At 33.2% G+C, this 72,089-nt stretch overlaps 2 protein-coding genes and 1 pseudogene across 2 annotated transcripts; 1 reads left to right on the top strand and 2 right to left on the bottom strand.

The window, feature by feature from the left end:
• The first annotated feature begins 32,075 nt into the window (after positions 1–32,075).
• Positions 32,076–33,346, top strand: LOC120637572 (annotated as a pseudogene).
• A 2,620-nt stretch (positions 33,347–35,966) lies between these two features.
• Positions 35,967–58,033, bottom strand: LOC120637571 (guanylate cyclase D). The gene is made up of 12 exons (XM_039909407.1): positions 57,904–58,033; positions 54,529–54,870; positions 53,239–54,458; positions 41,604–41,721; positions 41,249–41,542; positions 41,035–41,187; positions 40,808–40,979; positions 40,593–40,733; positions 40,342–40,534; positions 39,847–40,289; positions 36,289–36,607; positions 35,967–36,213 (listed from the first exon to the last, which is right to left on the bottom strand). The coding sequence occupies exons 1-12, from the start codon at positions 58,031–58,033 to the stop codon at positions 36,157–36,159; spliced, it is 3,582 nt and encodes a 1,193-aa protein (XP_039765341.1). The 3' UTR covers positions 35,967–36,156.
• A 5,257-nt stretch (positions 58,034–63,290) lies between these two features.
• Positions 63,291–68,246, bottom strand: LOC120623261 (thialysine N-epsilon-acetyltransferase-like). The gene is made up of 3 exons (XM_039889181.1): positions 65,933–68,246; positions 64,361–64,412; positions 63,291–64,024 (listed from the first exon to the last, which is right to left on the bottom strand). The coding sequence occupies exons 1-3, from the start codon at positions 66,044–66,046 to the stop codon at positions 63,621–63,623; spliced, it is 570 nt and encodes a 189-aa protein (XP_039745115.1). The 5' UTR covers positions 66,047–68,246; the 3' UTR covers positions 63,291–63,620.
• Positions 68,247–72,089: the final 3,843 nt, after the last annotated feature.

Here is a 72,089-nt window from a genome sequence, read left to right as displayed (position 1 = left end):
AGATCTGTGCTAAAGGTTATGCTGAAAAAACCATACGCGTTTCCCACTGCCGCTCTTTATAAAGAAGCCAAGGTTTTAAATGTTCGTCAACTTTTTATTTTAAAAACAACCCTCTTGAAACACAAGGAAATGGTTAATGCCCCAAATCATGGCGAAGTTTCGAAAAAAAGAGTATACAAAGCAAACTTACCACGACTTAAAACAGCATTTGCAAGACGCTTTTTCCCTTATATTGATGCACATGTCTACAATAGTATTCTTAAATATATAGATATTAAGGACCTAACTGTAAAGAAGGCTAGGGAAAAGTTAACATTTTGGCTCAACACACTTGGATACGATGACACTGAAAAGATATTAAAATTCGTACAGTAAAATTTTATATATTTATTTATCTTACCATTTTATATATGTAAAAATAATATATATCTTATTATTACCTACTATATTATATACACAGGCTAATTTGTTTATTTTATTCGTTTCTTACCTCATTAATGCCTTTATTTAAAACTGTCACCTTCATCGGCCCGGCCAAAAAAGAGAATTTCTCTTTTTTGGCCGAGCAATCAATTTTGGCAATCTATTAACTGGGCCCCACGATACAGGTCGCCTAGTGTGGGGTCCACAGGTTATCAATAATAAGAGGCAAATATCAATATTATGTGCATTCAGCTTTACAAAAAATTTAATTTAATACTGAGATGCATTATATAGTTACGAACATTATTTACTAAAGAATATTATATACTTACGTACATTTTTACTTAAGTACATTATATACTTAAATACATTATTTACTCAAATACATTATATACTTCAGTACATCATATACTTACGTACTAAATTTACTTTAGAGGACATTATATACTTATATACATAATTAACTAAAGTTCATTATTTACGTAAGTACAAAATATACTTAAATACATTATTTACTTAATTAAATTATTTACTTAAGTACATTATATTCTTAATTACATTATATACTTACGTACATTTTTACTTAAGTACATTATTAACTTAAGTATATTATATACTTACGTACATTTTTACTTAAGTACATTATTTACTCAAATACATTATATACTTCAGTACATCATATACTCACGTACTAAATTTACTTTAGAGTACATTATATACTTATATACATAATTAACTAAAGTTCATTATTTACGTAAGTACATAATATACTTAACTACATTATTTACTAAAGTACATTATTTACTTAAATATATTATATACTTACGTACTTAATTTACTTAAGAGTACATTATATACTTATATACATAATTAACAATTTAAATGTTCATTATTTACGTAAGTACATATTATACTTAAATACATTATTTAATTAACAACATTATTTACTTAAGTACATTATATACTTAAGTACATTATTTACTTAAAAACATTATATACTTAAATAAATTATTAACTTAAATACATTATATACTTAAGTACATTGGATACTTAACTACATTATTTACTAAAAAACATTAATTACTTAAATATATTATATACTTAAATACATTATATACTTACGTACTTAATTTACTAAAGAGTACATTATATACATAATTAACTAATGTTCATTATTTACGTAAGTACATTATATACTTAAGTACATTATTAACTGAAAAACATTATATACTTAAATACATTATTTACTCAAATACATTATATACTTCAGTACATCATATACTTACGTACTAAATTTACTTTAGAGTACATAATATACTTATATACATAATTAACTAAAGTTCATTATTTACGTAAGTACATAATATACTTAAATACATTATTTACTTAATTAAATTATTTACTTAAGTACATTATATTCTTAATTACATTATATACTTACGTACATTTTTACTTAAGTACATTATTAACTTAAGTATATTATATACTTACGTACATTTTTACTTAAGTACATTATTAACTTAAATCTATATATATAAAAGAAAGTCGTGTTAGTTACTTCACTTATAACTCAAGAACGGCTGAACCGATTTAGCTGAAAATTGGCAGGGAGGTAGTTTAGAGCCAGGAGAAGGACATAGGATACTTTTTATCCCGTTCGACATCATTCCCGTGTGACTTGACATGTAACGTCAGTCACTATAAAACGTGGTATAACAAAAAAGAATCAGACTTGGAATAACAAAATTGACGTATAATGACAGCTATGTAATGACGTATGGATGACTATTTGATATTTGTAAGAAATCAATAATATAACTATTTCTATTAAATAAATAATTAACATTATTGCCCAATTGCCCATTCGTATAAACAGTGAAGTGAACTATAAAACTCGGTATGGTTAAAAATTTAAGTTTTTAGGTGAAGTGAAGTTTAATTAATAATGCCGCGACCAAGACGATCGAATCTTTCCCGACAAAGCCGTGATGCAAGAAGAATACGAAATACTGCAAATGAAAGGACTGAAGAAGAACAAGAAATTGCACGTGAACAGCGCCGCGATAGTATGGCTCGACTTCGTGCTTCTCAATCACGAGAGCAAAGTGAAGCAGCCCGTGAAACAGCTCGGTTGGCAATGCAGAATCGTCGAGCGAACAACAGAGGTCAACAAATAGATAATTTGCGACGCAGAACAAGATATTTATCAAGTGCTGATTTGAATCGAGCAGCGTTTCAATACGATTGCAGCAATGATTACAGCTTGCATCCTAGCGTTTGCATTGGGCAAATGGACGTAGTTTGCGAGTATTGTGGTGCATTAAAGTTTTCCGGAGAAACGCCTGGATTATGCTGCCTTAATGGTAAAGTGAAATTGCCATTGTTGACTCCGCCACCTGAGCCATTGTATTCATTGCTTTGTGACGAAACACAAGAATCACGCCACTTTCTTGCAAATACTCAAAAATACAATGGTTGTTTCCAGATGACGTCATTTGGGGCAGATATTATCGAAGAACGGGGTTTTAATCCGACATTTAAGGTATTTATTTTTGTACTTATATAGAATGTAGTTAAAGAATAACTTACTTTATCTATTGGTACCTATGTAGTATATTTGCTAATTCTGAACTCTACTCTCCCACCGAAAAAAGTGTTTATAACCCAGTTAATACTGTCTGGTTTTTATTTTGTAGATACAAGGACAGATTCATCATCGAATTGGATCATTACTACCTTTCGAAGATACACAGAATAAATTTTTACAAATATATTTCATGGGCAACATGGAAGAACAACTTGATCGACGCCTAGAGATCAATGCAGGAATGAAGCGAGCAATTCTTCAAGACTTGCAGTGTCTGCTTCATGAACATCATGCGTTGGTCAGGTTGTTTAAGAGTGCTTTAGAGCGCATGCCAAGTGATGACTATAAAGTTGTTATCAAAGCAGATAAACGACCATCTGGAACACACGAAAGGACATTTAATGCTCCAACAGTAGACGAAGTTGCCATCCTGATTGTTGGTGAACAATTGGAAAAACGCGATATTGTGCTTACACGTCGCGATACTGGGCAACTGCAACAAATATCTGAAACTCATCGATCATATGACACATTGCAATACCCGCTGATGTTTTGGCAAGGAGAAGATGGATATTATTTTAATATTAAAATGAAAAATCCATTGAATGGTGAGTATCAGTATCATAATTTATTTCATTTATTTGTGAAAGACACTGATTTAAAATAATGCTTATTAAAAAAATGGTTAATGTCTGTATTGTTTGCCTTTAAAATTTGCCTTTGAAATGGTTAATTATCAAATTTTTAATTTCAGGTGAAGAAACTACAAAGAAAGTTAGCTCAATGAATTATTACGCATATCGTTTGATGATTCGTCAAAATGCTGACAACTATTTGCTGCGGTTTCGTCGATTGTTTCAGCAGTATTGCGTTGACATGTATGTAAAAATAGAAACGGAACGTTTAACATTCATTAGGTTGAACCAAGCCAAACTGCGTTCTGAGGAGTACATCCATTTACGTGATGCAGTTAATACTGAAGGAAATGCAGCTAATATTGGTCGATTAACTATTCTGCCGGCGACATACATTGGTAGTCCACGTCATATGCATGAATATGCACAAGATGCAATGACATATGTTCGTCATTACGGTCGGCCCGATCTCTTTATTACTTTTACCTGTAATCCAAAATGGATAGAAATTACTCAATTGCTGCTTCCCGGACAAACATCAAGTGATAGACACGACATCACAGCACGTATATTCAGGCAAAAAATTCGGTCCCTGATGAACTTTATTGTTAAACAACGCGTCTTTGGAGATACTCGATGCTGGATGTATTCAATCGAATGGCAAAAGCGAGGCCTGCCGCACGCACACATTCTTATTTGGTTAGTGGAAAGAATTCAGCCTGACCAAATAGATGATATCATATGTGCTGAGATTCCTGATTATGAAGTCGATCCAGACCTACATGATGTTGTTACTACTAATATGATTCATGGACCGTGTGGTGCCATCAATCCCCAATCACCTTGCATGGTCGATGGAAAGTGCTCTAAACGATATCCACGGAAATTAACGGCGGAGACTGTCACTGGCAATGATGGTTATCCGCTGTATCGGCGTCGATCACCAGATGACAACGGTCGAACTGTCACAACGAAAGTGAAAAGAATGGATTTCGTTGTCGACAACAGTTGGATTGTTCCATATTCGCCACTTATTTCTAAATCGTTCAAGACACATTGCAACGTTGAATACTGCAATTCAGTTAAGTCCATAAAATATATTTGCAAATATGTCACGAAAGGCAGTGATATGGCGGTTTTTGGATTGCAATCCTCGAATACCAACGATGAAATTTCACGCTATCAAGTTGGTCGTTATGTGAACTGTAATGAAGCGATTTGGCGTATATTCGCATTTCCCATTCACGAACGTCATCCTACTGTTACGCATTTGGCGGTGCATCTGGAGAATGGTCAACGAGTATATTTCACGGCTTCGAATGCTACGCAACGTGCTGAAACACCTCCAGCAACTACATTGACCAGTTTTTTTGCAATCTGCCAAAGCGATCAGTTTGCACGAACTTTGCTTTACTCGGAGATGCCACGTTATTATACTTGGAATGCTTCATCGAAGAATTTTCAAAGACGGAAGCAAGGCGATGCGGTTCCTGGGTATCCAGATGTGCGTTCTACTGATGCTCTTGGTCGTATGTATACAGTTCATCCAAAGAATAATGAATGTTTCTATTTGCGGTTGTTGCTGGTAAATGTGCGTGGGCCAACGTCATTTGAGTCACTACGAACTGTTAATGGTGTAATATTCCCAACATATCGTGCTGCATGTGAAGAATTGAAGTTATTAGAAAACGATAGTCATTGGGATACGACAATCGCTGAAGCCATTATCTGTGCATCTCCAAGTCAGATACGCACATTATTCGCTATCATAATTTCGACATGTTTTCCATCAAACCCATGTAACCTGTGGCACAAATACAAGGATAATATGTCAGAAGATATTTTACATCAAATTCGTGTCAGTTCCAGAAATCACGATATTGAGATGAATGAGGAGATACATAATCGTGCTTTACTCTTGATCGAAGATATGTGTTACCTCATGTGCGGTAATTTATTAATCAGGTTAGGAATGCCAGCACCATATCGTGAAATGAATGACGCATTTAATCGAGAATTGGAACGGGAACGTGAATATGATCACCAGGAATTAGATTTAGTAGTTCAAACGAATGTACCCCTGTTGAATTACCAACAAAAGAAAGTTTATGATACTTTAATGAAGGCAATCGATGATGAAAATGGTGGTTTATATTTCCTAGATGCCCCTGGTGGAACTGGCAAGACATTCCTCATGTCATTAGTTTTAGCAACTGTTCGGGCGAGATCTAACATAGCGGTTGCAGTTGCTTCTTCTGGAATAGCAGCCACATTGTTAGAAGGATGCCGTACGGCTCATTCAGCATTCAAATTACCGTTAAATCTTCAAACTATTGAAGAACCAACGTGTAATATTGCAAAACACTCAGCAATGGCCAAAGTTTTAGCGGTATCGAAAATCATCATCTGGGACGAATGCACAATGGCGCATAAACGTGCATTAGAAGCACTTAACCGAACATTAAAAGATTTACGCAATGACTCGAGATGTTTTGGAGGAGCAATGATTTTACTTTCTGGTGATTTCCGCCAAATACTGCCAGTAATTCCAAGATCTACGGCTGCCGACGAAATAAACGCTTGCCTCAAATCGTCAAATCTATGGCGCCATGTGAAGAAACTGCAACTGACAACAAACATGAGAGTTGCATTGCTTAATGATACATCTGCTGAAGATTTCTCGGAGCAATTGCTGACTATCGGTAATGGTCAAGTACCTGTCGATGAATCGAGCGGATTAATATCATTTCCAAATAATTTCTGTAATTTTGTCTCATCAAAAGACGAACTTATCAACAATGTATTTCCAGAAATTATTTCTAACTACAAAAATTATGAATGGATGAGTGAGCGAGCAATTTTAGCGGCTAAGAATAAAGATGTAGATGACCTAAACAACATAATTCAAAATAAGATCATTGGAACAATGCATTCATTCAAATCTATTGACTGCGTCACAAATGAAGATGAAGCCACCAACTATCCAATTGAATTTTTAAACTCTTTGGACGTGCCTGGCTTACCACCGCACAATTTACGCCTAAAGGTTGGCTCCGTAGTAATCATGCTTCGAAACATAAACCAACCAAAACTGTGCAACGGTACGCGTTTGGTGGTTAGAAAATTGATGAACAATGTAATTTACGCTACGATAATGATAGGAAAATTCAAAGGTGAGCAAGTTCTCATTCCGAGGATACCGATGATCCCAACCGATATGCCGTTTGAATTTAAAAGACTTCAATTTCCGATACGTCTTGCATTTGCCATGACCATCAACAAATCACAAGGCCAATCCTTAAAAGTTTGTGGTTTAAATCTAGAACATTCATGTTTTTCCCATGGTCAATTATACGTGGCATGTTCACGGGTCGGAAGACCATCTGCGTTGTTTGTTTTTGCGCCTGATAATAAAACAAAAAATGTCGTGTATCACAAGGTACTTAAATGAAGAGCAACCTATGTACTAAAATACAGAAATAATTATGAATGATTGATGTAGAAATTTAATTTTTTTTGTATTTTTTCCAATAAAAAAAAAATCTGCTTATTTATTGACATTAAGGCGGAACAAAGTTCGCCGGGTCAGCTAGTAAATAATATACTTAAGTACATTATTTAGTGAATAATGTATCTAAGTATATAATGTACCTAAGTACATCATTAACTTAAGTTCATTGTGTGTTGATGCACTGATGAAAGCCAGATAGCTAGATCAGTATTTAGTTAGTCGTAGTTGCCGGTGAGCTTAGGTCTAGAGGAATCCGAACTAGTTTTAAAAGGTTTAGATAGGTTAGGTTGGGTAAGAACATGAATAAGACTATATTAGAAGATATTGTATAAACATATTTATAATACATATATTATATACTATATACTTAAGTACATTATATACTTACGTTCATTATTTACTTAAGTACATTATATCCTTAATTACATTATTTACTTAAGTACATTATTTACTTAAGAACATTATATACTTAATTACATTATTTCTTTAAGTACATTATATACTTAAGTGCATCATTTACTTAAGTTCATTTAATACTTAACTACATTATTTACTAAAGTACATTATTTACTTAAATATATTATATACTTAAATACATTATATACTTACGTACTTAATTTACTTAAGAGTACATTATATACTTTTATACATAATTAACTAATGTTCATTATTAACGTAAGTACATATTATACTTAAATACATTATTTAATTAACAACATTATTTACTTAAGTACATTATATACTTAAGTACATTATTTATTTAAAAACATTATATACTTAAATAAATTATTTACTTAAATACATTATATACTTAAGTACATTGGATACTTAACTACATTATTTACTAAAGTACATTAATTACTTAAATATATTATATACTTAAATACATTATATACTTACGTACTTAATTTACTAAAAAGTACATTATATACATAATTAACTAATGTTCATTATTTACGTAAGTACATTATATACTTAAGTACATTATTTACTGAAAAACATAATATACTTAAATACATTATTTACTCAAATACATTATATACTTCAGTACATCATATACTTACGTACTAAATTTACTTTAGAGTACATAATATACTTAAATACATTATTTACTTAATTAAATTATTTACTATAGTACATTATATTCTTAATTACATTATATACTTACGTACATTTTTACTTAAGTACATTATTAACTTAAGTATATTATATACTTACGTACATTTTTACTTAAGTACATTATTAACTTAAATAAATAATATACTTAAGTACATTATTTAGTGAATAATGTATCTAAGTATATAATGTACCTTAGTACATCATTACCTTAAGTTCATTGTGTGTTGATGCACTGATGAAAGCCAGATAGCTAGATCAGTATTTAGTTAGTCGTAGTTGCCGGTGAGCTTAGGTCTAGAGGAATCCGAACTAGTTTTAAAAGGTTTAGATAGGTTAGGTTGGGTAAGAACATGAATAAGACTATATTAGAAGATATTGTATAAACATATTTATAATACATATATTATATACTATATACTTAAGTACATTATATACTTACGTTCATTATTTACTTAAGTACATTATATCCTTAAATACATTATTTACTTAAGTACATTATTTACTTAAGAACATTATATACTTAATTACATTATTTCTTTAAGTACATTATTTACTTAAATATATTATATACTTAAATACTTAACTACATTATTTACTAAAGTACATTATTTACTTAAGAGTACATTATATACTTATATACATAATTAACTAATGTTCATTATTTACGTAAGTACATATTATACTTAAATACATTATTTAATTAACAACATTATTTACTTAAGTACATTATTTACTTTAAAACATTATATACTTAAATATATTATATACTTAAATACATTATATACTTACGTTCTTAATTTACTAAAGAGTACATTATATACATAATTAACTAATGTTCATTATTTACGTAAGTACATTATATACTTAATTACATTATATACTTACGTACATTTTTACTTAAGTACATTATTAACTTAAGTATATTATATACTTACGTACATTTTTACTTAAGTACATTATTAACTTAAATAAATTATATACTTAAGTACATTATTTAGTGAATAATGTATCTAAGTATATAATGTACCTAAGTTCATCATTAACTTAAGTTCATTGTGTGTTGATGCACTAATGAAAGCCAGATAGCTAGATCAGTATTTAGTTAGTCGTAGTTGCCGGTGAGCTTAGGTCTAGAGGAATCCGAACTAGTTTTAAAAGGTTTAGATAGGTTAGGTTGGGTAAGAACATGAATAAGACTATATTAGAAGATATTGTAAAATAACAATTAGTTTCAATAGTTTTCATATTCATATTTCAACATATAAACAACTATTTAAATATGTTTCAATTTTTTTTTTGTTTACTAACACATTATATAAACATATTTATAATACATAAATTATATACCATATACTTAAGTACATTTACTTAAGTACATTATATACTTACGTATTTATTTAAATACATAAGACATTTAAGTACATTATATACTTACGTTCATTATTTACTTAAGTACATTATATCCTTAAATACATTATTTACTTAAGAACATTATATACTTAATTACATTATTTCTTTAAGTACATTATATACTTAAGTGCATCATTTACTTAAGTTCATTAAATACTTAACTACATTATTTACTAAAGTACATTATTAACTTAAATATATTATATACTTAAATACATTATATACTTACGTACTTAATTTACTTAAGAGTACATTATATACTTTTATACATAATTAACTAATGTTCATTATTAACGTAAGTACATATTATACTTAAATACATTATTTAATTAACAACATTATTTACTTAAGTACATTATATACTTAAGTACATTATTTACTTAAAAACATTATAAACTTAAATAAATTATTTACTTAAATACATTATATACTTAAGTACATTGGATACTTAACTACATTATTTACTAAAGTACATTAATTACTTAAATATATTATATACTTAAATACATTATATACTTACGTACTTAATTTACTAAAAAGTACATTATATACATAATTAACTAATGTTCATTATTTACGTAAGTACATTATATACTTAAGTACATTATTTACTGAAAAACATAATATACTTAAATACATTATTTACTCAAATACATTATATACTTCAGTACATCATATACTTACGTACTAAATTTACTTTAGAGTACATAATATACTTAAATACATTATTTACTTAATTAAATTATTTACTGTAGTACATTATATTCTTAATTAAATTATATACTTACGTACATTTTTACTTAAGTACATTATTAACTTAAGTATATTATATACTTACGTACATTTTTACTTAAGTACATTATTAACTTAAATAAATTATATACTTAAGTACATTATTTAGTGAATAATGTATCTAAGTATATAATGTACCTTAGTACATCATTAACTTAAGTTCATTGTGTGTTGATGCACTGATGAAAGCCAGATAGCTAGATCAGTATTTAGTTAGTCGTAGTTGCCAGTGAGCTTAGGTCTAGAGGAATCCGAACTAGTTTTAAAAGGTTTAGATAGGTTAGGTTGGGTAAGAACATGAATAAGACTATATTAGAAGATATTGTAAAATAACAATTAGTTTCAATAGTTTTCATATTCATATTTCAATATATAAAAAACTATTTAAATATGTTTCAATTTTTATTTTGTTTACTTACACATTATATAAACATATTTATAATACATATATTATATACTTAAGTACATTTACTTAAGTACATTATATACTTACGTATTTACTTGAATACATTATACATTTAAGTACATTATATACTTACGTTCATTATTTACTTAAGTACATTATATCCTTAAATACATTATTTACTTAAGAACATTATATACTTAAGTGCATCATTTACTTAAGTTCATTAAATACTTAACTACATTATTTACTAAAGTACATTATTTACTTAAATATATTATATACTTAACTACATTATATACTTAAATACATTATATACTTATATACATAATTAACTTATGTTCATTATTTACGTAAGTATATATTATACTTAAATACATTATTTAATTAACAACATTATTTACTTAAAAACATTATATACTTAAATAAATTATATACTTAAATACATTATATACTTAAGTACATTGGATACTTAACTACATTATTTACTAAAGTACATTAATTACTTAAATATATTATATACTTAAATACATTATATACTTACGTACTTAATTTACTAAAGAGTACATTATATACATAATTAACTAATGTTCATTATTTACGTAAGTACATTATATACTTAAGTGCATCATTTACTTAAGTTCATTAAATACTTAACTACATTATTTACTAAAGTACATTATTTACTTAAATATAGTATATACTTAAATACATTATATACTTACGTACTTAATTTACTTAAGAGTACATTATATACTTAAGTACATTATTTACTTAAAAACATTATATACTTAAATATATTATATACTTAAATACATTATATACTTACGTTCTTAATTTACTAAAGAGTACATTATATACATAATTAACTAATGTTCATTATTTACGTAAGTACATTATATACTTAACTACATTATTTACTAAAGTACATTATTTACTTAAGAGTACATTATATACTTATATACATAATTAACTAATGTTCATTATTTACGTAAGTACATATTATACTTAAAAACATTATATACTTAAATAAATTATATACTTAAATACATTATATACTTAAGTACATTGGATACTTAACTACATTATATACTAAAGTACATTAATTACTTAAATATATTATATACTTAAATACATTATATACTTACGTACTTAATTTACTAAAGAGTACATTATATACATAATTAACTAATGTTCATTATTTACGTAAGTACATTATATACTTAAGTGCATCATTTACTTAAGTTCATTAAATACTTAACTACATTATTTACTAAAGTACATTATTTACTTAAATATAGTATATACTTAAATACATTATATACTTACGTACTTAATTTACTTAAGAGTACATTATATACTTAAGTACATTATTTACTTAAAAACATTATATACTTAAATATATTATATACTTAAATACATTATATACTTACGTTCTTAATTTACTAAAGAGTACATTATATACATAATTAACTAATGTTCATTATTTACGTAAGTACATTATATACTTAAGTACATTATTTACTGAAAAACATTATATACTTAAATACATTATTTACTCAAATACATTATATACTTCAGTACATCATATACTTACGTACTAAATTTACTTTAGAGTACATTATATACTTATATACATAATAAACTAAAGTTCATTATTTACGTAAGTACATAATATACTTTAATAAATTATTTACTTAATTAAATTATTTACTTAAGTACATTATATTCTTAATTACACTTACTTATACTTACGTACATTTTTACTTAAGTACATTATTAACTTAAGTATATTATATACTTACGTACATTTTTACTTAAGTACATTATTTACTCAAATACATTATATACTTCAGTACATCATATACTCACGTACTAAATTTACTTTAGAGTACATTATATACTTATATACATAATTAACTAAAGTTCATTATTTACGTAAGTACATAATATACTTAACTACATTATTTACTAAAGTACATTATTTACTTAAATATATTATATTCTTACGTACTTAATTTACTTAAGAGTACATTATATACTTATATACATAATTAACAATTTAAATGTTCATTATTTACGTTAGTACATATTATACTTTAATACATTATTTAATTAACAACATTATTTACTTAAGTACATTATTTACTTAAAAACATTATATACTTAAATAAATTATTTACTTAAATACATTATATACTTAAGTACATTGGATACTTAACTACATTATTTACTAAAGTACATTAATTACTTAAATATATTATATACTTAAATACATTATATACTTACGTACTTAATTTACTAAAGAGTACATTATATACATAATTAACTAATGTTCATTATTTACGTAAGTACATTATATACTTAAGTACATTATTTACTGAAAAACATTATATACTTAAATACATTATTTACTCAAATACATTATATACTTCAGTACATCATAGACTTACGTACTAAATTTACTTTAGAGTACATTATATACTTATATACATAATTAACTAAAGTTCATTATTGACGTAAGTACATAATATACTTAAATAAATTATTTACTTAATTAAATTATTTACTTAAGTACATTATATTCTTAATTACATTATATACTTACGTACATTTTTACTTAAGTACATTATTAACTTAAGTATATTATATACTTACGTACATTTTTACTTAAGTACATTATTAACTTAAATAAATAATATACTTAAGTACATTATTTAGTGAATAATGTATCTAAGTATATAATGTACCTAAGTACATCATTAACTTAAGTTCATTGTGTGTTGATGCACTGATGAAAGCCAGATAGCTAGATCAGTATTTAGTTAGTCGTAGTTGCCGGTGAGCTTAGGTCTAGAGGAATCCGAACTAGTTTTAAAAGGTTTAGATAGGTTAGGTTGGGTAAGAACATGAATAAGACTATATTAGAAGATATTGTATAAACATATTTATAATACATATATTATATACTATATACTTAAGTACATTATATACTTACGTTCATTATTTACTTAAGTACATTATATCCTTAAATACATTATTTACTTAAGTACATTATTTACTTAAGAACATTATATACTTAATTACATTATTTCTTTAAGTACATTATTTACTTAAATATATTATATACTTAAATACTTAACTACATTATTTACTAAAGTACATTATTTACTTAAGAGTACATTATATACTTATATACATAATTAACTAATGTTCATTATTTACGTAAGTACATATTATACTTAAATACATTATTTAATTAACAACATTATTTACTTAAGTACATTATTTACTTTAAAACATTATATACTTAAATATATTATATACTTAAATACATTATATACTTACGTTCTTAATTTACTAAAGAGTACATTATATACATAATTAACTAATGTTCATTATTTACGTAAGTACATTATATACTTAATTACATTATATACTTACGTACATTTTTACTTAAGTACATTATTAACTTAAGTATATTATATACTTACGTACATTTTTACTTAAGTACATTATTAACTTAAATAAATTATATACTTAAGTACATTATTTAGTGAATAATGTATCTAAGTATATAATGTACCTAAGTTCATCATTAACTTAAGTTCATTGTGTGTTGATGCACTAATGAAAGCCAGATAGCTAGATCAGTATTTAGTTAGTCGTAGTTGCCGGTGAGCTTAGGTCTAGAGGAATCCGAACTAGTTTTAAAAGGTTTAGATAGGTTAGGTTGGGTAAGAACATGAATAAGACTATATTAGAAGATATTGTAAAATAACAATTAGTTTCAATAGTTTTCATATTCATATTTCAACATATAAACAACTATTTAAATATGTTTCAATTTTTTTTTTGTTTACTAACACATTATATAAACATATTTATAATACATAAATTATATACCATATACTTAAGTACATTTACTTAAGTACATTATATACTTACGTATTTATTTAAATACATAAGACATTTAAGTACATTATATACTTACGTTCATTATTTACTTAAGTACATTATATCCTTAAATACATTATTTACTTAAGAACATTATATACTTAATTACATTATTTCTTTAAGTACATTATATACTTAAGTGCATCATTTACTTAAGTTCATTAAATACTTAACTACATTATTTACTAAAGTACATTATTAACTTAAATATATTATATACTTAAATACATTATATACTTACGTACTTAATTTACTTAAGAGTACATTATATACTTTTATACATAATTAACTAATGTTCATTATTAACGTAAGTACATATTATACTTAAATACATTATTTAATTAACAACATTATTTACTTAAGTACATTATATACTTAAGTACATTATTTACTTAAAAACATTATAAACTTAAATAAATTATTTACTTAAATACATTATATACTTAAGTACATTGGATACTTAACTACATTATTTACTAAAGTACATTAATTACTTAAATATATTATATACTTAAATACATTATATACTTACGTACTTAATTTACTAAAAAGTACATTATATACATAATTAACTAATGTTCATTATTTACGTAAGTACATTATATACTTAAGTACATTATTTACTGAAAAACATAATATACTTAAATACATTATTTACTCAAATACATTATATACTTCAGTACATCATATACTTACGTACTAAATTTACTTTAGAGTACATAATATACTTAAATACATTATTTACTTAATTAAATTATTTACTGTAGTACATTATATTCTTAATTAAATTATATACTTACGTACATTTTTACTTAAGTACATTATTAACTTAAGTATATTATATACTTACGTACATTTTTACTTAAGTACATTATTAACTTAAATAAATTATATACTTAAGTACATTATTTAGTGAATAATGTATCTAAGTATATAATGTACCTTAGTACATCATTAACTTAAGTTCATTGTGTGTTGATGCACTGATGAAAGCCAGATAGCTAGATCAGTATTTAGTTAGTCGTAGTTGCCAGTGAGCTTAGGTCTAGAGGAATCCGAACTAGTTTTAAAAGGTTTAGATAGGTTAGGTTGGGTAAGAACATGAATAAGACTATATTAGAAGATATTGTAAAATAACAATTAGTTTCAATAGTTTTCATATTCATATTTCAATATATAAAAAACTATTTAAATATGTTTCAATTTTTATTTTGTTTACTTACACATTATATAAACATATTTATAATACATATATTATATACTTAAGTACATTTACTTAAGTACATTATATACTTACGTATTTACTTGAATACATTATACATTTAAGTACATTATATACTTACGTTCATTATTTACTTAAGTACATTATATCCTTAAATACATTATTTACTTAAGAACATTATATACTTAAGTGCATCATTTACTTAAGTTCATTAAATACTTAACTACATTATTTACTAAAGTACATTATTTACTTAAATATATTATATACTTAACTACATTATATACTTAAATACATTATATACTTATATACATAATTAACTTATGTTCATTATTTACGTAAGTATATATTATACTTAAATACATTATTTAATTAACAACATTATTTACTTAAAAACATTATATACTTAAATAAATTATATACTTAAATACATTATATACTTAAGTACATTGGATACTTAACTACATTATTTACTAAAGTACATTAATTACTTAAATATATTATATACTTAAATACATTATATACTTACGTACTTAATTTACTAAAGAGTACATTATATACATAATTAACTAATGTTCATTATTTACGTAAGTACATTATATACTTAAGTGCATCATTTACTTAAGTTCATTAAATACTTAACTACATTATTTACTAAAGTACATTATTTACTTAAATATAGTATATACTTAAATACATTATATACTTACGTACTTAATTTACTTAAGAGTACATTATATACTTAAGTACATTATTTACTTAAAAACATTATATACTTAAATATATTATATACTTAAATACATTATATACTTACGTTCTTAATTTACTAAAGAGTACATTATATACATAATTAACTAATGTTCATTATTTACGTAAGTACATTATATACTTAACTACATTATTTACTAAAGTACATTATTTACTTAAGAGTACATTATATACTTATATACATAATTAACTAATGTTCATTATTTACGTAAGTACATATTATACTTAAAAACATTATATACTTAAATAAATTATATACTTAAATACATTATATACTTAAGTACATTGGATACTTAACTACATTATATACTAAAGTACATTAATTACTTAAATATATTATATACTTAAATACATTATATACTTACGTACTTAATTTACTAAAGAGTACATTATATACATAATTAACTAATGTTCATTATTTACGTAAGTACATTATATACTTAAGTGCATCATTTACTTAAGTTCATTAAATACTTAACTACATTATTTACTAAAGTACATTATTTACTTAAATATAGTATATACTTAAATACATTATATACTTACGTACTTAATTTACTTAAGAGTACATTATATACTTAAGTACATTATTTACTTAAAAACATTATATACTTAAATATATTATATACTTAAATACATTATATACTTACGTTCTTAATTTACTAAAGAGTACATTATATACATAATTAACTAATGTTCATTATTTACGTAAGTACATTATATACTTAAGTACATTATTTACTGAAAAACATTATATACTTAAATACATTATTTACTCAAATACATTATATACTTCAGTACATCATATACTTACGTACTAAATTTACTTTAGAGTACATTATATACTTATATACATAATAAACTAAAGTTCATTATTTACGTAAGTACATAATATACTTTAATAAATTATTTACTTAATTAAATTATTTACTTAAGTACATTATATTCTTAATTACACTTACTTATACTTACGTACATTTTTACTTAAGTACATTATTAACTTAAGTATATTATATACTTACGTACATTTTTACTTAAGTACATTATTTACTCAAATACATTATATACTTCAGTACATCATATACTCACGTACTAAATTTACTTTAGAGTACATTATATACTTATATACATAATTAACTAAAGTTCATTATTTACGTAAGTACATAATATACTTAACTACATTATTTACTAAAGTACATTATTTACTTAAATATATTATATTCTTACGTACTTAATTTACTTAAGAGTACATTATATACTTATATACATAATTAACAATTTAAATGTTCATTATTTACGTTAGTACATATTATACTTTAATACATTATTTAATTAACAACATTATTTACTTAAGTACATTATTTACTTAAAAACATTATATACTTAAATAAATTATTTACTTAAATACATTATATACTTAAGTACATTGGATACTTAACTACATTATTTACTAAAGTACATTAATTACTTAAATATATTATATACTTAAATACATTATATACTTACGTACTTAATTTACTAAAGAGTACATTATATACATAATTAACTAATGTTCATTATTTACGTAAGTACATTATATACTTAAGTACATTATTTACTGAAAAACATTATATACTTAAATACATTATTTACTCAAATACATTATATACTTCAGTACATCATAGACTTACGTACTAAATTTACTTTAGAGTACATTATATACTTATATACATAATTAACTAAAGTTCATTATTGACGTAAGTACATAATATACTTAAATAAATTATTTACTTAATTAAATTATTTACTTAAGTACATTATATTCTTAATTACATTATATACTTACGTACATTTTTACTTAAGTACATTATTAACTTAAGTATATTATATACTTACGTACATTTTTACTTAAGTACATTATTAACTTAAATAAATAATATACTTAAGTACATTATTTAGTGAATAATGTATCTAAGTATATAATGTACCTAAGTACATCATTAACTTAAGTTCATTGTGTGTTGATGCACTGATGAAAGCCAGATAGCTAGATCAGTATTTAGTTAGTCGTAGTTGCCGGTGAGCTTAGGTCTAGAGGAATCCGAACTAGTTTTAAAAGGTTTAGATAGGTTAGGTTGGGTAAGAACATGAATAAGACTATATTAGAAGATATTGTATAAACATATTTATAATACATATATTATATACTATATACTTAAGTACATTATATACTTACGTTCATTATTTACTTAAGTACATTATATCCTTAAATACATTATTTACTTAAGTACATTATTTACTTAAGAACATTATATACTTAATTACATTATTTCTTTAAGTACATTATATACTTAAGTGCATCATTTACTTAAGTTCATTAAATACATAACTACATTATTTACTAAAGTACATTATTTACTTAAATATATTATATACTTAAATACTTAACTACATTATTTACTAAAGTACATTATTTACTTAAGAGTACATTATATACTTATATACATAATTAACTAATGTTCATTATTTACGTAAGTACATATTATACTTAAATACATTATTTAATTAACAACATTATTTACTTAAGTACATTATTTACTTTAAAACATTATATACTTAAATATATTATATACTTAAATACATTATATACTTACGTTCTTAATTTACTAAAGAGTAAATTATATACATAATTAACTAATGTTCATTATTTACGTAAGTACATTATATTCTTAATTACATTATATACTTACGTACATTTTTACTTAAGTACATTATTAACTTAAGTATATTATATACTTACGTATATTTTTACTTAAGTACATTATTAACTTAAGTATATTATATACTTACGTACATTTTTACTTAAGTACATTATTAACTTAAATAAATAATATACTTAAGTACATTATTTAGTGAATAATGTATTTAAGTATATAATGTACCTTAGTACATCATTAACTTAAGTTCATTGTGTGTTGATGCACTGATGAAAGCCAGATAGCTAGATCAGTATTTAGTTAGTCGTAGTTGCCGGTGAGCTTAGGTCTAGAGGAATCCGAACTAGTTTTAAAAGGTTTAGATAGGTTAGGTTGGGTAAGAACACGAATAAGACTATATTAGAAGATATTGTAAAATAACAATTAGTTTCAATAGTTTTTATATTCATATTTCAATATATAAAAAACTATTTAAATATGTTTCAATTTTTATTTTGTTTACTTACACATTATATAAACATATTTATAATACATATTTTATATACTTAAGTACATTTACTTAAGTACATTATATACTTACGTATTTACTTAAATACATTATACATTTAAGTACATTATATACTTACGTGCATTATTTACTTAAGTACATTATATCCTTAAATACATTATTTACTTAAGAACATTATATACTTAAGTGCATCATTTACTTAAGTTCATTAAATACTTAACTACATTATTTACTAAAGTACATTATTTACTTAAATATATTATATACTTAAATACATTATATACTTAAATACATTATATACTTAAGTACATTGGATACTTAACTACATTATTTACTAAAGTACATTAATTACTTAAATATATTATATACTTAAATACATTATATACTTACGTACTTAATTAACTAAAGAGTACATTATATACATAATTAACTAATGTTCATTATTTACGTAAGTAAATTATATACTTAAGTGTATCATTTACTTAAGTTCATTAAATACTTAACTACATTATTTACTAAAGTACATTATTTACTTAAATATAGTATATACTTAAATACATTATATACTTACGTACTTAATTTACTTAAGAGTACATTATATACTTAAGTACATTATTTACTTCAAAACATTATATACTTAAATATATTATATACTTAAATACATTATATACTTACGTACTTAATTTACTAAAGAGTACATTATATACATAATTAACTAATGTTCATTATTTACGTAAGTACATTATATACTTAAGTACATTATTTACTGAAAAACATTATATACTTAAATACATTATTTACTCAAATACATTATATACTTCAGTACATCATATACTTACGTATTAAATTTACTTTAGAGTACATTATATACTTATATACATAATAAACTAAAGTTCATTATTTACGTAAGTACATAATATACTTTAATAAATTATTTACTTAATTAAATTATTTACTTAAGTACATTATATTCTTAATTACATTATATACTTACGTACATTTTTACTTAAGTACATTATTAACTTAAGTATATTATATACTTACGTACATTTTTACTTAAGTACATTATTTACTCAAATACATTATATACTTCAGTACATCATATACTCACGTACTAAATTTACTTTAGAGTACATTATATACTTATATACATAATTAACTAAAGTTCATTATTTACGTAAGTACATAATATACTTAACTACATTATTTACTAAAGTACATTATTTACTTAAATATATTATATACTTACGTACTTAATTTACTTAAGAGTACATTATATACTTATATACATAATTAACAATTTAAATGTTCATTATTTACGTAAGTACATATTATACTTAAATACATTATTTAATTAACAACATTATTTACTTAAGTACATTATATACTTAAGTACATTATTTACTTAAAAACATTATATACTTAAATAAATTATTTACTTAAATACATTATATACTTAAGTACATTGGATACTTAACTACATTATTTATTAAAGTACATTAATTACTTAAATATATTATATACTTAAATACATTATATACTTACGTACTTAATTTACTAAAGAGAACATTATATACATAATTAACTAAAGTTCATTATTTACGTAAGTACATTATATACTTAAGTACATTATTTACTGAATAACATTATATACTTAAATACATTATTTACTCAAATACATTATATACTTCAGTACATTATATACTTACGTACTAAATTTACTTTCGAGTACATTATATACTTATATACATAATTAACTAAAGTTCATTATTTACGTAAGTACATAATATACTTAAATACATTATTTACTTAATTAAATTATTTACTTAAGTACATTATATTCTTAATTACATTATATACTTACGTACATTTTTACTTAAGTACATTATTAACTTAAGTATATTATATACTTACGTAAATTTTTACTTAAGTACATTATTAACTTAAATAAATAATATACTTAAGTACATTATTTAGTGAATAATGTATCTAAGTATATAATGTACCTAAGTACATCATTAACTTAAGTTCATTGTGTGTTGATGCACTGATGAAAGCCAGATAGCTAGATCAGTATTTAGTTAGTCGTAGTTGCCGGTGAGCTTAGGTCTAGAGGAATCCGAACTAGTTTTAAAAGGTTTAGATAGGTTAGGTTGGGTAAGAACATGAATAAGACTATATTAGAAGATATTGTATAAACATATTTATAATACATATATTATATACTATATACTTAAGTACATTATATACTTACGTTCATTATTTACTTCAGTACATTATATCCTTAAATACATTATTTACTTAAGTACATTATTTACTTAAGAACATTATATACTTAATTACATTATTTCTTTAAGTACATTATATACTTAAGTGCATCATTTACTTAAGTTCATTAAATACTTAACTACATTATTTACTAAAGTACATTATTTACTTAAGAGTACATTATATACTTATATACATAATTAACTAATGGTCATTATTTACGTAAGTACATATTATACTTAAATACATTATTTAATTAACAACATTATTTACTTAAGTACATTATTTACTTTAAAACATTATATACTTAAATATATTATATACTTAAATACATTATATACATAATTAACTAATGTTCATTATTTACGTAAGTACATTATATTCTTAATTACATTATATACTTACGTACATTTTTACTTAAGTACATTATTAACTTAAGTATATTATATACTTACGTACATTTTTACTTAAGTACATTATTAACTTAAATAAATTATATACTTAAGTACATTATTTAGTGAATAATGTATCTAAGTATATAATGTACCTAAGTACATCATTAACTTAAGTTCATTGTGTGTTGATGCACTGATGAAAGCCAGATAGCTAGATCAGTATTTAGTTAGTCGTTGTTGCCGGTGAGCTTAGGTCTAGAGGAATCCGAACTAGTTTTAAAAGGTTTAGATAGGTTAGGTTGGGTAAGAACATGAATAAGACTATATTAGAAGATATTGTAAAATAACAATTAGTTTCAATAGTTTTCATATTCATATTTCAACATATAAACAACTATTTAAATATGTTTCAATTTTTTTTTTTTGTTTACTAACACATTATATAAACATATTTATAATACATAAATTATATACCATATACTTAAGTACATTTACTTAAGTACATTATATACTAACGTATTTATTTAAATACATTAGACATTTAAGTACATTATATACTTACGTTCATTATTTACTTAAGTACATTTTTTCCCTCAATACATTATTTACTTAAGAACATTATATACTTAATTACATTATTTCTTTAAGTACATTATATACTTAAGTGCATCATTTACTTAAGTTCATTAAATACTTAACTACATTATTTACTAAAGTACATTATTTACTTAAATATATTATATACTTAAATACATCATATACTTATGTACTTAATTTACTTAAGAGTATATTATATACTTTTATACATAATTAACTAATGTTCATTATTAACGTAAGTACATATTATACTTAAATACATTATTTAATTAACAACATTATTTACTTAAGTACATTATATACTTAAATAAATTATTTACTTAAATACATTATATACTTAAGTACATTGGATACTTAACTACATTATTTACTAAAGTAAATTAATTACTTAAATATATTATATACTTAAATACATTATATACTTACGTACTTAATTTACTAAAGAGTACATTATATACATAATTAACTAATGTTCATTATTTACGTAAGTACATTATATACTTAAGTACATTATTTACTGAAAAACATAATATACTTAAATACATTATTTACTCAAATACATTATATACTTCAGTACATCATATACTTACGTACATTTTTACTTAAGTACATTATTAACTTAAGTATATTATATACTTACGTACATTTTTACTTAAGTACATTATTAACTTAAATAAATAATATACTTAAGTACATTATTTAGTGAATAATGTATCTAAGTATATAATGTACCTTAGTACATCATTAACTTAAGTTCATTGTGTGTTGATGCACTGATGAAAGCCAGATAGCTAGATCAGTATTTAGTTAGTCGTAGTTGCCGGTGAGCTTACGTCTAGAGGAATCCGAACTAGTTTTAAAAGGTTTAGATAGGTTAGGTTGGGTAAGAACATGAATAAGACTATATTAGAAGATATTGTAAAATAACAATTAGTTTCAATAGTTGTCATATTCATATTTCAATATATAAAAAACTATTTAAATATGTTTCAATTTTTATTTTGTTTACTTACACATTATATAAACATATTTATAATACATATATTATATACTTAAGTACATTTACTTAAGTACATTATATACTTACGTATTTACTTAAATACATAATACATTTAAGTACATTATATACTTACGTTCATTATTTACTTAAGTACATTTTATCCTTAAATACATTATTTACTTAAGAACATTATATACTTAAGTGCATCATTTACTTAAGTTCATTAAATACTTAACTACATTATTTACTAAAGTACATTATTTACTTAAATATATTATATACTTAACTACATTATATACTTAAATACATTATATACTTATATACATAATTAACTTATGTTCATTATTTACGTAAGTATATATTATACTTAAATACATTATTTAATTAACAACATTATTTACTTAAGTACATTATATACTTAAGTAAATTATTTACTTAAAAACATTATATACTTAAATAAATTATATACTTAAATACATTATAAACTTAAGTACATTGGATACTTAACTACATTATTTACTAAAGTACATTAATTACTTAAATATATTATATTCTTAAATACATTATATACTTACGTACTTAATTTACTAAAGAGTACATTATATACATAATTAACTAATGTTCATTATTTACGTAAGTACATTATATACTTAAGTGCATCATTTACTTAAGTTCATTAAATACTTAACTACATTATTTACTAAAGTACATTATTTACTTAAATACTTAACTACATTATTTACTAAAGTACATTATTTACTTAAATATATTATATACTTAACTACATTATATACTTAAATACATTATATACTTACGTACTTAATTTACTAAAGAGTACATTATATACATAATTAACTAATGTTCATTATTTACGTAAGTACATTATATACTTAAGTACATTATTTACTGAAAAACATTATATACTTAAATACATTATTTACTCAAATACATTATATACTTCAGTACATCATATACTTACGTACTAAATTTACTTTAGAGTACATTATATACTTATATACATAATAAACTAAAGTTCATTATTTACGTAAGTACATAATATACTTTAATAAATTATTTACTTAATTAAATTATTTACTTAAGTACATTATATTCTTAATTACATTATATACTTACGTACATTTTTACTTAAGTACATTATTAACTTAAGTATATTATATACTTACGTACATTTTTACTTAAGTACATTATTAACTTAAGTATATTATATACTTACGTACATTTTTTCTTAAGTACATTATTAACTTAAATAAATTATATACTTAAGTACATTATTTACTCAAATACATTATATACTTCAGTACATCATATACTCACGTACTAAATTTACTTTAGAGTACATTATATACTTATATACATAATTAACTAAAGTTCATTATTTACGTAAGTACATAATATACTTAAATACATTATTTACTTAATTAAATTATTTACTTAAGTACATTATATTCTTAATAACATTATATACTTACGTACATTTTTACTTAAGTACATTATTAACTAAAGTATATTATATACTTACGTACATTTTTACTTAAGTACATTATTAACTTAAATAAATTATATACTTAAGTACATAATTTTATTATTAATTACATTATATACTTACGTACATTTTTACTTAAGTACATTATTAACTTAAGTATATTATATACTTACGTACATTTTTACTTAAGTACATTATTAACTTAAATAAATTATATACTTAAGTACATTATTTACTCAAATACATTATATACTTCAGTACATCATATACTCACGTACTAAATTTACTTAAGAGTACATTATATACTTATATACATAATTAACTAAAGTTCATTATTTACGTAAGTACATAATATACTTAAATGCATTATTTACTTAATTAAATTATTTACTTAAGTACATTATAATGTTAATTACATTATATACTTACGTACATTTTTACTTAAGTACATTATTAACTTAAGTATATTATAAACTGAGATGCATTTTATACTTACGAACATTATTTACTTAAGAATATTATATACTTACGTACATTTTTACTTAAGTACATTATTAACTTAAATAAATTATATACTTAAGTACATTATTTAGTGAATAATGTATCTAAGTATATAATGTACCTAAGTACATCATTAACTTAAGTTCATTGTGTGTTGATGCACTGATGAAAGCCAGATAGCTAGATCAGTATTTAGTTAGTCGTAGTTGCCGGTGAGCTTAGGTCTAGAGGAATCCGAACTAGTTTTAATAGGTTTGGATAGGTTAGGTTAGGTAAGAACATGTATAAGACGGGTGCCCTGCCTGCGGCAGGTCACTTAAGTTCAGTTTCGTTTAAAAAAAAAAACATAAAACAAAAAGCACCACTACAAAGTACTCTTATTTATATTAGAAGTACATTATATACTTAAGTACATTATTTACTTAAATATATTATATACTTAAGTACATTATTTACTTAAATACATTATATACTTAAATACATTATTTACTTAAGTACATTATATACTTACTTATTTAATTTACTTAAGAGTACATTATATACTTAAGTACACTATTTACTTAAAAACAATATATACTTAAATAAATTATTTACTTAAATACATTATATACTTAAGTACATTGGATACTTAACTACATTATTTACCAAAGTACATTAATTACTTAAATATATTATATACTTAAATACATTATATACTTACGTTCTTAATTTACTAAAGAGTACATTATATAACTTAATTAACTAATGTTCATTATTTACGTAAGTACATTATATACTTAAGTACATTATTAACTGAAAAACATTATATACTTTAATACATTATTTACTCAAATACATTATTTACGTAAGTACATAATATACTTAAATACATTATTTACTTAATTAAATTATTTACTTAAGTACATTATAAATAAATAAATAAATAAATATACTACGACAATACACACATCGCCACCTAGCCCCAAAGTAAGCGTAGCTTGTGTTATGGGTACTAAGATAGCTGTTGAATATTTTTATGAATATAATACATAAATACTTATAATATACATATAAACACCCAGACACTGAAAAACATTCATGCTCATCACACAAACTTTTTCCAGTTGTGGGAATCGAACCCACGGCCTTGGACTCAGAAAGCAGGGTCGCTGCAAACTGCGCCAATCGGCCGTCCATTCTTACACAGTGGCTTAGTTCTTAATTACATTATATACTTACGTACATTTTTACTTAAGTACATTATATACTGAGATGCATTATATACTTACGAACATTATTTACTTAAGAATATTATATACTTACGTACATTTTTACTTAAGTACATTATTAACTTAAATAAATTATGTACTTAAGTACATTATTTACTCAAACACATTATATACTTCAGTACATCATATACTCACGTACTAAATTTACTTTAGAGTACATTATATACTTATATACATAATTAATTAAAGTTCATTATTTACGTAAGTGCATAATATACTTAAATACATTATTTACTTAATTAAATTATTTAGTAAAGTACATTATATTCTTAATTACATTATATACTTACGTACATTTTTACTTAAGTACATTATTAACTTAAGTATATTATAAACTGAGATGCATTATATACTTACGAACATTATTTACTTAAGAATATTATATACTTACGTACATTTTTACTTAAGTACATAATTAACTTAAATAAATTATATACTTAAGTACATTATTTAGTGAATAATGTATCTAAGTATATAATGTACCTAAGTACATCATTTACTTAAGTTCATTGTGTGTTGATGCACTGATGAAAGCCAGATAGCTAGATCAGTATTTAGTTAGTCGTAGTTGCCGGTGAGCTTAGGTCTAGAGGAATCCGAACTAGTTTTAAAAGGTTTAGATAGGTTAGGTTGGGTAAGAACATGAATAAGACTATATTACAAGATATTGTAAAATAACAATTAGTTTTAATAGTTTTCATATTCATATTTCAATATATAAAAAACTATTTAAATAAGTTTCAATTTTTTTTTTGTTTACTAACGCATTATATAAACATATTTATAATACATATATTATATACTATATACTTAAGTACATTTACTTAAGTACATTATTTACTTAAGTATATTATATACTTACGTACATTTTTACTTAAGTACATTATTTAATGAATAATGTACTTAAGTAAAAATGTACAATGTAGTTTTAAAAGGTTTGGATAGGTTAGGTTGAGTAAGAACATGAATAAGACGGGTGCCCTGCCTGCGGGGCACTTAAGTTCAGTTCCGTTTAAAAAAAAAAACGTAAAACAAAAAGTACCACTACAAAGTACTCTTATTTATATTAGAAGTATTAAGTATATATAATAATGTACTTAAGTTTATAATGTTCTTAAGTATATAATGTTCTTAAGTAAAATATGTACTTTAGTATATAATGTATTTTAGTATATAATGTACTTAAGTAAATAATCTATTTAAGTAAATAATTTACTGAAGTATATAATGTACTTAGTAAATAATGTACTTAAGTATATAATGTACTAAAGTAAATAAATAAATAAAATAAAAATAGTTTATTTCGGTATGAAACAAAGTGGCATCAATATATCGCTGAAGCCTTCTTTTAAGAGTAGTATTACTACCCCTGTGTCAGAAGACTAAGCTCTTCCATTACAATTAAAATAAACTTAACAAAATACATTAAAATGAAGGTAGGTAAACAAACAAAATAAGACATACAATGATATACAAAAGGATAGACGTGTTATAAAGAAATTTAAATGATAAAAAAAAAAAAAAATACCAACCTATAATATACAAAATAAGTATGCGTGTTTCTGTGTATGTTTGTGCGTGTGTGTGTGTGTATATGTGTGTGTGTGTGTGTGTGTGTGTGTGTGTGTATGTTTGTGTGTGCGTGATCAAAGTTTGTGTAAGACAGAATTTGTGAAAATTCACGACTGATTAATTCAATTTTATATAAAACGTTCTAATAAAGATTCCACCTCATCATAATTTAGTGATAAAAGGTACTTATTTAAAAAATTTTTGCATTTATGTAATCCTAGCGGGTATATTTTAAGTTTCCTGTTAATAACGTTATACAGGGCCCCAAATCTGCTATTACGATTGTGTGTCAGTGATCGATCAGTGACTTCATAATTGTCAATTTTGGCATATTTGGTAGTCTGCTAACACAATGGTGTCATTATGGTGTCATTATGATTTTCCGATGGAAAACCACTGACACTTCAATGAACATTTGCTAGTCTGCTGCACAATGACAATTCAATGATCGCACGAATTGGTAGTCTGCTAATATTTTGACAGTTCTATTGATCATTGTGAGACCATTGAGACGCAATTCTGCAGTCATTGCCTTTTAGCAATATTATTGTTGATTACAATTAAATTGTGAAGTGTGAGATCATAATATTCAGATTAAGGTGGAATATTTTTAAGTTGGCTAAGACTATTGATGTTCTTCAATACCATTTGATTAAGCGTAGCAGGAGCCGTCGAGCCCGCAGCTTGCTAAGAAACAATGTAGACTACTTTAGGATATTCCCGATGCGGAATTTATAAAAAAAGGAGTTGCTTGGGAAGCAGACTGTAATGAGTCAAGTGTGGGAGCTCGCTCCACTTAGGCATTCCCAAACCACGGTAAGAAAATTTTCGTTGCTTTTTAATTAAGTATAGTACCTATATCTCAGAATAAGTTATGATGGCATGGCTGTAATGCTGGTATTTCTGTTGCAGTTACTGGTAGCACTAGCATTTTATGCATCTGGCTCTAAAAAACGATTAACGATTGGGCAGAGAGCCCCCCACAATGTTTCTCAGATCACTGCCTCAAGAGCTGTGGGACAAATAACGGAGGTGCTTAACACCAAATTTAATAAAAAGTGTTAAATGTCCAGAGTGATAAGGATGCTGAAGTGGAGTGATGGATGAAGGAAGAAATTATATTTTACCAGTTATATGCCACTATACTTCACACACACATATACACAGTTATATACTTTACCAAGAAGAATGCTTTTTCAGCTTCTATGAAAAAAATTACTTCAGATATCATAGATGGGACACATGTGGCAATAATAAGGCCAAATGTTCATGAAAGGCAATATTATAACACTAAGGTATTCCATTCCCTAACTGTTATAATAGTAACTTTAATATTGAACTCATATTTTAATATTATGTGATATATCTAGCCAATAATCTTCAATTTATTTAACAATCTGTGATGCAGATTTAAATATATTGTGCCTGCAACCCAGGCTCTGCTCTTAACTCCAATGTGTGGCAGAGTCACCCACTCAGCCAACACTTAACTCCATTAAATGATAATGGGGCATGAGGTTTTTTTTAGGTATTACTTATTTTAGGTTTTTTTAATTAATTCCAATATAGATTTTTAATCGTCAAGGTTAATATTGGTTGGATTTTCAGGTGAGTTTTTCCTCTGTGGAAAACTATGATGACCACAACTTAAATACTATAGAGGGGAGATACACCACACTACTCTATGCATGAAACTTGTGACTGTATGCAATACAGTAGAGCGCTGTAAAAGTATATTGGAAGAATGTTTCAGGTAAAGTAAATAAAATGCTTTAGATAGCATGTTAGGGTCTCCTAGATTGAAAACTGTAGTAATTCATGTACATAGTTTGATGGTCAAGTGTTTTATTTCCAAATATCTTTTTCTGGTAATTGTTTAGAGCAAGTATGCATTATAATGCATACTTGCTCTAAACATGCATCTGCAATCTTGCTGGCAAGATTGCAGATGCATGTTGTGTTTGGCACAATATAAAAGCCACAACACAATTAAAGCAATTCTTCTGCAAGAGGCATTTAACTTTTGTGTGTTATTAAAATTATTTTTATAAATCTATGAGGAGACAAATAATACAAGTTAATAAAGATAAGACACTGAACAATGATTTTTATTTACAGTAATTTAGTTTACAAATGAATACATGTAAAAAATGAAGACTCTTCAGCTGGCTTCCAATAAAAGCAGGAGGATATAATTTCATTTTGAAATCCAAACCTTTATTGTTACCCTTTTTATATTCATTCCAAGAATTATTTATTTTATCTGATGAAGTTCCTTATAGATAGAGGACAGAATTCTTCAACAGATAACAGCAAATCACTTTGTTCACGATTAGAGCCGAGTTGGAAAGCTCTATCACATAAGGACTTGGTTCACAGAGACTTCAACGAGTAAACCAGGGTCTGCTTGAAGGTTGGGCACTGCAGCAGGCTCAAAAGACTGTGGACAAAGGCATATATTATGAGTGTTCCAAGGGTTAAACATAGTGTTTTGTCCTATTAATCTATTGTTTTTAATTATTCTACAACAATTTTTTACTCTGTTACAGGGATGCTGGTCACAATTTGTGCAATACCTTAAATGGGTCCACAAGTTAATAAAAGATAAAATTTTTAAAAGAAAATAGAATGGAATGAAAACCTCCTAGCTTTAGTTTTAAGTTAAAAAAATGTAGTTAGCACCACCATGATAAGTACAAGTTCATTAGCACCTGTGATAAGCGTACATGAATAAAGAATTTAAGAATTTTATTAAATTTTTGATTACTCCCCATATTTGTGTTTTTTTTAATTAAATTACCAGAGATACTGTTGGAAACACACCAATTTGATACCTACTTAGACTTCATATCATGCTTAAACAGTACAAGATTGCATTACTTACTTTCGCTCTTCAGTGGGAATTTATTTATAAAATTTGAGCGTAGGTACGCAACCCAATGTCGCTTCGCCTGGCAACGTCCGTTATTGGTACAGCTGCAGTGTCCAGGCTGATCTGTCTAACTCTCCAAAAGCAGCGACGAAGTTTGCTCGATGAGGAGCATTTTGTTTGTTTTGATTATAATTTATATATTTTCACTAGCACAAAATAACGTCAATGAAATTTAATGTCAATTCGACAGTTACAGATTAAATATAATTATTTTTGACAAAATTTGGCACACAAAATATTTGTTTTTTGGGTTCCTTCGATTGTTTTACCAAATGTTCGTCTTTAGAACACAAATCAATAACATTTAAAAATATTTCTAATCAAAAATTCGCTTAATTGGACATTATTAATTAATGGTAGTTTTTTTAATTTTACTTCTCAAACACAGTTTGACCAAATGGCAGCACTGATTCTCTTTCTACCACAATGCAATTATCATCCAATTACAATCCAATTGTAAGACCATTATGAATTTAGTAGACTACCGACTTTGGGCACAATGATAATTGGATTGCAATGGTATGGTGTCATAATGACAAATCTTGTAAAATAGCAGACTTGGGGCCCTGATCGTGGAGCTCAGCAAAAAGCCAGTCGGTTGCTGGATTGACGGCATTTGCGTGAATAATTTAAGCTACGCCGATGACATGGTGCTGCTGGGTCCCACGGCCGGTTCTATCAGGGAGTTGTTAAAAGTGTGTGAGGACTACGCTAATAGCCATGGTCTGATATACAATGTGGCTAAAAGTGAATACCTGATCTTTAAGGCCCCACGTAAGCAAGTGCAATACGAGCCAATTATAACACTCAAGGGGGCTGTACTTAATCGTGTGACCCAATTTAAATATTTGGGCCATTATTTAACGGAGGACCTTAAGGATCACGTCGACATAGAACGAGAACGTCGATCTCTGGCTGTCAAATGTAACATGTTGGCCCGCAGGTTCGCTCGATGTAGCAAGGAAGTGAAAGTAACGTTGTTTAAGGCCTATTGTCAAACCTTCTACACGGGAGGCCGGGTTAAATATACTCAAAGGGCACTGAACACATTACGTGTACAGTATTATAATGGGTTTAGGATACTGTTCGCCGAGGTTCTGTTCAGCGTCTGGGATGTTCGCTCAGGAGCGAATCGATGATTTTTACGCCATTATAAGGAAAAAGACGGCATCCCTCCTGACAAGGTTGCGGTCGAGCTCAAACAGTATCCTGAATATGTTAGCGGGAAAGTTTGATTCACCTATCTTGCAACACTTCATGTCGGTGCTTGTACGGTGAAGCAAATTATATTGAATTTATTCTTTAATCTAATATAATTAATTAATACTAACATAGTCGTTTAAGATGTATTACTAACAAAGGTGGACCTTAGTTGTCTTAATAAAGAGATTATTATTATTATTATTATTATTACACAAAAAGAGGAAAGCAGACTACGACGTATGTCCAATATCATAAGTACGGAGGGAAATACGGTTACAAACACTGGAGTTATAACAGACTAGATACAATAATGGAGAGACTGCGAAGACAACAAAGGCTTTAATAAAATAATAAAATATATAGAACCTGACCAAATTAAAACACAAATTCTATCAGGGCACGACGGGTTCGGATATTACCCACACAAATTCAAGTGTAAGGTTAACCCGTCGTGCAAGTGTAATCCTAATGCTGAAGAAGAAATACTACATTACTTAATAGAATGCCCGGGATTTGGAAGGGAAAGAAATGATCTGGAAATTGAGCTAGAAGCAGAAATAAAGCGGAAAACAATAAAGGATTAATAGAAAACTCAGAAAAACGAACACCATTTCTAAATTATAGTTAAAAAATAGCAAAACAAATACTTAAAGAAAACAAAACCAAGGATTAGAAAACGAATCATACCATAAACACAGTAACAATACTTTTAATATTAATAATAATAATAATAATAGCTTTATTATTCCTTACAACGGTTTACTTATTATTTTAAATGGATTCTAAATTTACATAATTAAATTCTAAATACAAAAAATGTTTAGGTTAGTAATTTTTCTTAAAACTATGTTAGATTTAATATTTGTTGTAAGGACAGTGTTTGGCACTCCTCCATGAGTAGCCAGGACTTTCTGTCCAAAGCTGCTCTTGCCCATGTTTTTCCTGCTATCTCTGTTATATCATCAGATCACCTTCTTAATGCTCGGCCTCTTCTGCACTTAGAGTCTCGTGTGTACCAACTTGTAACTATGTATGACCATCGCTCGTCTTTGACTCTTTGTATATGTCCTGCGCATTTCCATTACGAAACGAGTACATGTTTTATGGCATCTGTAGCCTTTGTTTTCTTCCTAATGAAGACATTTCTAACTCTATCCTTTCTTTTTATATTCAAGAAGCTCCGCTCCATTCCTCTCTGGCATTTACCCACTTTATCTAATGTTTTCTTTGTTATTGGCTAGGTCTGACAAGCGTAGGTGTTAGAAATTTATCCATGGCTTTTGTTTTTATTTCTGTAGGTAGATTACCCTTAAATACCTCTTTCATTGCTCAATACTTGAATTTACAACATTAAAAAAAATTCAAAAAAAAAAAAAAAAAAAAAAAGTTCATCAGGACAAGCATAGGCTCTGTTCCCCACATCAGAGGAGAAAGAAAAAAAATTAAAATAACAGAAAACGATCGATGTCCCTGTGACGATCAATATATATGTCGCCGCGGAGGCTGAGCGACGTTTATTTGAACAACTTTATTTAATATTTTTAACTCGCAACTTATTTTGTAACGTAAAACCTCATTTAATCAAGCCAAATGATTTGATGTTTGGCTTTGGTAATTTTGGAAGAACTCGTAGCTTCGCTCCAATAGATGGCGGCACTAGTTGTGAAATGTTAATAACTCCATGTAAAGATTTTGCTGTTTGACTGGCAGCAAAATCTGGGATAAATACTTTTTTAATTTATAATGATGTTTTGATGTAATTTGTAATTTTAGAATAAGCAAGTTTCAAAAATAATTGTTCCCACTGATTGAACGAGTACGACCAATAGGAGTCGATCACGTTGTGGCTAGTTTTGGAGAAGACGTGGTGTGCAGTGGCGGACCCGGTCGCAGAGACATTATTATTGAAGAAAAGTGCAAGCGTGATAGACGCAATAGAATAATTATAATAATTCTAAGAAACAAATAAGTTGTATTTTGGTTTACAATTTATGATTAATTATAATCTATTGGCATTTAATCTCGTTTGCTTTGAACTAAATTTTAATATCAACCAACAGTGTAACCGGCAGAACCGGTGACCCAAGTTAGGTCAGCGGTTCAGCATCTTTTTTAAACGGCGGCGAGATATATATAAAAAAAAACATGCAAAAGCAGTCTCTTTTCATGCAAGAGGGATGAGAAAAAAAAAACCTAACCTAACCTAAATTTCCTAGTAATGTTAGGGGTCATTGAATAATATAAAACAAAAAAGCTAACCTAACCGAGTGTTAGAATATTCTACATTTTACTTTTAACATACTCACCACTTTATCCAATCCTTTTACTCCTTACAAAAGCTTACCGTGCCCAGTAGCAACACATAATGTGACTCTCCATTCCATAAAGACGGTTAACTAAACCGAAAGTTATAATCAAATCACTATTTTGTTTTATATTGTACTGGTTTGTTAATATCCTATTTTCACACTTTGCAAAGGACCCATACCCACGTGTCCATGTTGAGTAAAATAAGGGTATAACAAATATGTAACAAATAAACTATATATGTTTATTTGTAAAAGTATGAAAGAAAATGTGTAAGTTTCACATTTTGTTTCATGCTTTCTAATAAATTAAATAAATAACCACCACCAATAAAGACGAAGATTTTTAATTAAGAAAAAGTTTAAAAATACACAATTCGTCCGAGATTAATAAGCATAAATAGAAGTAGTCTTTACAAAATATAGATTCTATTCTAGATAAATATTATTTCTACGTAATAGTAATCACAACAACATTCACAATATTTACGGAGAAAAAATACATCGACCGAGCTTCCGAGGGGCTCGACTACGAAAATTATTGTCGGGGAGAGGGGGAGGGAGAGCAGGGCGCGCCGACTAGCGCAGCGACACGTCCAGCGTGGACGCCGCGCGGCGCGTGCGGTAGCGCGGCGGCGGAGCGCGGGCCGGCGCCGCGTGCAGCGCCAGCGGCTCCGGCGGCGCGCGCGCGGGCCCGGCGCCCGCCAGCGCGTCGCCATGCTCCAGCGACCACTGCCGCCGCAACCCGCGCGCGCCACTCGCGCCCCTCGCGCCGCGCGCCTCGGGCCCCGCCGCGGCGGCCGAGCTCGTGCGCAGGTAGCGCGCGCGCCTCGCCGGCGGGCTGCTCTCCGCCGACGCCGCGCCCGAGCGGCGCCACGCGGGGCCGGCCCTGCCAGCCGCGCCGTCCGCGGGGGAGGGCAACGAGTCCTGGCGCTGCGCGGCCCGCGCCGCGGACGGGTGGCCATCCTCGTCGGCCGCCGCCGCCTCGTTGTCGTTTTCGACATCCGCTTCGAACAGCACTTCTTCTGATCTAGACGAGAAGGAAAAGCTTTTATAGATTATCAAAGAATCCCATATCATGATAACGCGAATATGTTTACAGAGCGTCGTAAGTAATAAATATAAAGATTTTTAATTTAACTGTGTATATTATCAAGCATAAAACGTGCTGATTAACTTTTATTCATAATAATAAACACAGTGTAACAACTCGTTGATCACGAAAACCGAAAAATCCAACTGATAGCCCGATGTTGTCGCCCGATTACCGAAGAAAATTCGAAATTCTACGGCTAGTGACGTTGGACTTGGGTCTATCAAATTATCCTGGAGAGTAATTCCTTTTATTTTTTCATATAATTATAGCATAGCATTTATATTCCAGTTAGTAAACCAATTACTTCCTACACTTAATTTCGTACATCCTCGTAAATCGCGAGAGAAGTCCTTCCTTACACTTTAAAGACAAAAACCGTTCTCTCTTTACTTGACTGATTAGTGGAAGTGAAGTAGAAAAATAATTTAAACTGTCTCAGACAATATTTACGCTACACAAGGTTCAAACTACCAAAGTAGATACCTAAAATACATACAAACTTTCAACAATTGATACCAAATTTCGTTTTTGTTGCAGTTATTGATATGCCACTTCATTATTTAATTTTTATTTAGCTAATTACTATAAATTTGTATATATGTTAATTATTATATCTCTCTTTATGTTTTTGTGACTTCTGTCGGTCATCTATTTTCCTTTCCTTACATGAACTATTTGGTGTGTTGCAGGGACAAGTTTTATAAAATAGCACGTCCAATGCAAACCAGAAGGGTGGCTGCTATGGTAGACCAATTAAAACTAAAAAATGCACCCCGTGAACTGAAGTCACTAAAACGACTTAATACTCAAACACTAAAGCAACAAGATGACAATGAACTTGAACTGAGAGCAATTATTGTCAAAAACTCCCAAGTGAAGACTAAACTGGCTGACCTAAACAGTGTCCGTGATCCTAGAGGAGCGTGAACAACTCCAGGTTGTGTTTAGCTCATACAATCAATGCATAGCAACATATGATGAGGGTCTGGGAAAAAATTATACGTTGGAGGGTGAACCAAGCAGTGCACATAAAACTATTAATGACTTTCAGGCTCAATTAAGTAGTGCTGAAATTGTATCCACAAATAATTTATATGATGAACTGCTTGCTTCATCTTCTACCGAACCAATGTGCATCGATCTGACTTGTGATAGCCATTGTCTGATCCAAAAAACTTTTCTTCCATAAAAATTAATTAAAAACCAGCAGGCAAGTAAACCTGGCAATAAGGAAAGAAAAGGAATAAGTTAAAAAAACCTGTTTTTCACATAAAAAAATAACAGCAAAATATGATACAGATGTCCAAAACTTAAATGATCAAATGAAATGGTTATAAGATTCTTTGACAACTGTCACTTCTAAATACAAGCTGTCAGAAAAGCAGATCCATGAGCAAATCCTGGCAGCCGATGAGTTGTTAGCCCTAGGAACGTATAACATGGTTCGTTTTGAATCTTTAACGAATAAATGTCAATGTACTAATGACATACCTGTCAAGACTGTAGTAATATTCACAGACTCAGAGATAGTTCACAGACAATTTAGATATTTGCCCAGAGCAGTCTGGAAGTGTCACACATGTTCCTGCATCCTTAGATTCTACTTTGTCAACTAAAGCTGAAAAACAAAGTATTATAATTTCTGACCAGCTAGGTAGCGGTTTAGGTCCTATTATGAATTGTTGCCTAAACTCAGTGACTAATGTATATGTTCACCGGGGGCTAGTTTTGATTGTGTCATTAATAGCTTAACTGAAAAACAAATTGATAGTCATACAAATGTTGTTTTCCAGGAAAATTAAACCAAAAGGCAGACTGTTTAAGCAGAAATCCAGTTCTAGAACATTATGAAAATACTGAAGGCATTTTAAAAGTGGTAAATTTAATTAACCTAGAAGACATAAAAAATGATCATTAAAAGAATGTAGACACACAAAAAAAGAAAATTATTTTTGAGAATGGAATTTACTATAAAATTCTATACTCCAAAACTCAAATTTTTCGAATTTGAGTTTTGGAGTATAGAATCCAGTAATTTTATTAAATTAATGAAAAATGTCAAACAAAGCTACAATATTAATGTAGTATTAACGAATCAGTAAGTATTCTGGTATAAATTCCAAAGAATTCTAATATTTTTTGAAGAAGTAATATATAATTAATAGTTATCCTTAGATAGATCTATGTAACATGTAGCATGAAGACCATTTTCATATTAACTTAATGAAATACTAAATCGGACTTTAATCAATAAGATAAGATGTAAAATCAATGAAAATGATAAAAAAAACTGCGTGGACCACTATTGCAGGGAATTGTGTCGAAAAATAGAAAGGAAAGGAGCACACGGTTACGAAATTTGCTCAGATGTACTAAAGAAGATCTCTAAAGAGATAGAAGACTAGGCCTTGCGAGCACACTAAATCTCACAACTAAAATAACAAAAAAATAGACTTTCACAGAGAAGAATATAAGTTTGAAGTGGGAGACAGAGTCTATGTAGAAAACGGGAATCGATTAAATAAAAAGTAAATAGATGAATTGAGGATTGGACTATACAAAATTCTGAAGAAGATTTCCAACTCAATTTATGAAGTTGATACCGGACGCAACAAAACGGAATCAAATCTCTACCACATAACAAAACTATCTCCAGTTTTTATCAATGAATATAATAAATCTGAAAACCTCTTTTTCCGAGTTCGTATATCGAACCTTTTTTTAAGTCACCAGTGTTATTTACAGTCATAGGTGACATTTAAAAATATATATAAGAGTTTGTTTTAACGAGAAATTATTTTATTCAAAGATCAGAAGTTTCTTGTATTTTTATAGAAACACAAAATATTCTTTATTTCAACTACCCATTGAAGGGTTTATTATCAACATTGTTATATAAATATGCCCGTGTCTCGGCAGCGTTGGATTTGACTAAACTGGCGTCACCGGACAACTTTTAAATTCAAGTTAATACGCTCTAGGACCGAGGAATCTGTTTGCTCGAGGATAACAATGGCGCTGCCCCGACATGCACCTCTCTGTCATCAGTTTAACCAAAGATCGGCATCGAACAAGACCGGATCATGTTATTCTTTAACTGCAGGGAGACGACGGTTTCAGCTACATTTGTGCTAATCGTATCGGAGGCGCGCGGGGTCGCGGCGGGCACGTACTCGAGCGGCGGCGGCGTGGGCAGCGGCTTGTCGAAGCCATCCTTGCCCAGCAGCCAGTAGGTGAGCATGGCGCCCTTGCCCTTGACGGGCGTGAGGCCGCGCGCGCGCAGGCGGAACCCGCCCGCCGCCGCCAGGCGCGCCGCCGTGGCGCCCGACAGCTGCACGCGCCACGCCGCGCCCGTGGACTCCATGCGCGCCGCCGTGTTCACGGCGTCGCCGAACAGGCAGTAGCGCGGCATCGTGAGCCCCACCACGCCGGCGCACACGGGCCCCGAGTGCAGCCCGCTGCGCAGGTACAGCGGCGCGTCGGGCAGGTGCGGGATGCGGAAGCGGCCCGCCTCGTGCAGCAGGCGCAGCGCCATGCTGGCCACGCGCTCGGCGTGGTCGCGGCAGCGCAGCGGCAGCCCGCCCACCACCATGTAGGCGTCGCCGATGGTCTCCACCTGCGGGGGCCGGCGCTGGTCAGCGGCTCGCGCGCGGGCGCCGCGGGCTCACCTTGTACACGCGGTACTGCTCGATGGCGGCGTCGAACGCGGAGTACAGGTCGTTGAGCAGGTCCACCACCTGCACGGGCGTGCAGCGCGCGGCCAGCGCCGTGAAGCCCACGATGTCGCTGAAGTAGATGGACACCTCCTCGAACTCCTCCGGCTCCACGCGCAGCCCCAGCAGCAGGCGCTCCGCCACCGACCTGCGACACGGGCCGGTCAGCGCGCCCCCCCGGCGCGGTACGGGGGGGGTGTACTCACGGGGGCAGCATGCGGTTCAGGAGCTGTTCGGTTTTCTTCTTTTCCATGTCGAGCTGCTCCGTCCGATCCTTGATTAGTTCTTCCAAGTTATTGCTGTATTTTTCCAACATCTCGAACATGGAATCGACGATATTCGTTTTCCTGGAAAATATCAAAGACTTTAGTCGCTATTCGCATCGGAGAGCAGAAGATGCAACTCGGACGCGCGACGTCACCTGCCGCGGTGCATCTGCCGGAAGAGCTCGGAGAGGCGCGCGAAGTCGGGCCGCAGCTCGGGCTGCTCGCTCCAGCACTGGCGCATGACGGCCACCGCGTCGGGCGGCGCGGCGCCCAGCGACACCGAGGGCCGGACGAGCGGCGGCGGGTGTCGCAGCTTGTCCACCAGCTCTGCGGGAGAGGCGGGTCAGCGCGCGGCGGGCGGGCGGGGCGGGCGCGGGCTCACCTTCCGGCGTGAGGGCCAGCATGCAGTAGGGCTCGCCGCGCACGATGACCTCCTGCATGATGATGCCGAACGAGAACACGTCGCCCGCCTGCGTGCCGGCCGGCGCGGCCGCCGCGGGCGCACGCAGTAGCTCGGGCGCCGTCCACAGCAGCTCTGCAACAGGCGGGCGTGAGGCCGGCACGCGGGGCGCGGGGCGCGGGGCGCGGGTACGCACCACGCGCGGCTCGCGGCGGGTAGGGCAGCGCCTGGGCGCCGACCAGCGCGGGCAGGCCGTAGTCCGTGACGCGCAGCACCCAGCGCGCGTCCACCACGCAGTTGCGCGACGACAGGCGCGCGTGCACGCGCACGGCCGACTGGTGCAGGTGGCGCATGCCGCGCACCAGGTCGGTCAGCAGCGACAGGCGGAAGGTCCAGTCCAGGCGGATGTCGTCGGCCACCAGCACGTCCTCCAGCGAGCCGCGCGCGCAGGCCGCGAACACCAGCGCCGGCCGCAGCTCCGCCAGGCAGCCTGCGGGTCGGCCGGTGAGTCCCGCGCCGCGGCCGCGCCCGGCCGCTGGCGGAGCACTCACCGATAAACGGGTTCACGTTTTCGTGTCGCAGGCTCTGCATCACCAGCAAGATGTCGACCGTCTTGCGGCGCAGATCGAGCGTGGCGGCCGGCAGGTACTTCATGTGTACGGGATCACCCTGTGGGAACGTGGGAAGAAATATGACTTTTTTTTTAAATTTATTTATTAGGTTTTAGTAAACTAGCTTAGGAAATACAAAATTGAGAAACATTAAGTTATAGTACAAACCCAATTACTGGCAAACCGGCACGCGTATCTGAAAAAACACAAGTGTGGGTTCGCAAGTGTACAATGATATTTATTTATTATTTATATACGCGACAATCAACAGGTTACAACAACAACTCTTAAAAAGTAAACAAAAAATGAAAAACATATAAATGTAATATTGTAGACCCACTAACACTTTGGAAATCTGCTTATATTACCCCTATTCATAAGAATGGCTCAAGAAATATGGTAGAGAATTATCGCCCCATCTCTAAACTTTGCCTTGCGGCCAAAGTTTTGGATCGTATTGTATATAAACAATGCTATAATGTCCTTAAGTCGCAATTTAGTCAGAACCAACATAGTTTCTTAAAGGGTAGATCTACGGTCACAAACTTAGCACTATTCTTAGATTTTCTTACTGATAAGTTAGATAGTCGTGACCAAGTTGATGCTGTATATACTGACTTTAGCAAAGCTTTTGACAGGATTGACCACATCTTGCTTCTAAAAAAACTGGCCTCCCTTGGGATCAGAGGAGATTTGTTTCGCTTGTTTTCTTCTTATATTAATAACAGACTTCAAACAGTTGTGTTAAATGGTTTTAAATCAAATTGGATGGCAGTACCGTCGGGTGTGCCTCAAGGGTCCTAGTTGGGACCCTTTTTATTCACTATTTTTATTCATGATATCGATCTTTGCTTTATACATTCAAAATTTTTACTTTTTGCTGATGACTTGAAGATATTTCGTACAGTCAATAATGTTAAAAATGCGGAACTTTTACAAGCTGACTTGTTTAGATTAGATGATTACTGCATTCAAAATAAACTTGATCTTAATGTCTCTAAGTGTAACTCTATATCTTTTACTAGGAAAAAGGAACCTTTTTTCTATGACTCGACTCTAAACTAATTTTTGATTATAATATAGATTCTTTTGTGACCAAAGCATTTAAAGCTTTAGGTTTTATTATACGTGTTAGTAAACCATTCAAAAAAAATTAAAACCATCAAAATCCTCTACTGTTCACTGGTCCGAAGTCAACTAGAGTATGCTTGCCAAATATGGAATCCTGCGTATCACATTTATATCAATAAAATAGAAAGTATTCAAAAGAAATTTATCAGATTCCTTAAGCACAAATTTCACCTTCCTAAAACTTCCTACGAAATATCATGTTCGGATTTACACCTTGTACCCCTTCATACACGTAGAAACATTGCCGATGTTTGTCTCTTACTTAACATTGTTAGAGGGTCAATAGATAGTCCGGAATTACTTACTAAGTTAGATTTATTTGTACCCTCGCGATTACCTAGGCATAAAAAGATTCTGCACGTACCCTTAACTAAAACTAAGAATTACTTTATAATCCGTGTCTCTCGCCTTATTAATTCTGTTTACAATGACCCCGAAATTGACTTATTTTATGGTAATACGAACAGTGTACGTCGCAACTTAATGCTAACGCTGCGTTATTGCTGGGTTCTATCAGGTACCCTTGTTTATATAAGACTTATCTGTGGAAACCTGTTATTAGTATTAAGTGAACCAATTTGTTAACTATTTAGTATCTACAACTGTTGGTTTTCCAATTAAAGAAAAAATAAAATAAAATAATGAAGCTTAAAAGTAGGCCAGTAAGGTTTCACACGAGTAACTTACTGATCCTGTTTGATATATTTTTATACCGTTTTACACTTTACATTCACATAACCATACCTCAAACACACATAAAAATAATCACTATAACATTTTATACTACGAATGCACACATAAATATATAATTTACAACATAAAATTCAATAACGATGGAATTAATGATACTTATCCTTTCGCCAATACATTTCTTATCATAGGTGTCATCTTTGATATCCAACTGTCAAGCTATTGCATCTATGACCACTACTCTTAATTCACTTGCAGTCCTCAAAATGCATCTCAATATGGATAACTCTCTTAATGCTCAGAATGAAATAGACGAATTAGAAGTCGGACGGGCTATTCTTTGTGATATCGAGGCTCTTACGAAATACGCCCCTATAAAAACGAATGACTTAACTATCATATCCCAAAATATTAGAAGTGTATATAGTAATATTGAACATTTGTACGTTACCCTGAATTTATTTAAATTTGACCCTGATATAATTATTCTTAGTGAATGTAGAATTTATCATAATAAACCTGTTCCAAATATTCTAAATTACACTGCACATTCTACTACGCAACACATCAACCAGAATGATGGTGTTATATTTTATGTAAAAACTCTATAGTTGTAACGTCAGTCAAAGCAATTAATCTAATGCACGCATGTTTACAAATAATTACATGCAACACTGTAATTCTAGGTGCGTACCGTTCTCTCTCCAATATCTAGAGTCAGTCAATTACATAAATTATTATTTTGCTAAAATAGGGAAAGATTTAGCCGAGGATATTGTTTCAAGTAGAGACCCTTCGGACAAACTGAATGTTATACATAACATGCAGCTAAATTCTCTTGGGCTGTTAGATACTGATGAGAGGGAAGTAAACGACGTGCTTATGAACCTTAAGACCAATAGTGCCCCTGGCTAGGATAAAATTCCCTCCAGTTATCTCAAACTTGTCAAGGAACAGCTCTTTCCTATTTTATGTCATTTAATCAACCTTTGTCTAAATAAAGGTGTTTTCCCCTCGGCATTTAAACGATCCATCATCACTCCGGTTTATAAGAATGGAGATAGAAACGATATAAATAACTACCAACCGATATCTGTTCTACTGTCAATTTCAAAAATATTGGAAAAGATCATGAATATTAGATTATTAAATTACTTAAACAAATACCGACTGCTCTTAGATTCCCAGTATGCGTTTAGACATGGAAAATCCACAGATGATGCTGTCACTGCTCTAACCTCCTTTATAGATCAACAAATGGACCGTAGCAAAAAATGTTCAGCATTATTTCTTGATCTGAAGAAAGCTTTCGATACGGTATCCGTATCCCTATTCTTGTAAAAAGTTAGAAAGCTTTGGTATAAGAGATGAACCCTGGCCTTGTTTAAAGACTATCTGATCAGACGCACCCAAAGAGTTAAAATTGGACAGTATATAAGCCAAGATATCAATATCTCCTACGGTGTTCCACAAGGTAGTGTCTTGGGGCCTACGCTGTTCTTAATCTATATTAATGTCAAAATCTGTAATATGAAAGTTCGTAATGCAAAGCTTTTCTCTTACACAGATGATACCGCTTTAGTATTCTCTGATACCACTTGGGAAAAGGTAAAATGTAAAACTGAACAAGGACTCACTGATGTAACTAGTTGGCTAGGAGCTAACCTGTTAACACTTAATATACTTAAAACGAATTACGTATGCTTTTCTATCTACAACAGAACACAGCTTAAGGACAATTTTCCTATAATATTACATACCTCAAATTGTTGTGGTAACTGTAACGGATGCTCTACCATCAGCAGGGTATCCTCCACCAAGTACTTAGGCATCATTATAGATCAGAGACTATCTTGGTATGAACAAATAGAAGCGATAAGCGGTAGAATAAGAAACAAACACGATCACACACAGATTCACCCACACATATACACACATTCCACAAGCTTGCATGCATGATAAAAACAAAAATAAATAAATAATATACAGCTGAATTAGAAAAATTTGCTCAATGTTTGAACACATTTTGTTATAGAAGAGCGAGACATCCTGATACAAGTTTATTATATTATTAAAAGGAGATCTCAGCATAATAATTAAGTGATGAATGTAATTGTTTATGAAATAAAATTTATTTCCTCATTCGCTATTTGAGGCTAAACGGAATTGTTTTTTTTTATGAACTGACAACAAGGAAATAAAAATGTATTTGATTATTTCAGTCCTTAGGATCGAATAGGATCCTTATAAAGTGGATTCAAAATGCTGGAGCCATACTCTAAGAGACCCCGAATTAATGCAAAGCAGACCGTTTTGAGAGCCGTACAAGATTTGGAAGTTTTGCAATTACGCCAAAATATGCCCAGCAATTTGTAGCATTTACTGATTAATTGTTCTATGTGTGTATTGAATGTCAATTTTTTATCCAAAATAACACCTAGGTCTTTAACAGTATACACCTCGTCAAGCAACAGATTATTAAGATAATAAGAAGTTTGATGTGGCATGCGTTTCTTTGTAAATTTAATATGTCGTCATTTATTAATATTAAGAGGCAATTTATTTTTAGCAGTCCGACATGCTATTTACGTTCTTTTGAAGAGATTCAGAGTCTAGAGGAGTTTTTAAAGCTTTAAATATTTTCAAATCATCAGCAAACAACGTGAAATCGGAAGATTTAATGTGATCACACACATAGTTAATAAACACTAAAAACAACATAGGGCCAAGGTGGGTCCCTTGTGGGACACCAGATGGAACCCTGAACGTATCTGATTCGTAGCCACAAACCACAAATTTCAACCCCGAGAGCCAAAAGAGCAAAGTTGCCTGAATACCAGCATTGTACCATTTGGATATTAAGATCATATTTATTGATTCTATTTTCGTACTGCAGAAGATGGCTGTTCGAGTACTATATAAAATGGGCCCAAGAGAGTCTTTAAGAGATAAATTAAAATGAGCTAAAATTATGAAGGTGCATATTAATTAATACATATTTGAAAATTTTATTTCTAACATATTTTAAAAAGAAAGTGGAATGTAACAATATTAATATTAGAAATAATAAACATAATTGTATTGTCACCAAAATCCAAAGTGTATACAAAATTTCAGATTAATCGGTTGACTATGCGGTGAAATTTGAATTACTAAATTTGACCCAAGAATAATAAATAAAACAAACGGGGTGAGCTAAATAAAACCGTTTAAAAACAAAATTGAAGCGCAGTTTATTAGGCTGCGTAAAATTTAAAATTCATTTAAGGGTCTTTTTATAACAAATTACCAGATGAAATCCTTGAGATGTCTCTCAATAAGTTCAAAGTTTATATAAAACGTAAGCTTAAAGAAAAATCCTATAATAAGAATTACATGTATGATAAAAAAGCTTGGGGATGAATTGCTCTTACTTCATAGCTCAACATTAACGAGACTGTGAGATGGTGATAACAAAAAAAACCTGGTTTAATTTGTTGTAAGCTCTTCTTAGACCAGGGCGCGTTTTAAACCCTCCTAGCTTTAGTTTAAGTTAACGAATGCAGTTATCACCATCACTAACATTAGTGTAACATGTTAAATGTATGAACGCTTCATAAGTGCCTGTAATAAGGTCTACATGAATAAAATATATTCGAATTTGAATTTGGAATTTATGGTTGCCCCGATCGAACGCCTTACTTATTATTATTATTATTATTATTATTATAGCCTCTTTATTTCCATAATACATTTTTATCAATTATTAATACATTATAATATTTGCATGCATAAAAATGATATCTATATATATATATATATATTAAATTCTTAGTAATAAATAATAAAATCAATTTTCACTATGGACCCCTATACGGGTGAAGGCCTCCTCCATTTTTCCCCACGACTGTCTGTCCTTTGCTTTAGTTAACCAATATTCACCGGCTTTTCTTATTATTTCGTCAACCCATTTTTCTTTCGGTCTACCTCTTTTCCTTTTGCTTGTTGGACCTTGCCAGGTGGTTACTCTATTTGTCCATTTTTCTTTGTCCATACGTGCAATATGACCCGCCCATTTCCATTTTAGTTTTTGAGAATGTTCTAAAGCATCTATTATTTTTGTTGTTTTTCTTATTTCTGTATTTCTTATTCTGTGTATTCGTTTTATATTCAGCAAACTCCTTTCCATCGCTCTCTGACATACTTGTATTCTATTTTTAGTTTTATTATTATAAATCCATGTTTGGCAGCCATACGTAAGACAGGGTAATAAACAAGAGTCGATTATTTTTTTCTTTAGCTTTAAAGGGATTTTTGACTTTAAAGTTTCTTTATTGCTCCAGAATTTATTCCAAGTTATGTTAACTCGTCTTTTAACTTCATCTTCGAGTCTGGTCTTAGAGAAAGATATTAGTTGTCCCAGGTAAACATAGCTTAGAACGTATTCTAAGGTGTTGTTATTAACCCATATCGGTATAACGTGGTGATTTGTCATGACCTTGGTTTTCAGAGTATTTAGTTCTAAGCCGATCGTATTGCTGACATACCGATCGTACTGAGTAGTTTCCCATTAATATTGATTCTTTTTCTATCCCAGTTTAAAGTTTTCATTATACTTTGGAGCACAGTTATAAAAATTCTAGGCGAGAGGGGGTCACCCTGTCTGGCGCCTCTACAAATGTCTATTTCAGGGCCATGTCTCTCTAACTTTACGCGGCTTTTGCTTTTGCAGTATATGTCCTTTATGAGATCTATAGTTTCCGATGGTACCTCGCACTCCTGTAGAGCCTTCCATATGCTTTTATGTGATATAGAGTCGAAGGCTTTGGCATAGTCAATAAAAGCTAGGTAGAGTGGTCTATTTTGCTCTGTATATTTCTCTATTATCAAATTTAAAGTGTGGATGTGATCTGTTGTTGAGAAGTTTTTTCTGAAGCCTGCTTGTTCCGGTGGTTGAAACTTCTCTGTGAATATTGCAAGGCGGTTCTCAAGACAAGAAGCAAATAATTTGTACATGTTTGGTTGTAGGCTTATTGGTCTGTAGTTACTAATATTGGCAGGGTCTCCTTTCTTATAAAGCAGGATTATATCAGATTGTGCCCATTCGTTGGGTATTGTTCTGTCATTTAAAATCTTGTTAAATAAAGTTGTTATATATGGCGCTAGTATAATTTTTCCCAATTTGAGTGCTTCATTTGGAATTCCATCGGGTCCGTTGCTTTTGTCGGTTTTTAGCGATTCAATATGTTAACTCATGTGTAGAGAATCTATCAAGAGTAGTAGAGTTCTGGTTGGTCGTTTCGAGTTCAGTGGGAGCATCTCTTGACGAGTATAAGTTGCGGAAAAATTTTGTTGCGTTTTCTAATATTTTAAATCTTGTTGATATTTTCGTGCCAGATATATCTTCTTTTATATAAGGTATCCATTGTTTCGAGGTATCAAGATTTTTGAGACCTCTCTTTAAACTTCCGGTTGATTCAAGATGTGTTTTAATTTCCTTTATTCTGCGTTCCATGCGATCCCGTTTCAATAATTTGTAGATGTTTTTGTAGAGGTATGTACGTTCAACTTTTTCTTGTTTTGTCAGATTTTTCTTCCGAGTTAATAAATTTCTTCTTTCGATAAGACATTTTATTTGTACAGGGATAATATCCCGTTTTTTTGTTGGTTTCTGTTTAATTGAACTTAAACTGGTAAGTATTGTATTTTTAATTTTGTTGTATTGTGACTCTACATTTTCATTTTCTCCTAGTTCAATTTCATTTATATTAGTTTTTAAGGTTTGCATGAATTGTTCTTTTTCTTCTAAAGTATTCAGTTTAGTTTTATAATTTTTGAAATTTGCTCTACTTTTCTTTATAGGCGCGATTTTTAATGTGCATCGTAGGAGACGATGGTCGCTGGGAAACGTTAAATTTGATATACATAATTTCAAAGTTTGAGATGTTTTCTTTTCTATTGATTAATATGTAATCTATTTGACTTCTTCTTTTCATTGGCGAGAGCCACGTCCACATAGCTTTATTGTTTTTTTTAAATAAACTATTTGTAATGTATAGTTTGTTTTCCCAACAGAACTGGAGTAGTTTTTCACCTCTTTTGTCTCTATTTCCGTATCAGAACTTTCCCAGTATGCTTTCACCAAAAGGTACTCGCTGTCCAACACGGGCATTAAAATTGCCTAATATTATTTTTTGGTTAGTATATTGATAATGTGCAGTCTGGAGTTGGTGGTAAAAATTATCGATTTCTTGGTTGCTTGCATCAACAGTTGGCGCGTGTACCTGAACAATAGTGAGTTTCGTGTTGTTGAAATTGAGATTTAGGATACAAATGCGTTCGGAGATTCCAATAAAGCTCTCAATATTTAGCTTATATTCTTTTTTAATAAGGAATCCGACTCCGTATTGACCTTTTATCTTGCCGAAATAGCAGAAAATGTGTTCGTTTTCTTCTCTAATATTATAACCAATTCTTCGTATTTCAGCAAGGCCGATAATGTCGTATTTTATTTTCGAAATCGCTCTCTTAAAATCAAGTAACCTTTCTTCTGATAGTAGAGATTTTGCATTGTAGGTACATATGTAGAGCTTTTGTATTAGGGATGGAGGGTTGTAGTCTTTATCCCCCGCGGTGACAAGCCGTATTGGGAGATGTAGAGGGGCTTCTTTTACTCGTTTTTTGATTGTGTGTGTTTCTCAGTCGAGCTGGACTCTAATCCTTTTTTTAGTGTTATGTTGTTCATGTAGGATGTAATTTTATTTGTTTTATTTTTCTTTGATATCTGTCTGGCATTGCTTTCGTTGACTAAGGTAATTTGGTGTTCTGGGGATGCTGACAGATTTCGTTTTTGTTTCCTTGTATCTGACATGTAATTCCTATTTTTGAAATTTCCTGGCAATCTTACTATTTTGTCATAACGTAATACAACATTTCTTCCGAGTTTACGTTCTTTTTCTACTTCTTCTTGCAGTTCCTTACGCTTCAGCAAAACATTTGGTGGAAAATCTTCTTTAATGTTAACGACTGAGCCCTTCAGTGCACCTTTTTTCTTTAAAATTTCGATTTTCCGCCCTAGTGTCGTAAATGTTACTAATAAATCTTGTTCTCTTTTTTGCCAAGTCTTCTCACAAATTCTATTTCAGATTGTTCGATGGTAATCTTCATATAATTTCTTATGCAACGTATTACGTATTACGTTTAGTGTATTTTGCAATTCCTCGTATCCCTGCTCGGTCTCTTCTACTCCATAGAATACGAGATTTTTCTTTCTAGCCTGTCTTTCTAAATAATCTATAGTTTTTTGCTGCTGATTTATTTTTATTTCCAGGTTGCTTGTTCTATCTTCCATAATTGTAAATTTTTGGTTAATATTGTCGTTAATAGCTTTAGTGATATTTTCTTGCATGTTTTTTATTTCCTGTTTTTGGTTGCATAGATCGTCTTGGATTTTTTTAAGGATTTCCATAACATGCTCCATGTTTACGTACTATTGGCGTCCTCTAGTGGTGAGCAGTTGTATTGGAACCCAAGTGTAGTCGCTTGCTATCAAGTTGACGCGCGTACGCAGCCAATTGGACATCTAGTTCGGACATCCGCCACTAGATGGCATTATCAGTAAAATTTATGTGTAGTGATTTGCAATTTTATTTTTTAGGTTATAATAATTTCATTATTCACTTTTTACTAGTAACGTCCTTCTTTGCACTAATATTTCACGGATTGACGATTAAAAATGACGATAGTTTGATTTCCACTTCAATCTTGTTTGTTTTAGAACAGTTATTATAGTTTTTGTTTTGATGATTTGTATGGCGGTTATTTGTCCATTAATTGCACAGTTTATTTGAATGTTATTGATTTCACGATAGTTTAGCGTTTATTGCACAAAGATTATCACTTTAATTGCATAACTAGTCACTTCTTCTATTTTTAATATTGAAAATACTACGGAGCTGAAGTAAACACAGGCACAGTAGCGCCACCTCTCCTTAACGCCTTACTTACGTCCATATAAATAGCATCGACTTTATATACCTTATCAATGTTGTAAATTATTTGAGTCGTGTATTCAGTCTAATTCGATACTACAGACATTTTATTTCAAAACCGTGTTGTTGAGCAATAAAGATGGACTTTGCTTACATGAGATAACAGGGAAATTGGTTTATAATTAAGTATATCATCTACTTGACCGCTTTTCGGAATTGGTACAACATAAGCAAATTTCCATTTATCTGGAAATATCCCCGTGGCAAGAGAGCGATAATAAAATAAGGTAAAGTGGATAAGCCAGAGTTGCCGCGCAATTTTTAAATTTCTTCGTCCTGCGTCCTGCAATATTGATGATTACCACCGACCTCTGGAAATAAATGTTGGAGCTCAAGATATAAAAATGTTAACCAATAATCCAAATATTGTTAAATATGATTTCCGAAGAGCTAATTACCAAATAATAAATGATTTCTTGACCTCAGTTAACTGGGGAGAATCCTTTAAAAATTGTAAGAATGTTGATGATATGTTAAATGAATTGAATACTACACTTAATAATACATTAATAAGGGATATTAAGTCGATGCTATTTATATGGACGTAAGTGAGGCATTCGATCGGGTCGACCATATGATCTTAATATCCAAATTGTATGATGCTGGTATTCAGGGAACTTTGCTTTCTCTTGGCTCTCATCCTATTTGTCGTGCAGGCAGCAGAAGGTTGTGGTTTGTGGCTACGAATCAGATCCGTTAAGGGCCGCCTTGTCTCTATGTTGTTATTAGTTTATATTAACGATTTGTGTGATAACATTAAATCTTCCAATTTCACCTTGTTTGCTGATGATTTGAAAATTTTTAAAGCTATAAAAACTCCTCTAGACTCTGATTGTCTTCAAAATGACTTAACTAGCATATCAGACTGGTCTGCTAAAAATAAATTTAATCTTAATATTAAAAAATGCCAACATATTAAATTTACAAAAAATCGCATGCCTCTTGAAACTTCTTATTATCTTAATAATCTGTTGCTTGACTGTATACTGTTAGAGACCTAGGTGTTATTTTGGATAACAAATTGTCATTCAATGCACACACAGACCAATTAACTAATTTAGGCGCTCACAGTATCCTGGGCCCTGGCTAGGATCTGCCGGGAGCACAACAAGCTATTCCAAGCTCGTGCCGACATCCACTCATGTTCTCTTCAGCAATACAAAACAAATCTGCAACAATATATTAGTACAGCTAGTTGATAATTGCCTCATAACATTTCTGTTTTGTTTTAATTTAAGTTATGTTTTTTTTCTGTTTTCAACTTCATCATACAGTGTTTCCTTCGTTACAAAAATAATATCATTGTAAACTCGCGAACCCGCACTTGTGTGTTTTTTTTCAGATACGCATGCCGGTTTACACTACAACTTTATGTTTCTCAATTTTGTAGTTCGTAAGCTTGTTTCAGTGTATAATCGGTTGGTGAACCTAATAAATAAATAAAAAATAAATTGAAAGTCTACTTGACAAAACAAGATGAACAGCGTACAAAAGATCAACCTAAATAACACCTCAATTCCACAAAAATTTCGAAGTAATGCTTATTTGCCTTGATCCTGATTTTCATTTACCGTACTTAGTAGCAATAATGACGCAATTGGCGTCTTTTGCACCAGTGCCACCTTTTCTAGTCAAATCTCTGTAACCATAAATACTCAAGCCTGAATGAATGATTATTATTTAAAAGTCAAGCACTTTAATTTAAAAACAACTTGTCAGCGCACCTTGTATCTCGTGCGGCGGTCGGGCGCCAGGCGCGTGACGCTGCACGTGGACGACGGTGCGGACTGGCCCAGCGGCTCCGGCCGCTTGAGCAGGTCCGGCCGCTCCGCCTCCGGCTCGTTGAAGTCGTGTAGCTGCTGCAGCCACGACAGCATGGACTCCATGCCCTCGCCCACGCGGCGCCGCTCGTCGGCCGGGAACTGGAAGTCGGCGGCGGCCAGCACGGGCGCGGCGCGCGGCCGACGTCTCCGCCGCCGCCGGGTCGTGCGCCGCGTGCACGCCGCGCCGCCCGCCAGCGTCGCCACTGCCGCGCAGGTCGCACACAGCACGTACAGCGCTGCAGTCACACGCGACGACGTTACGTCGATCGGCACGTAGGCGCGCGGCGCCTTGGGGACCGGCGCGTTGGAGCCCGGCGCGTCGGCGTCCGGTGAATCGGCGTCCGGAGCGTTGGCGTCCAGCACGTCGAGTGTGTCGTTCACGCCACGCTCCGCGCTTACCCGCTGCAGCTCCCCCTCCCCGGTTTCGTCGGCGCGCACGCTCGCCGCCCACGCCACGGGCGCGCCCAGCGCACGGCGCGCGCTGGCCGCGATGGTCGCCACGCGGGACCACTTCAGACTCCCGCCCATAAATACACTTTTGTATAAAAAAAAATGATTGCGTAAAATCTCTACACCCGTTCGCCTCGCTTCTAGGTGGAGCAGACAAGCTTCTAAAATTTCATCGTAAATTGATGTTACCGCAGATTCGATCTTCGGGAATTCATCACTAAGAATGAGCAAGCGATCGGTCAGAGCCTCGTCGAATTTGTCGAGGCGAGCGTACGTATCCGTGCCGGGCGCGTCGCGTCTGCGTCGAATCCTAGAGCGCCTCGTGCGGCGCATCTTCGAGCGTCGCGGCGCATTCTCTCGGGGAAGCCGTCGCTTCTCAGTCTGCGAGTCGACCGCCTCGAGTTCGTTCCGCCGGGGAGTCGATCGCATTCCAAAAGTTTTTTTGAAAGATTCGAGATAATCCGCTGCAACGACACGTGGCACCGGTCGCGGGGTCGAGGTGAAATGTTCGTTCGATGCGACGCGCTCCTCCGTCGTCGACCCGCCGGTGACATCGTACGACGGGTCCGTCTCCGCAGGATCGGCGACATGCAGAAGGAGTATATGGGTCGTATTCATAGCGGCTCCGGGTGCCATCGGCACATCGCTGGACGAGTCACATAGGATGATAACTGAAACAATTATAGAACGGCTTCGTTATTAGTAAGAGAAAGCGTCCGTCGTCGTCTCCGCGGGACTGACCGTGCGGCGGGCGCCCCGCGGCGGGCGCGCGGCGCACGGCCACGCCGGCGGCGGCCAGCGCGCGCTCGGCCCGCGCCAGCGCCCAGCCGCACTCGCCGCGCGCGGGCGGCAGCAGCGCGCGGCGCCAGCGCAGGCGGCCCGCCAGCAGCGCCAGCGCGGCGGCGCGCGCGCCCGCCTCGCCGCACGGCGCGGGGCCGGGCCGGCGCAGCGCGCGCGCCGCCTCGCCCAGCGCGCCGCACACGCGCGCGCCCAGCCGCCCCGCCGCCGCCACGTCGCCGCCCGCGCCCAGCGCGCCCAGCGCGCTGCGCGTCACCGCTTCGGGCCAGTTGGCGCCGCAAGTCTCTACGGCAACGAAATATAGTCCGAGTTCCATTATAAAATTTGAGAATAGCGTCAACTTACGTCGGCGGACTCGTTGAGTGTTTACGAGAAATAACCTTTCGCGAGAAATATACGACAAAATTATTAAGCGAAACATGTTGAGAAAAACCTGCAAATAGACCCGATCGGTATTTACAAAAGCATTCGACCTAGTCGATCGTAGCCATCTTATTGGAGTTGTGAGTAGGTAGTGGCTTGAATTGGCTATAAAAATATATCTAACTCACAGGTGCCCGCGACTTCGTCAGCATTTGCTTTTAAAGCATATTATGTTGTGTATTCTTGTAAAGAAAAATCGGGTGTAGTTTTCAAAAAGGTTTTTTTTATGAAGTGCATGTCTAAAAATAACTGCTTTGTTTGGGTGTAGTCCTTAAATTTTTTAAACTCGCTCTTCCTTCTACATTAAATTTACGATTGGAATGAATTAAAAGGACTGTTATATAAATACTCTTGATGATACAGCTATTTATTTAAATAAGAATTAATACTGCGATTTGTAACTTTTGTTTCTACGTCTGTCTGTGTAGTTAGAGCTTCACAGTCCAAATTGTTGCGGGGCGGTCCATTTAGTTAGTATATTGCTATCTAATTTTGCAGATAACATAAAAACAATCAGCTCGTCCCAGTGGTCCGTTGGTTGTCCTAAGCTGGCTAATGCACGTGTAAAGAAATAGGGAATAACAGCACTTTATCTGTGATAAACCCGATGATTATATTAAATATATCAACAAACCATAGTTTGTATACTCATTAATAGTGTTTTGAAAATAGACTAATGACCTTTAGTAGATATAAAATATAGGATCTATGGGTGACCCGAGTTTGACAAGATAGATTGGCGGGAAAGAAAAGTTAGCACGGATTTAAATTAATTAATTGAGAAAAGGAGATTAAGTAAAGTATTGTGGAAAGAACGTTACAAATTGGGAGTAGATGATTTATAATGGAAACGATATACTTAACGTAATATTGTTGTGGCGAAACAAGAGTCGTATGTACTGGTGATGCAGTTGTTAAAAGTTGTTGGTACTATGGTTGTACCTGATGTTGCATCAGATAAGTATATCTCATCCTTTAGGTTATTTAGGTATCATATGTGGAGCCCTAGCATTATTTTACACAGACAGTTTTTGTAGCAGAGGTCGCTCTATACAAACAACTTGTTCCAAAAATCCTGATGTTATAAGTGATAATCTATACATTTAATAAAACTGTAACTGGAAGATTTCTGTACATTTAATATATTTTGAAAGTTTTGACGGGGGGACACTTTATAATCGATATTGAGTCCACTGTGTTGGACTAATATATATTTTTTATTTAATTTTTGTCTGTCTGTCTGTCCGGGCATCACGTGAAAACTACTGAACGGATTTAAATAAAATTTGGTATAGTAGTAGCTGATATTCCGGGTCAACATATAGGATACTTTTTATCCCGATAAACAATAAGTTTCCTCCGGGATATGGGATGAAATTTTTTATCAATTTTCTTCATATCTCTATTAAATTTGCAACGATTTTAATCATTCTTTTTTTATTTGATAGTATATACTACATGTATTGTCTAATTTTAATGAAGATCTGATGAATATTGTTGGAGATCAAGGACGTAGTTCTTCACAGATAACAGCAAGTCGCAAGGCATATGGGACAACGATCGAATGCATGCGTACCATCCTACTAATATTATAAATGCGAAAGTTTGTGAGAATAGATGTTTGGATGGATGGAAGTTTGTTACGCTTTAACGCCACAACGAATGAACCGATTTGGCTAAAATTTGGCAGAGATACCTACAATATAGTCTGGCATAGCTCATTGGCTTCGTTTTATCCCGGAAAAGCAAACAGCTTCTACAGGATAGCATCGCTATTTTTTCCCCATCTGTGTTTCAAAATCCGCGCAACGGAGTTTTAGATTGACGTGGTTTTTTGGATAGCCATAAATGACGGTGTTTTTTTTAAGTCGACTTATTCGCGGACGAAGTCGCGCGGGTCCGCTAGTAGTAGATAAGTTTGACCCGTCTTATGTCTTGTATCAAAGGGCCTAGCATATGACAATAACAGATGACAATATTGTGTTTATAAGTCTTGTTTTGATTGATTGAATAAAAGAGCAACGGTAGAGTTTCTTGCCAGTGGTCTTCTCTGCCGAAGACAGCATTCCGAACTGGTAGTAGAGTCATTTGAAGGTAACAAGTAATATGAATTATAGAGAAGCTTAATATACAGTATTAGAGTCAGTCCAGTTGTTTTATTTTACTCCTTGGGAAAACAGGGTTATAAAGTACAGACCCACAACACTGCTCTAATGCAGGTTGGTGGGCTTTAATGATATCTTTTATAAAATTAATACCTTAATAGTAACGAAGAATAATAGTCATGAGAATAAATAATGGCTGCTAAGAAACTAGGTACTTAGCTTCAATAATACTGTTAATTAATGAAAGATATAAGTGCCATCCTGAACATTGTTAGTATTGAAGTTAATATCTGGGTCATTCACCATCATCTATTTTTTTAGCACACGCATATCTTTTGTAACGTGGTCTATTAAAAATCTCAAATACTTCTCCGACTAGCGTGGAATCTGCTTGAAATTAAACAATGAGTTTATATGATGATTAAATGATGATTTATCAAAATGCTCTTATTGTTATAGCGGTTACAAAGCAATTTCCACGCCTCAGAGTAATTCGCGGATTAAACATAAAGATTCGAAATTGTTCGCGCCGCATCGCCTTCTAGACATGAAATAAAGTACTGGAATTTGTGTATATTAGTAATATGCCAATGATTGTGAACAAAGCCTTCAAATGTGTCACGGAACTCTAACCAACGGAAATACGCGCCATCAAATTTAGCTACTTCGATTCTAGACAAGAAGCATCTAAAAACGATCCGTGCCTCATATGCTCACAGTCTACCTTTCTTGTGAATTGTCGTCGAAAAATTTGGCAGTGGAAATGTTAATAGTTAAATATGCCCAAAACTTTCGCGTTCCTCAATTTCAGCAAGAATATTTTCTGGACTTAATACCTCAATGTCATTTTGCAAGTCATCAACCTTGACTGACAATGCCTCGAACTGAGCGCGCTTAACATTCAACTCAGTTAGCCGCATACTTACTGTTTAACTCCAATCAAATCGAAATACCTGATTATTATTATTAATTTAGTGATCTGCCCTTTGGCGGACGATCGCTTAATAATGAACTCTATAAGGAACTGCTTTTATCTGTTCCGTGAGACATTGTCAGGTACTTCAGGTAACCAAAACCAAAACCAAAACCAAAACCAAAACCAATGAGATTAACTAGCATTATTATATCAAACCTATTTTAATTTGGTGCAGATTTATTGGAAGGATCTGGGGAAATCGTGGAAACACTTCAAATATTACTGGTACACCTACAGCAATCTGAGTATTTTTTATAAGAACTCGTGCATCTTCTTTCGGAAAGCACCATATGGTCTCTCCTTTCGTCGAAAAGAAAGTAACTAAACCCATAGTAATATAAAGTACATAAACGAATAGTTTTGGTCGTTACACAGCGGCCACTTCCGAGCAGCCGGTAGGTGGCGTACGTACCGCTACTCGACAGTGCGACTGCTCAGACAGTTACCTTCGCGGCCGAGCAGCCGATAGTGCGCGGGCAGCTGCGAGAAGCGCGCGGAGCCGGCCGCGTGGCGCGCCAGCAGCGCTGGGGAGAAGGCGGCGGCCGGCGCGCCGCAGCCCGCGCGCGCCACCAGCAGCAGCGGCGGCGGCGGCGGCAGCGGCAGCGGCAGCGGGGCGCCCGGCGGCAGCGGCAGCAGCAGCAGCAGCGCGGCTAGGGTGTGCATGGCGCCTCACGCCGCAGCCATGGCGCCGCGTCGGGCTCACTCGCTTGGCCGCGTCGGATCAAACGGCTTGCTGTCTCGTGAACAAGTAGGTCGCTTAACTGAACCCGCACCACGATATTGTGCTTAAAATAGACGGCCAATGCAGTCCGGATTGACCGCTATCTAGCCTGTCTAATTCCAAGCATAGTCAGTTCAGCCGTTCGAAAGACTAGTCTGGATAGAAAGCCAAACGGACATGATTCCGAAAAACTTTTTATAGGCTAGTTTATTAATGAGATGCAAAATGTACTTACTCAGTAATAATTGTTAATTATTAAAAGTTGATCAGTTCTTTCCGACAATTATAAAACCAAATCAATCATAATGCAACTTGAAATGTAACCCAATCAACACATCAATTTCATAGGCATTAATTTTATCAGACTCATTCCAAATATATATCACTTTACATTGGTGTGCGCAGGGAAATCAAAAACAGATGACGGGGAAATCAAAATTAACGTTGTTTGTAAAAAATATATAATAATAATTTAATAGAAAACAAAATTAAAGATAACAATATCATCATCTTATTGATAGATTTTACTGGCAACTTCAAATCAATAAAAATAATATGACTTGAGCCTGAATCATCTTGATAAAGCTTTTCTTTCCCACGAAGGGCTAATAATAATACAATGTTGTGAATGGCAATTATAAGTTCAGTGCCATTGTAAAAATCCTCCATTTTTAATTATTTTCATTAACCTTTTTTTACATTTAGGAAGGTTTTTTTGTCACACATGCGACATAGCACGTCTTGAATCGTCCGAGTAATCCCTCACTCTGTCAGTCTTAAAAATTAGAGACACAAAATGTCACAAGCTTTACTGACATGGTGTGGTACGCGTAGATAATATTATATTTATATACACTAAAATGATAAGGGACCGAAATTAAACCTTTTGGGACACTTTTGTTTTTTTTTTAATATAAAGACTAGCGCTTGACCGCAATCACACCCGAAAATAAGTAATCACTCGTTGACGTAGATGACCCCTGCGACTTAATGTATGGGGTTTGGGTACCTAGTGGGCCACTGAGATAAGGGGCAAATTAAGTGCAAGGTTCTTGATACCATAGTGGGCTAGTTTAAGAAGCAAGGTTTTATGATCATCCAATGCTTTGGATAGATCACAGAAATACCAATGGCACTCTGCGAACGTTCCCAGGCATCGCGTCGTAACCATGTTGTACAAGTTAAGCGCCTGCATCCTGTCACTGTTAATGTCAATTTTATTGCTAGATCTAAATATAGGAGATCTAAATAAAACTTATTATTACTTTTGGAAAGAACTCTACATGCAATCAACGCATTCATTAAAAAGTATGGCTAAATAAGGAGCAATGACGTCTATGATGTTAGATGGACACATTCTTGGAGGGAATCATACTTTGCTTTACATTCTTTATCCACTGCTTTGAAATATTAAGGAGAAGTATGTTTGGAATGTTGTTATGCTACAAAAGTACTTAAATCGTGTTTAGAATCGCGACGTGAACTAATTTAAGGTCTTAAACATATCATATTATTATTAAATTTAATTGCTTTGCAATTATTTTGCAATTTAAATTTTTAAAACTGTAATACTATTAACAATTAGGATAGGATAATATTCATACACCGAATGGTAGAATGTACTATATGGCTGTTTTTAATGTAACTAGATCTGTATGTACCTACCTACATTCTTGTGAATAAATTTATTATTCTTATACACATTTGACCTAAGACTTACCTTAACGTTTAACGCACGACCAGCTCTAGGGTAATGGCTGGAGGTTCTTCCAGAGCCCTTCACCACGAATGCAAGCGCAGCCTGATGACGCGCCAGGGGAGTCACTGTTTAACTGCGGACAAAACTGTAATTCGAGTTATACATATACATTATACACAATAATTGATATAGGTATTTTTTATACATCGGATATCCTATCTGATATTTTTATGTTCGCATTATTAGAGTTCTTTTCGTAGTTTGTCCCCAAAATATATAGCGATCGCCAGCGGGTATAGTACGGGTGGCCCGCGACCAGCAGCCCAGCAGCCCAGCGGCCCAGCAGTTCGCCCGGAGACGAGGCTCGTCACCAACAGAGTGCGATGTTAATATATTTATTTAATAGGACTTAAATTAGGTGCAATAACTATCGTACTCCAGTTCGATCATGCACTAAGGTATTAAATTTTTTTTAGTTTAAATATTAATTGGGACTCTACAGGTGCTTTTTCCCCCCTCAGCGCCAATTGACTGTTTCAAGATTCACCCATAATATAATAAACGATTCAAAATCAAAAATCCTATAACAGTCCACATCTGGACTAAAGACCTCGCCTCTCTACAGATTTTGCCCACAACCACCGCGTCGTTGGGCAGACGGGTCGGTGACCGCAGTAGGTAGCATTAGTAGCATAAAGGACGCTCATAGACGCTTGCCCGCTCATATTATGTTAGAATAATCGCATCGAACGACACGCGCGGGATGAAGAGGTGGTGACGAACTCACCACAACTTCGTTTATCTAATAAACAAGTAATATCAAATTGCTATTTGCTACTATTAATCGAGATATATACCGCGAAGTCAACACCCGCCGAACAGTTGATGACAGAGTCCCCATAATATTACATTATATGCCATTTATTAATTTAATATAATTACGCTATGAAAGTTGACTTATTCACGGGTTCACTTTGTCATGTGTTTTGATAAGTTTAATAATTGGCGAACGCTTATAGCTACAAGGTAGGGATAATTCAGATTCGATCATGGCCTCAGAATTGGCATTAATGTGTAAGACGTCATGAGTTATTGTTACCGAATATTGATATCGATGAGCGAGTCGGTTCCTGTTTACAATCAATAATGCGGATGTGGAATGTGCGCCGCGCAACACGTAGTGCCGCCGCGGGGCTTGCAAGCGCGAGCGGGCAGCGGCGCCGGGCCGGGGCGCGGGACGCTCGGTGGCGGTGCGCGCTGGCCGGCCACTGCCGCCGCGCCCGCCACTGCGCAAGCCCGCGCAACCCGGCCCGCGTCGCGGCGGCGGCGACGCGGGCCGGCGCACAGCGGCGGCGGCTGCCCGCGCCCGATGACGTCGCGGCACCTGTTGCTGCCGGGCCGAGGCCTTATCTGTGATCCCGGAAATTCTAACAGGTTTTGAGTATACCATTGCCCTAGTTTTTACTGACAGAAATCAGATACAGCCCTAACATCACATGCAAAAGTAAAATCATGTGACTCCTGCACGGCTAGCTTGGGCCGGCGACAATTATCTCCCCGGGGAATAGATAAAAATTCCCACAGCTTTATCAACTCTCAGAGCACTGGCGCACAAGTGTGGAAATAACGTGGAACTTGTTTTTTGATCTAGGATGTAAGTAGTTAGATAGGTATAGGTTACGTGGATGGACTGGACCGGTTGATTGATTTCAGGAATACGATCACCTTCTTGGCTAGGGCGCCTATGACCAATGTGTTTGTAGGTAAAATATTATCTTGTATTCTTTGAATCTTCACCGAATTATGCTTGTATTGTAATTTGTATATAGGTTCTTGATTGAATAAAGCACAAGGTCGCCACTTTTCTTGGGGTTTGGTTGCACAAATCAAATTTATATCGTCTTTTCTACAACTTATTGTGCCGATTCGCACGAATTAAAATGAAAGAAAAGGAAGTAGTGAACAATGTATACATAAAAATACATGACAACAAAATATATTGCGGGTGGATGGGTAATAAATATATGAAACGAATGCGCTTTCAGTAACATTTGCTTCAAAAATGGTACAGGCGCCTAAACAACTTTTTTTTTTCTTCATTTTTCGGTCTCAATACTCGAAATTGGAAATTAAGGATTGTACTGAAATTCGATTTTAAAAACACAATTGTTTTACTGCTTTCGATAACTTTTAAATCAAGATGGCCATTTATTCAGTGTTTAGCCAATCACATACCTAAACGATCTAGCCGTAAGTGTGCTATTTTTTACGTTTAAAGTAAGCAATTAAACTTATTAGTATGCATGTGGCCCTCCGAAACGAGAAATTTTTTTATCCAAATATTTTATTGATTGATTGATTGATCCCCCCAATTACTTTTAACCTGGTCTGAAGAAGAAGGATTCCTAATTAATACTACCAAACTAAAAAATGCTGCCTGTTATAATATAATAGCAACGCGTACCACACGCGTCTTGCTACTTTTTTTTTAATTTTTCGTTAAGGCATTGTTATTTTATTGGAATGCACTAGAATGAAATAAAGTTTTTGAAGGATATGTCGATATTATAACCTCTGATGATTATTATAATTGATTTGATGATTATTTAGTCTACAATAAATTCACAATTCATCAACCCTTAACGGCTCACTTACTAACTCTGGTCTCCCCATCAGAATGAAGGGTTTTGGCACATTAACAATTCAATTGAATTTCTTTTTATGCTCGTAGCCTCTTAGGTAAGTAGTTGATTAAGGTTAGATGCCGTCCAAATAATGTAGTCAGGTGGTGCAAAAAATATTTATTTTATTAAATTAGTTACATTAATTCTTAAACAAATGATTATTTGTTTTAACAAATACATACCTACTAAGTATAATACACAAGCAATTATTTTAAATATCTCAAAACCTACCTACCAAGAAACCCACTTCGCTCGGCCAGTGTCGACGTTTAGGGTCCGTTTCGTGTAATACGGATTTCTGCCCGCATCTGTCCGGTCTGATAATCTGCGGCCCGCACGAGTGCAGCCCGAGCGGTAGGATCCGGGCGGCCCAAATGCGTACCAGATCCGCGCACGGGAAGCAAAGTGCCCGCAGCGACGAATGCATTTAGTTAGCAGCCGCCGGGCCGCCGGGCCGCCGGCCCGCCGCCACGGCCTCGATGCAGGCGTGGTCCAGGCGCAGCGCGGCGCGGCCCTCGCTGGCGGCCAGGTCGCGCGCGCCGAGCCGCGCGTAGAAGCGGAGCGCGCCCGCGTTGCTGGCCAGCACGTGCCAGTCCACGCGCCGCACGCCGGCCGCCAGCGCGCGGCCGCACAGCGCGCGCATGAGGCGCCCGCCCACGCCGCGCGCGCGCGCCTCGGGCCGCACGAACAGGTCCTCCACGTAGAAGGCGCGCCGCGTCCAGCTGGAGTAGGCGCGGTTGACCAGCGCGTAGCCCACCACGCGGCCGCGCCGCTCCGCCACCAGCCCGAAGAACCAGCTCGGCGAGCAAGCGAAGCCGTCCTCGATCAGATCTGCCGACACGTCCACGACAATTGCTTCGTGCCCCGACGCAGGAATTCCGACAGAATCTTTTGTGTCCGAAACCGTATCTCTGTCGACCCGACAATTTAGTACCGTCAAGGATTTATGGTCAACCGAAAAAAGGAAACGGCATACCTATACTGCTCCGGCCTTTCGGTTGATCACAATTCCTAAACGATGCGGTGTAGTGTAGGTCTTTACTGGGTGGTATTGATCAAAAGTGTGCATATTGGTTGCTCGCTGCATATTTTGAATATTGCTACGTTACTACGCCAGGCAACGAGTTCTCAGAGCCAGTGCTCCTGGCCCCGACCCCGGCCGCTCACCTTGTACGCTCAGCTGCGGCCCGTCCGGCATACCCTCGAACTCAGCCAGCTCCTGCACGACAAAGCAAATTCAAAATTTCTGTATTCATGTCGGCCTATCACAGGCACTTATGAAGCGTTCAACATATATGTTTACATAATTGTAAGGGGATGGTGATTACTTCGTACGCCAACTTAAACCTAAAGCTACGAGGGTTCCAAACGCGCCCTGATGTAAGAAGAGCCCACAACAAACTTAGCCAGGCTTTTTTTTTTGTTATCACCATCTCACAGTTTATGTATATTAAGCTATGACGCTAGAGCAATTCACACCCAAGCATTTTTATCGTTCAAGTAATCCTTAATATTATAATAGGATTTTTCTATAAGCTTACGTTTTATATAAACTTTGAACTTAATGAGAGACATCTCAAAGATTTCATTTGGTAATTTGTTATAAATTAATATACAAATGCCCTTGAATGAAATAGCAATTTTGTGTAGCCTAGTTAACTGCACAACGAGTTTATTTTTGCTCCTAATATTAATATTGTTACAGTCCATTTTGTTTTTAAATTTTGCTATATTTTTAGGGACATCAATTAAATTTTCAAATATGTACTGACTATGCACACCTGTTGGTATACATTAGCGAAGGAATATCTCCCGTATGTTCAGCCGCGTACGGATCTGGCCGTAGGAGACGAGTGCCCTGCAGTGGGACGATATGATAATTATGACTGCCAACCGGCATTTAAACAACGAAAAAGGTCTTATAAGCTTTGATTAGCATCCTGAGTATTTAAGATTCAAAGGCAATGTAATTAAAATAGTTTTCGTTTGACGTCAAGTTCTAAAAGTATTTCTTATATTGTGTAAGCTGTGTAGAGAAATAATTACACTCTGTTGGGACGCTACAAATCTGCGACATAACCTAAAGAGCACCTACACACCTAATTAATGATCTGGACAATTTAAATAAATAAATAAATATATTACGACAATACATACACCGCCATCTAGCCCCAAAGTAAGCGTAGCTTGTGTTATGGGTGCTAAGTGTTTTTTTTTAATAAATAATATACATAAATACTTATAAAATACATACACAACACCCAAGCACTGATAAACATTCCTGTTCATCACACAAACATTGTCCAGTTGTGGGAATCTAACCCATGACCTTGGACTCAGAAAGTCGGGTCGCTGCCCACGCGCCAATCGGCCCTCAATCATCGTCAATTTGTAATAATCTTTATTTAAAAGTAGATAACAGACAATCGAACCCAATCAAAAACAAAACTATAAAAAGCTGTCGGTAGATGGCGCTCTAAATTCAAACGAGTCTCATTTGGAATAATGGGTTCAAGAAATTCACTTAGTCAATGTTGTTGATGCGTGGTCTACTGCAGACTTTGTAGAGGTTAGAACTTAATTCTAGAACGTCGTATCAAGAGTCAAGACACTCATAATATAAGGTCTAATTTAGCCACATCTTAAATTTAAAAGGCAAGAGGAGAAGGTCTGATTTCGGACGCCACCGACAGCCACACGCAAATGGGGCGCCGGCGCCGCTACTCCGTCGTCACTCACGTGTATCATACGGTGGATGTCGGCCATGTCTTCCGCGCGCATGTCGCGCACCGTCACCTCGTCATCGGCCTCTTGCTGGCTGGCCGGCGCAGTCGCCGCGCCACTGGACGCCATTCCGACCCGAGCCGCGTGTCTACTGGCGCTAAAGCGGACCGCGCCGCAACCTTACCCCACGCCCCAGCGAGTAGTGACAGCTCTCGGGCGACTTTGGCTTGCGACTGCAGGCCGCGGCCTCGCGGGAGCGGCGAGTGTCCCGCTTGACACACAGATGGCGCTGAACTAGCATGCTGCATCACTAAACTGTTGTAGTGGTAAGCAAATATCTAAACAAAAAGTCAATAAGTAGTGCTGTCCCGTGAAAAAAAGAATACCTTGAGAAACTATAGAGAGATATATTTAGTCCATTTAAAAATAATTGTGCAATTGAGTAAAGTAAAATAATTAGTTTTAGACTTTTATATTTTTATTTAATTTTTTTTACTTACAATTAAAATTTAATATAATTTTATTAGACAGTCCTAGCTAAAACAGAAAATTACTATTGCCATCTGTTGGCACAATGTCGCGCCATTTCGTACACGGAATCCCGAGCCATATTACCATTAGGAGGTAGATGGCGCTGTGCGATAATATAATGAAAATGTAGAGCTCCAAAATGGTCATGATACTACAATTATATAATAACTTTAGTAGTTTTTTACCGTTTCACGTATTGCATAATAATTAAGGGATCATACTGAATGCAAACTAAAAGACATATTCTGATCCATGTAAACACGCATAATCTTCCACCTACTCTACCACTACTATTAGGTATAAGTTCCCAAGTTTTCTCTGTCTTTTGGAAACGATACACTCTGATATGATTTTTTTTATTTTCAAGCATTAAAAGAATTGTTAAATGTTAGGAATAATAACATAAATGAATATCTGTGACTGTGTTATTGTCCATAATACATTAATTATCCAAGGTCTAGTCTAACTTAATCGTTAACAAAAACTCGAGCACTGAAAAGGTTCGAAGGGATCGTTGTCTCATTCGAGCTTGAGGTTGAAAACTACTTTATTTTTAGTTTTTTTAAAGACATTTTCATTTTTGTAACTGGAAACTGGAAGAGTTTAGCTGGCTGTTGACCGCGACTTCGTCCGCGTTTGTTGTTGGCTGGCAGTAGCAGCGGCAAACAATTGTAGATTTTTCTGGGTATGCAATAACAACTAGGGCTAGTAAATAGTGGGAATTACTTTGGAGATTTCAAGAAGAATTTAACGCCCTTCGGTTACAGTTTTTATCACTTACGACTAATTATAAAACGATTAGTTGGACTAAGGGTTAACTCTGCGACACCAACGTAACCCACTTTTGGGCTATCGGCGATCCAATTAAATGTTCACACACAAAAGCTGCTATTGCGACTCAACTATGATAGCTAGTTATACTTCTACTAATAAATCACCCTGTGATCATGACAAAGTCAAAGTCAAATATTTCTTTATGAAAATATACACAGATGGCTCTTTTAATGCGTTGATTACATAGGTAGGTACATAGTAGTGAGCAGTATTGGCGATAACAACATTATATAGTAAACTTAAAACTAAAGCTACGAGGGTTACAAACCCGCCCTGGTCTTAGGAATAGGAAGCCCACAATATACTTACTTTTTTTTCACCATCTCACATTGCCATTTGAAGAGCAATAGTACACACTTAAGCTTTTTTATCGTTTACGTAATCCTTTATACTATAAAATGACTATTCTAAAAGCTTTCGCTTAATACAAACTTGAACTTTTTAGAGACATCCCCCAATCCCAGCCTACATCATTATTATCTTTCACCAATAGTTTTCTCATAATGTTTCATAAATTCTTAAGTGAGGGGTTCGCTGCTGTCGGCTCAGGAGTCATTTCCTCTGCCAACAATAATATTGACCAAAACTTCACGAAGTTTGGCAAAATGAAACTAATAATGATTTGCGGTGAAAGAAGAATTGTGAAAATCGGTCAAGGTGTGGTGGAGTTATGAAGTAAAATCTACAAAAACTTTCACCGCATATCCCGAACGAACCCTGTTGTTTTTCGAAATGAAAAGTTTTTAATTTTAATTCCAAGTATCAGCTATAAATGTTTCAAATTGTATTCAAATCCGTTGAGTAGTTTCTGCGTGATGCGTGCCCAAACTAACAGACATACAGACAAAAAGGCACGTCCCACAGGAGAGGACTGTTCGTAAAAGATATAAAATGGGCCAAAGAATCATTGAGTACATATTTGAAAATTTTATTTCAGTATGTCCATAAAAATATAACGAAATATAAAAATAAACGGGACTGTAACAATATAAATGTGCTTGGGTGTGCATTGCTCTTACTTCATAGCTTAAGATAATTATATTGTAAATTACTGTGAGATGGTGATAACAAAAAAAAAATATCCGGATAAGTTGGTTGTGGGCTCTCTTCGTTTGTTGTGGACCAGGGCGCGTTTGGAACCCTCGTAGCTTTAGGTTTAAGTTGGCGAACGAAGTTATCACCATTCCCTTACAATGATGTAAACATATACCTATGTCTGAACTGTTGTGACCTATGTCATAAGTGCCTGTGATGCTACGTGAATAAAGAATTGTTGAATTTGAATTTGACACACAGACAAACAGACAAAAATTCCAAAAGTTGCATTTCTGCGTTCTATTGCTTATTTCAAGATAGTGATAAGCTTTCATTGTTACGAACTAAAATAGACTTCATCTATATATATATATCTATAATAAAACTGTAACGGGAAGATTTCTGTACATTTAATATATTTTGAAATATTTTACCGGGGGATGCTTTATAATCGATACTGAGTCCAAAACAGATTTTTATTTAATTTTTGTCTGTCTGTTTGTCCGGGCATCACGTGAAAACTACTGAACGGATTGGAATAAAATTTGGTATAGTGGTAGCTGGTATTCCGGGTCAACATATAGAATACTTTTTATCCCGATAAACAATAAGTTTTCTCCGGGAAACGGGATGAATTTTTTTACCAACTTTACTTCATAGCTACATTAAATTTGAACTGATTTTAATAATTCTTTTTTTATGTGAGAATGTATACTAACAAGAATGTATTGTCTAGTTTTAATGAAGATATGATAAATATTGTCGGAGATAAAGAACATAAAAAAAGGACATAACTCTTCACAGATACTAGCAAGTCGCAAGGCATCTGGGACAACGATCGAATGCGAAAGTTTGTGAGGATGGATGTCATTTTTCTTTCAAAACACGGATATAATCGTAAGATGTTGAAATTCCTATCATGATATTGATCCTTATCCAAATAAATAGTTTTATGAATATTAATTTTGATTATAAACCTGCAAATTCCTTTTTAAATTATTCAAATTGAATTGCTTAGAAGTTGCGACGGGTATAGAAACGCAACAAGCAAGGAAAATGCACTGGGCTGCCCGGCCGCGCTTAACATAGTTTGGAAATAAACTGGACCTGGTAATTGAGATATTAAAATTCCCTAATAACCGATTCACTGTAGACGAAGTTCCGTAGAACAGATAGTGAATAAATATGTCTTTTAATAAATAAATTTTAATTTTAATTCGAACGCCTCCCAGTTATCAATATATAAGGCGTAAATAGGTTATTTTCTCACATACTAGGAGTGAAAATTTATTCATAAGAGTAGGATTTACCTTTTTAACCTAGTAGCTTCAACGAATTCTTGTATCATAGTTATTGGAAACCAGCTCTCAGAATTTTTGTCTTATTCAGGTTGATGGGCAAATCATGCAAGTGTTAGGAAATAGGGAATTACAGCACTTTATCTATGATAAACCCGATGATTATATTAAATATATCAACAAATCATAGTTTGTATACTCATTGATAATGTATTCAAATAGAATAATGGACTTTAGTAGACTGTCAAATAAAAGTATAGGATCTATGGCGGGAGACGCGAGTTTGACAAGTTAGATTGGCGGGAAAGAAAAGTTAGCACGGATTAAAATTAATGAATTGAGAATAGAATATTAAGTAAAGTATTATGGATAGAACGTTACAAATTGGGAATAGATGATTTATAATGGAAACGACATACTTAACGAAATATTGTTGTGGCGGAACAAGAGTGGTATATACTGGTGATGGCGTTGAGATAAGTTGTTAAAAGTTGTTCGTACTATTGTTGTACCTGATGTAGCATCAGATAAGTATATCTCTTATATCCTTTGGGTTATTCAGGTATCATATATGGAGCCCTAGCATTATTTCATACAGATAGCTTATGTAGCATAGGTTGCTCTATACAAACAATTTGTTTCAAAAGTCCTGATGTTATAAGTGATCATAGTAGTTATGTTTGACCTGTCTTATATGTCTTGTATCAAAGGGCCTAGCGTTATAACATATGATAATGTTGTTTATAAGTCTTGTTTTAATTGATTGAATAAAAGAGCAACGGTAGAGTTTCTTGCCAGTGGTCTTCTCTGCCGAAGATAGCATTCCGAACTGGTAGTAGAGTCATTTGAAGGTAACAAGTAATATGAATTATAGAGAAGCTTAATATACAGTATTAGAGTCAGTCCAGTTGTTTTATTTCACTCCTTGGGAAGTCAGGTTTATTGAGTACAGACCCACAACACTGCTCTAAAGCAGGTTGGTGGGCTTTAAAGATTTATTTTATAAAATGAATACTTTAATAGGAAGGAAGAATAATAGTCATGAGAATAAATGATTACTGCTAAGAAACTAGGTATTTAGCTTCAAATAATACTGTTAATTAATGAAAGATCTAAGTGCCATCCTGAACATTGTGGGTATTATAGTAAATATCGGAATACCATGGCCTTCCATTCTCTATATTTTTTTAGCACAAGCATGAATCAAAAACTGCTTATGCAACTAGTTTATGACCGCTTCGAGAAAGTTGATTGGGTGTAAAAGGCACAGTTTTTGTTTAACTAATATCAAGCTGCTGTAAGTATTCCAATTCTTTAAATTCACGGAGGGATTTGTATGCTCTGACTTTATAAATTGGTTGATTTCGTACAGATTTCCTGTATTAGTATTCGCCTGTATTAGGATCCTGGAGCTCGCTGAAGCAATACAGGCTCACTTCTAGTCAAGCTGTGGATTTGACCTTTTTTGGAACTCTTACTATGCCTGCCGCGGCCGCCGCGCCGGCGCGAGAAGATAACACAGTTAGGTTACCGTATCCTAGTACGATTTGCACAAGCGCCCAAATTAAAGATTGATAGTACCTATCAGTTGAAAATTAAAAATCACATCGCGTCACACGAGAGAGGCGTATGTCAGCGTATTTTGCAGAAGAGTGATGCGCCAGTACGTCGCAATGAGGTTTGGTTTCGATCGCCGCGCCGCAAGCCGCGCGCCGTGGCCGCGCGGGCGGAGCGCTCGCGGACTCTCGCGCCGGCGCCCGCAGCGCGCGCTCGCCTCTCGCCATGCTGAGCCCGGCACCCGCGCGCGCGCGTCTCGCAGGCCAGCCGCGCACAGGTACCCACTCTTAGCATTTTTCCCGAGTCCACGGTAGGGATTCTTTTCTAGCCCGCCCCTGTTGAATAAGATTTAACGCGAATCGTATAACCGTCAAACGCGCGCCGAGAACGATTTCGTCACCCGCTCGGCTAGCTATTTCGTTCGAATACTCCAAAGCGCAAAGCATCACGTAGACGCGTACGGTTCTCGGAAGCGGCCGCTCCGGCCGGCCGGCACGGCGGGCACGAACCGTCGCAATGGCGAGCGCTGCGTCTCCGGCGGGCGGGCGCAGCGCTTTATCACCCGGCGATTAGATAAAGCGAAATCGCAGCCGCGCGCAGTGCCCGCGCGCGCGCCGCCCGGCCCGCCGCCCGCTCGCCCGACCTCGCCGGAGGTCTCGCGGGCTCCGCGGCCGACTGCTCAGTATGCGCTGACGGATTTCTAATATGACGGCAGCCGAGCGGCCGCTGGAAACTTGAAGGTACCTATGACTGCTGCCTGCTGCGGGTTCGCTGCGGCACGGGAACGCTCCGCATCCGCGAGGTAGGTGGGGCGCGAGCGTCGCAGCTTGCAGTGTGTTGGCTACTTAGCTCGTCGTCAGCGGCGCGGCGGTCCGGCCGCAGGGCTCGTGGGGTGCCGGCGCTAGGACAGGGCGAGG

This window comes from Pararge aegeria, chromosome 4, assembly GCF_905163445.1.
Source record: "Pararge aegeria chromosome 4, ilParAegt1.1, whole genome shotgun sequence".
NCBI lineage: Eukaryota > Metazoa > Arthropoda > Insecta > Lepidoptera > Nymphalidae > Pararge > Pararge aegeria.
The sequence above is the reverse complement of the archived record's forward strand: the minus strand, read 5'-3'. Positions and strand labels throughout refer to the sequence as shown.

Bases quoted from the DNA above. Each gene is read 5' to 3' on its own strand.
- LOC120637571 (XM_039909407.1), bottom strand. From the start codon at position 58,033: ATGCGGCTAACTGAGTTGAATGTTAAGCGCGCTCAGTTCGAGGCATTG. The intron at 54,459-54,528 runs GTCAGTCCCGCG...TAATTGTTTCAG, and splicing joins CGCGGGGCGCCCGCCGCACG to TTATCATCCTATGTGACTCG. The intron at 41,722-53,238 runs GTGCGCTGACAA...ACGTTCCCACAG, and splicing joins ACCGCCGCACGAGATACAAG to GGTGATCCCGTACACATGAA.
- LOC120623261 (XM_039889181.1), bottom strand. From the start codon at position 66,046: ATGGCGTCCAGTGGCGCGGCGACTGCGCCGGCCAGCCAGCAAGAGGCC. The intron at 64,413-65,932 runs GTGAGTGACGAC...TTTGTCGTGCAG, and splicing joins ACATCCACCGTATGATACAC to GAGCTGGCTGAGTTCGAGGG. The intron at 64,025-64,360 runs GTGAGCGGCCGG...ACGTGTCGGCAG, and splicing joins GCCGCAGCTGAGCGTACAAG to ATCTGATCGAGGACGGCTTC.